This window comes from Helobdella robusta (assembly GCF_000326865.2).
Source record: "Helobdella robusta unplaced genomic scaffold HELROscaffold_13, whole genome shotgun sequence".
Taxonomy (NCBI): Eukaryota; Metazoa; Annelida; class Clitellata; order Rhynchobdellida; family Glossiphoniidae; genus Helobdella; species Helobdella robusta.
In genome coordinates, this window is record NW_008703718.1 from 3485599 (window position 1) to 3557687 (window position 72089).

The 72089-nt window shown below is 32.0% G+C and overlaps 3 protein-coding genes across 3 annotated transcripts; 2 read left to right on the forward strand and 1 right to left on the reverse strand.

Moving 5' to 3' along the window:
- Window positions 1–15492: 15492 nt before the first annotated feature.
- On the forward strand, window positions 15493–30851 carry HELRODRAFT_73348 (hypothetical protein; the record flags this gene model as incomplete). The annotated part of the gene is made up of 8 exons (XM_009014368.1): window positions 15493–15613; window positions 22699–22766; window positions 26358–26581; window positions 27098–27180; window positions 29262–29402; window positions 29553–29967; window positions 30258–30340; window positions 30607–30851. 8 exons carry the CDS (start codon window positions 15493–15495, stop codon window positions 30849–30851), a joined length of 1380 nt encoding a protein of 459 aa, XP_009012616.1.
- Window positions 30852–31200: 349 nt separating this feature from the next.
- On the reverse strand, window positions 31201–32538 carry HELRODRAFT_168519 (hypothetical protein; the record flags this gene model as incomplete). The annotated part of the gene is made up of 2 exons (XM_009014369.1): window positions 31201–31691; window positions 32445–32538. The coding sequence occupies 2 exons, from the start codon at window positions 32536–32538 to the stop codon at window positions 31201–31203; spliced, it is 585 nt and encodes a 194-aa protein (XP_009012617.1).
- Window positions 32539–33301: 763 nt separating this feature from the next.
- HELRODRAFT_73656 (hypothetical protein) lies at window positions 33302–49739 on the forward strand (the record flags this gene model as incomplete). Its single annotated transcript, XM_009014370.1, has 19 exons — window positions 33302–33439; window positions 33895–34025; window positions 34195–34348; window positions 34492–34620; window positions 34934–34995; window positions 35119–35185; window positions 35397–35453; window positions 35572–35658; window positions 35861–36012; window positions 36180–36288; window positions 36410–36480; window positions 37333–37430; window positions 37834–37942; window positions 38532–38623; window positions 38899–38969; window positions 40586–40684; window positions 41026–41207; window positions 49355–49454; window positions 49590–49739. The coding sequence occupies 19 exons, from the start codon at window positions 33302–33304 to the stop codon at window positions 49737–49739; spliced, it is 2058 nt and encodes a 685-aa protein (XP_009012618.1).
- Between the last annotated feature and the right edge of the window lie 22350 nt (window positions 49740–72089).

Consider the following 72089-nt stretch of genomic DNA (forward strand, 5'->3'; position numbering starts at 1 on the left):
GCTAAAAATATAATAAATAAATATAAAAACTAATAAACAACACTTTTTTCATAATATCAATCACAAACTTGAATGGCTGCGTGACTAACTAATTTTCGCCAACTAATAAATTTTCCAACGCCCTGCAAGCAGTTTTCCACACTTATTAGCTGCCTCTGAGTAAACTGTTTGTTAAAAATGAAATGAGACACCATGTTGCTTAATGATGTGTACTTTAGACATGTAGACATGTATCAGCAGCTTGTTGCTTTTTATGTAACTAACTGTTCAGTATGTCATCTGTTTTTCATTATATTTGTATAATTGTCTCTTTGTATACTATTCTATACCTAGTTAAATAATTAAGTTTGAAAATATAATTTGCTGAGCCATTTTCGCAAATTTAGCACAATAAAAAAAGTATAGTTAGTATTTAAGTACCTAGCAAGATGCTAATTAACTACGGATGCAGTTTAATTGAAATTGACTGCCTGCTAGGTGCTCTAGTTTATAAAAACTCCATTTCTTTTAGAATATGAAACGTATGCAACAATGTGGGAAACTTCAAAAAGGAAGGTGACAAATTACGGTAAAACTTAATAAAATAAAATTATGAATACATTTGAAAAAGTTTGTATCGATGGAAACATGATTGAAGGGTATGGAAAAAATAGATTGTGGTAGAAAACTGAAGAGAGAACGACAGATAGATAAATTAGTAAAGATGGAGATGGAGAGATAGAAAAAGAGAAAGAAAGAGAGAGAGAGAGAAAAAAAAAGTAATAGAAGAGATGATGAAAAAGAAAAAAAGTAAGAGAGAGGAGAGAATGAGAAATTAAGAGAGAAAGAAAGGAAGAGAGAGAGAGAGAGAGAGAGAGATGATGATGATGTAAAAGAGAGTAGGCGTGGAATTGGAATGTATTTGAGAGGAGAGGGAGTGATGTGACTTTCACGGGGTTTATAATGTGAGCGAGCAAACGAGAAGCATGATAAACTGCAAGGGAAAATAATTTGGCTGGATGTACGAAAAATATTAAATTTTAATAATTAAAAATTAAATAATTAAAAATATTGTATTTTAATACAACTTTGAGATAATGTAGCCGGTTTAATAATTTCAATAAATGTATATATTAATGTAATTAAAATAATTTTTTTTGCAAAATAATGTTTTTTAATAAAAAGTACTTCTTATAGGCAATGTTTTTTGTAAAAAAAAATTTAAATTATGAATTGTTTATTAATAAATTAAATTTTAATTAAATTATTAAATAAAAAAAATCGTTCTCATCTGCTAAAAAGTAAATATTTACTTAATTTTCTGATGAACCGACCCAAACAAACACCTGAAATACTTATCACAGTCCCACAAATTTACACACAATTACATACTCTCATATACATACACACGCCGATACACACATACAAATACATAAACGTACGTAATGCACACACACAAACACATACACGCACGCAAACCCAAATGTAAACACACGGACTAGCATAAACACAAACATAAAGACACACACACGGACTAGACACACACACCGCACACACACACGCCACACACACACACACACACACACACACACATACACATACAACTACACATGAACAACAATTTTATCTGAAAATCTGAAAATTTTGTTTGTCGAAGTCACGTTTGTAGAAAGCGCTTTACTTAACGAATTCTCCATAGTACGATGAATATGTACAGATTTTTGATTGATTAACGATTCTCAATTTGATTATTCGGTATTCAATTTCAACTATCTACAATAAAATACTTTAAAATCAATTTTCAAAAGAAAAAACTCTTAACATCGGTTAATTGGTTTTATAATTATTTGCCTTTAATTTAATTGTTAATATTATTAATTATCTTACATTAAATGCTTTATATTTTAAATTTTAAATGTTTTTATGATACAACAAAATTGACGTTTTAAGAAAATTTAAGAAAATAAAAATATTAAACCATGAAAGTTAAAAATTTGAATTGAAATAATATTTAGTTCATTGAACGGTTGACGTTTGATGAATTCAATAAAATGGTTGTTGTAATGGAATGAAGAGGATAGTGGTGCCATGTACAACGTTTGACATTGAAGGTTCGTTCATTTCGTCGGGGCTGGTTCATTTTACTGGTTGATTGGCTGGCTGGCTGGTGTTACATTGCAAATAAATTTATCTGATTAAATGTTTTTTTTTGATTAAATGTTTGGTTGTTTAGTTGTTTGTTTATTTAACTTTAATGATTCATTTTCTTAGATGAGTTTATAAGGTTGATTTGTTTTTATTACCCAGTTACGACTGAATCATTTTGATGAAACATTTCTATTGTTAGCAGCGTTATTGTTTAAATATTTAATTATTCCGCATGTATAAATATTTGTAGATTTCACTAATAAATAAACTGCCATGTTATAATAATATAGTTACGAATCAACACCAGACTATTCAAAGTATTGAAAATCACTGTCTAGTTGAACAGATCTAAACTAAAAGAAACATAACTAATAAGAAAATAAGCGCTGTAGATGGAGCCTTCAAAATGAATTAACTAGGCACAAGTAGTAACAAACGCAGATGAGTGTAATTGATGAATTGAATCTATCAACGAGGCACACGACAGCAGTGGCTGCCTTAAATCACATCTATCGCCTGCAAATAGCCTCTCCATGCAGTTACGCCAGTCATTTTTCTTGCTTATCAAAACTGAAGAAATAGTCATTTTTCTGTCCGTAGTGTTGGTCCTGGAAGCTCGGTTAAACAGTGCTCTATGTTGCAAGAATGGAAAAAAAACTTTTGATGAAGACTCTTAAACTTCTAAAAAATTGCTGCCCACAGAAATTATACCCGTTTGTTTAGTAAAAGAGAAAATGTTGTCATGCGTCGTTAAGTCACAAAAAACTGTGCATGGCGTAAAATTAAAAGTTGAACAAAACCCTATAAAAAAAAACAAAGCAACAAAATGGAACGTTTAATGCTTCGTGAAAAAAAGATTTTGTAAATGACGTGGCTGTTAGTGATACCATTCGGACAAAAAATAAGATCAATTTTGTTTCTTTCCAGCAATTTTCACAAAAGTTTTTTTTTTATAAAATTTGTTTTTTACATCTTCTAACGACAAAAAGTAGCCATAGCAACCAGCCCTAAGAGTGGCAGAGTAGCCTTTATCGCATGAATAGAGATAAAGCAGGCAAGGTTTTACTTCTAACATCTCACGCTCTTCAGGCCCTGACATAAAAATTTGCCTGTTAAGTAAGTAATGTATCTTATGACAAATTTTTTTCAAATATTTTGGTTTGGTGTTAAAACAAGATGTCACTGATTTTTATGTTAATCTATTAGATATAATTGAAACATTTAATTAAAATTTAATTAAAACAGCACACAACATCATGAATTTCAAATCACAATTCACTTTTGAGAACTTTTTTCCCCACTAATTAATATTTCTCAATTTAGAAAATTACTAAAAAGCTTGCCAAAAAAGAAAATTTATTGAAAAAAATTGAATAAAAACGTAAAACGACCAAAAAATCATTTTAAGAAGCCAAAATAAATGATTGACAAGTTGCCAATTTCAAATTAGGCCGTACAAGTTGCAAAGCGAAAATGTTGAAAAAATTCTAGTGATTGATTGAGGAGTGATCCTTGGTGGGTGATTGATTAGGAAGTGGGGTCCTTGGAGCTGTTCCTTAGTAGATTAAGCGAAAAATGACAATGGAAGCAAATAATAACATAATGTGACGTCACCGTGAAATAAAAATTTGGACGATAAAATAAAAAAAGTGACAGTGACAAAATGAATCTGAAAGACCAAAAAATGTTTAAAATGTTTACAGATAATGGTGAGTGATAATAAAATTGACAGTCAATAAATGATGTTTATGACGATGATTTACGATGACGACGAAAGACGATGACGATGATTATACAGATGATTGATGATGATGAAGATGAGTGAAGATGAGTGAAGAACATGATGAATGTTAATGTACACGCTGATGAATAATAATCATTTGAAATGATGAATGTCCACTCTACCAACAGCAGCATATTTTTTCTACTTAGAATAAGCAAACATACCACGGCATACAAAGCATTGTGGTATTGCTAACTGGCTTACAAAATCTTTACCACATTAAGAAGTGCACTCTTCTTATGTAAACCTTTCAAATTCTACAGTTATTGAATAATTTTTAAATTCATTTTCTTCTTACCTCAAAGCATAAAAACCAACGATTCGATGTACACCACAAGTCTATTTCTAAAATATTTTCTAACTTTGATATATTTTCGCAAATTTTTTTCTATTTCAAAACCTATAAAACATTGTGTTGGAGATAAATCGACTTTAAAAATTAGTTTTATTTTATATTTAGTTTAATAAGATTTTCTGTCATTTTTATCTTTTATAAGGTTTTACAATTGCCTAAATGTAATCATCGACGTAATTGTTACAAAATTTTTCTTATATAAAAAAAATGAACAAGCGCGTGCGTAAATATGCAAGGATCCTTTGTTGTTCACATAAGCCTGTCCGGCTGCATAACACGTTGATACGCAACCGCATGTTTTGCAATATTACGATGGGAGTATTATTATAACTTTTTCTTTCATTTTACTTGCAATATTCTCAAAAAATGAATTTAATAACTTTATCACTAATTCATTCGTAAAACTCTGATGAAAAATATTTCAATAAATCAACGAAAAACACATTGAATAAGAAAATTGTTAGAAACTAAAAATTGAACTTAACTTATTGAAAAACTTCTGGAGTGAATTTTTCCCTTTTTCTACAAATATCATAACGATTGAAATGAAAAATTCATCTGAATCATTTAGTGGTGACGAATGAATGCTCTTTAAACCATTTTGGAAAATATCTTTCTGTCTAATGATGACGACGATGAAACTGCTTAAGTTTAGTGCTTGACATTTTTTGTTTGAAAATAAATTTTAATAATTTTTTTATTTACGATGAAATATTTAAAAAGATGTTTTAACCACAACGCCGATGACGTTTGCAAAAATCAGATAAACCGATGATTAAAAATAGATTTCTACTGATTTGAATAATTGAACTATAACTCATAGTTTTTTCTGACGAGCTGACAAAAAATTAAAAAATATAAATTTTTTATTATTTTTTTTTGTTGTAAATAAAAACGCAAAATGTGAATTTTAAAAACTTGAAAAAATTTAACAGCTTTAAAATCACATAATGTTAAACAAAAAACTTTTGTCACCTTAACATTTGTTCATAGATTGAAATTCAAAATTTTTCCATAATCGTGACATAAAATATTTTTCCCGCTTATGCTCATTGAAAAATTGAATATGCCATTTTCCAACTTAAAAACTTTGGCGTTAAAATAACTAATTTATTTTTCTATTAGTTGCCAAAAAAACTTTTTCAGGAACAGAGCAAAGAATAATTTTTTTTTCTCTAAGCTTCCCACACGCAATCTGTTCTATTGTATAACTTCTAAAAATTTGTAAAAGTATTTTCTGAGCAGTTTAACCTTTACAATGTAACATTTCTTTTTAAGATCAGGGTTCTATTATTTATTTCTTGATTTGAAAACGTTTTTGTTATTTTGTGAATGACAATATGAAATGAAAATTGTAAATTAATTTTCAGAAAGAATGAAATTGTTACCCAACATCTCATGTTTATAAAAAAATTTATTTTGAAATTGTTGAAAGTTTAACTCAGTTTAAAAGGGTTCTGGAATATTCATTCATCGTTTGTTGTAAAAGTCCACCCAAACTAAGATGTGATTCAACATTTGATTTGTCAAAATTTAAGTGAGTTGACGAAACACTCAAAAAATTGAAATATAAGCAGAAAAATTAAATTTATGCGATTGATTTTGCGACATTAGTGCATACGGCATGGAAGAAGTTTGTTGGCTGGTAGATGTGATATCCTTAAATGAGAATCTTCAAATTAGGTAATCTCTTTAATGCATCACCATAGAGCACAACTATAGTGGTGTGTGTTTGTTTGTTTGTATGTGTGTGTTGTGTGTGTATATATATATGTATGTATTTACTTGAGTTATGAAAAATGATTTTACACAATAAAATTATTAGTACAACTTAGCAGTTCTTCAGTATTTCATAACTTTCAAGTAGTTGAATCAACTTTTAAATGTATAGATGATTATTTTCTTAAATATTTATAAACATTTTATATTTTAATTTCGCCAGTGCGTTACGTATATTCACCCTCTCTCTGCTGATTTCACCAAATCGTCATAAATATTTCATTAGTTAATTTCCATAAACTAATGAAATGAAACAACATAACATAAAAAATATGATCTCATATTTGTAATTGAGTTATTTTGTGTTAATGGAATCTATAGCTGCCGGCAGACAATTCGACTCTCACAAACCTTTTTCACTGAAATCCGGCGCTGTTTATCGGTACATTTTATTTAGCAACGTTTGGTCTTCCTATGCCATATAGTTACATAGATTGAGCCAAATGACAAACAATAATTAACGTTAATGCGTTTTTTTTCAATTAAAATAATTATAAAACATATTACTTCTATGAAACTTTCATTATTTTCCGTTTTAAAGGTCATACCTTGCTTGTATGCAATATCAATTATGTTGTAAAATGTATACTTCAAATTATTATAATAAAAACCAACATCACTGGATACGACCACATTAGAAAATCATTCCAAAAAGGAAAAGTTTGTTACCGGACAAACATTTATTGCTTATTAATTCTTCATAATTTGATTACAATCGACTATAAAATAACAATGGAAATGAACCCACCTTTCAAAACAATCTCAATAAGCATGCATTACTCAATTATTATTTGTACTCCTGTAGCTATTTATTTTTTATAACTTTTAATTGAGCCACCAGGTATTTTGGACATAAAAAGCAGCAGCAATCAATCAGTGGCGACTGACTTTGCCCATTTTGATTACATCGGTTAAGTCGGTTATTCGATTATTCGGAATATTCGATACTCTAATTACCGACAAAAAAAACCGTTGCGCAATTAGTCCTGTCCCCGTCATCGTAATTAACAATGATGTAAAATTGACAAGTACTTTTTACGATGGTGTTGCTTTTTGTCTCCCTCTTCCTTTGGGCGGCGTGATGGCTCAGTGGTTAAAAGCGGCTGGTCTTGCTGCTGCAGTGACTGGGTTCGAATACAAAGAGATCCCCGCCTATCATATGCAATGTGTATGATGTGTGATTTTCACGCGTATTCATATACTCTGCGTGTGTTTGTCGTTGAAACCTCTAAAGCGGGCGCGAGAGAGAGAGAGAGAGAGTAACCTCTAACCTTTTAACCCCTTTGTCTTCCTTCTCCTCATCCTTTTCATCTTTTCCAACATCATCAACGTCACCTTACCCGTCATCATCATCATCATCATTGTAATCACCATCATTATAACAACCATCACCAAATGGCTTTTGTCAGAACTCCGGGCTGTTGTCAGTCATCTTCAAGACAAGATGGATAAGCAACAAATGTTTGGAAAAATTATTTTTATGACGAGATTAATTTTATATGTGATTTGATTGACTGATGATATATCAACATCTTCTAGTTTATTCTTTTCATCGCAACCAATTTCATTTTTCCTCTTCATCCCGTTTTTGTACTTGTGAATAATAAGAAGGGTTATATCATCTTCATCTGTGTCATCATCACCGTCATCATCTTTGTCATCAGCTCATATCTAACCATTAAAATAATAATGAAATAAAACCTTTCAATTTTTGAACACCAAAGAACCATATTGTCCTAATCATCATCATCATCTTTATAATTACCACCGGCGTCATTTTCCAGGAAACTGGTATCATTAACTAAAAGTGAACAACAACAACAACAACAACAAAATGCCATCATCGCCATCTTGCGTAAATCCATTAACGATGAAGATGACGACGACGACGACGAGGATGGTGGTAATGATTTTATTGATCTTAAAATCAACACAAAGCATAAGCTTACAGAGCGTTTATTTATCAGCAACTGCTACCAGTAGCATCAACAACAACGACAACAACAATGGCGACGAGAGTGAGAACAAAAACAATAATATATTTTATAGCCACAGCTACAGATATGACAACAGCAAGCATGAAAATTACAACAATGATAATGACATCCACATTAGAAACAACAACAACAACAACAACATTAATAGCATGTACGCTGATCTTACAGCTAACAGCAGAAATAACAACAACAGCCAGCAACAACTAATGTTATTTACTAGCAGAAGCAGCAACAACAACAAAGCTAAAACATATGCAGACGACAATGACATCAATAACAATAGCATTCATGACAACAACAACAACATTGATAACTTAGATTTTTTCACATCTCCATCAATATTCAACAACGGGTAGGTTAGATGTTTTGTGTGCTTATTATTTTTGCAGAGTGTTTTCATGTTTTGTTTTGAATGAAGGATGCATTGTTTAATTAATTCGATCATCATTAACTTATAAACTCAAATTTGACGTACAACTTTTGCCACTTCTGGCTTTCCGTGGAAAAATCCTAAATCTTGAATAGTTGGTGACAGTTATCATAACCACTTTTTCTATATCCATCATCCCATTATTCTGCATACGAACTCAATCATCAACCGAAACAGCATTAACAAATCATTCACTCACATTATCTTCAAAATTGATACCACCATCTTGTTTCCTTACCTTGCATCATCGTTATTGATCACACGATGAAAATTTACTCTAGAGAATTACTAACCCATTTAAGTTTGTGTCTGTGTGCGGGTAAGTGTGTGTGTGTGTGTGTGTGGTGTGTGTGTGTGTGAGTGAGTGAGTAAATGTGTGAATGAATGAGTGAATGAATGAACACATCCGAAACGACAGAATTACATTAATAGCATATAACAACATAACCACGTATGCGTGATAAACCTTGAGATATTTAATTCATCCACTACGTCACGTGATCATTATTACGTCATCTTTAAAATAGGATAATATTAATAAACAAAACTAATATGATTTTTTTTGAAATGTGCTTAAATGTTGTAAAGAAAGTCTTGTATGGTCTCTTAAAAATACAGTTTTCCACTAGCTATACAAAAAAATGTCATATGTTTGTTGGTGGTTGCGCTAGTAAGAGTTTCTCCAGAAAATGGGTTGACGTGTTAGTCGTATGTACGTTTTCTTTTTTTGTATTCTGGTATTTGTATTTTTGGTCGTTTGTGTTAGTACTTTCAGTTTTGTATTGTGTATTTTTGCAAATGCGTGAGCATACTTTTGGTATATTTCGATTTATTTTCATCTCGCTAAAGCCTGTTTTCATATTGTGTGGTGTACATTTTTTTTAGAGTCTGTTTGGTGACGTGTGGCGTTTTTCGTTGCTGTGCATTTGCATGTATTGAGTCTCTCTCCGGTGGTTTTTAAAAAATTGATTTTATGTACGTGTTAGATTAAATATGATTTTTTAATTAATTAATTTATTTGTAGTGTCAGATACAGCAACTAACTTTATAAAAAGACATACAAAAAAACCAACAACAACACGAAAACATACAATATACAACAATATACAGCAACACAAAAGGACAACCAACAACACGCCAGAACATACAAGAACATACAACAACAAACAACAACATACAACAACAACATACAACAACAAACAACAACATACAACAACAGACTACATAGAAAGACATATAACAACATGCTACCACATACAGAAACATGCAATAACATACAACAACACAAAAAAAAACACAAAAACATACAACAACATGCTGCCACATACAAAAACATGCTACAACAAACAAAAACACACAAAGACAAACAACAACACGTAAAAACATACAAAGACATGCAAAAACAAGCCAAACATCATCTTATGAATTAGAGACGTAGAAACTGCAACATCTGTTGTCGGCCAACACGTTCGCCTCTCTACGTTCATATTAAAAATTCGCGCTTCTTGAAAGAATTAATAACTTTTTATCCATTCAAATAAATAATTGAACATTTTTGTTTATTTTTAATACAAACAGCAGAATCCCAAAAAATTGTTTAATAAACTTTTAATAATAAAAACAAAAACTTTAACGACAAAATTGAAAATAAAACAAAACAAAAGAAGAAAAAACCCATAAAAATATAACTACTACTATTACTACTACTGCCACTACCACAGCAACAAAATGCTACTACTACTTCTACTGATAATAATAATAAGAGGAAGAAGAAAAAAAGGAAGAAGATTAATAAAAATAATAACAGTATTTATTTCTCATATATTTATTTACAATAGACTCAAGGAATTTATCCAATTGATTTGTCACGCATTTCTACTCTAGCGACAAAGGGTTAGAACAGAACAAGGTCTGAAGATAATACAACGAGTTTAATATTAATAATAATTATTTATTATTATTATGATAATTATAATTAATATTATTTTAAGTTATTACAAATCAATATATATGAAAAACAAATAAAAAATTCAAACTGTTTTTATTGCAAAAAAACTTACATATGTGAATTAATACATTCTAAGAAAATTCATCAATAATACCAAAACGTGTTATTAACAACAAAGACAATAAACATAGAAATCATGCTACAAATTATGCTACAAATAATGTAATACAATCTTCCCGTCATCTATAAACACATTATTAATTATTCCTCAGAAATATCAACAACACATGTGGTGAATGAATAAACCTGAATCAACTCACTTTATCTACATTGTATGTTGTAGTTTAGGAAAGCTTGGCAATCAAACCAAGTCATTGCAACAGTGTATGCAAGAAGACCAGGCACCTAAACCAAAAACACGGCATACGTCAACATTAAAGCGATGAACTGTAGATATAAATATAATGAAATAATGTATAAAAACACACGCTCCTAGTTTGCCCGGTAATTTTTGGCGTCATAATATTTGATTACGTAATGACAATTTATGTTAAAAATTGGAATTTTTCTATTTTGGTCGGCAGAATTTGTTTTAGTTTTGTTTCTTAGCAATAAGTTAATTTTTTTTAAGAAGAAGTTTATGTGAAGATAGGGTCTCTGTTTTTTGTGTTTTGGATGATGTTGTTTCACTGTTCATACCTTTTTGAAGCTTCATTTTGTGTGTTTTTTTTACACATTTTTTTATGTTTTTGGCTAATAAAAAAATAATCAGAAATTATTCCGTTTTCAAATTAATTTTTGACAATTTGAATTAAAAATTGATTAAAAACAAACCAAATATTATTGACAGAGCGTTAAATCACCTTGACGCAAATTTAATGAAAAATGGGATTAATGCAATTTTGTTTATTTGGTTGAAGTTTTGCTCATATTTAAAACAACATCTTTGACAGAAAATTCCACCAAAACATCAACAAAACGTATTATTCAGTCAAGTGTATTTACTGACTTAACTTATGTATAACTATTCCCTATAGTAACTTTATACAGAGTGGGTAACAATGCAAAAGAACGGTTTTAAAAATTATGAATAGCTTCATGGAGGTTAGAATTTACCTCATAAATAACAAAATCTGTAGAAACATTGATAATGACAAGTTAAATTAAGATCATTACAAACACAGATATCATGATGATATCAATATATTTTAAAAAATAACAAGACTATGACATCACATTACAAATAACATCAATGAAGCATTAACAAAACGACATAAATAACATCAAAAAACAACTACATCAACAAAAACATTAGCAAGAATACAGTCCAGCTACCCCTCTAGAGATATGCATTGCTGTTCTTTTTTTATTTGACTGTTGATGGGTCGGCAATTGCTTCACTAAATTCTTCTTATCAGATATTTGTATGCCGTTCAGTGATGTTAGCGTTTTAACGTTATTATTGATGTTATTTACGGTTATTGATGTTTCCATTTTGTTGTTTTGTTGATGATGTTAGTGGGTTAATGTCTTTTTAATGATGTCGTTAATTAGGATGCGTCTCAAATGATTTTCATTATAAATCAAGGGTTCACAAAATTTTAAAGTATTGGTTTTAGCGTTAAAATTTATTATGATTTGATTATAGCTAAATAAATTTCATGTTTGAAAATTTTGTAAAAATAATTATAACAACGACAACTTAATTTCTATTGCATAACGCAATTACGAAGGCCAATTTATTGGTCTATACAAAAAAACAATCAATAGTTATACGATTAAAACAGTGTAGAAACAACATTACAAACAACAAACATGTCTCAAACAATGCAACAACTACCTTATAAGAGAGGAAAATGTCTTAAAGCAAATGAACATCGCTATAACCGACTAACATGATTCAAAGAATGATTTAGTTGAATCCAATGAACGGCAAACATAACGATACAAAAGAGAATTTTAATGAAAGATTTTTTAAAGAAAGATTTTTTAATGAAAGATTTTTTTCGGTCTGCCATTTTCACATCGCCATTACGTTCCTTGTATTTATTAAGTTAAATTTTTTAAATTTTTATAGATAAATGGAAAAAATATAATAATAATATTAACACAACATCATCTACTACTACTACCACTACTACTACTACTACTACTACTACTACTACTACTACTACTACTACTACTACTACTACTACTACTACTACTACTACTACTACTACTACTACTACTACTACTACTACTACTACTACTACTACTACTACTACTACTACTACTACTACTACTACTCATACTACTACTGCTACTACTACTACTACTACTACTACTATTATTATTACTACTACTACTACTACTACTACTACTACTACTACTACTCTATCACTACTACTACTGCTACTACTACTACTACTACTACTACTAATTACTACTACTTCTTTATAAAATTCTACTACAATTTTACTACGACTTCTTTATCATCATCGTCAAATCTTTCATCATCATCAAATCTATCATCCTCCTCCTCCTCATCATCATCTTCATCCTCCTCATCATCAACGTTATTATTATCATCATCGTCGTCATCATCAACTCTATATATTGAGAGTAACTGCTAATGTTTATAAGCTCAGCTTGAAGTTTGCCCGTTTTAGCGTTCATTCATCGTTCATAAGATAGGTTTCAATGATTTTTTTGTGTTAGATTTTTTAATAAGAATTTTTCCTGTTACAAATCGGGTATTTTTATAAAAAAAATTATTATTTGTCTATCTATCGTAATTTGTGTACAATACTTTGTATATCATACTATGTGTATCGTATTCTTTGTATCTTATCTCCTGTGTCGTATTCTGTGTATCACAAGTTGTATTTCCTAATTTGCAGAATCAATTTGTTTACCACTCCTTTTGTTAAAAAAATTTTTTTACTCCCCATAATTTCACCTACTGTTTCTTACGTAACAATGTGCTTTTGAAGTTCGAACTGCATTTTGTCTCCTAATTGGGTTGCTGTTGCATCATCTTGTCATGCAATATTGCCTGGCGACGTTCTTTATAAATCCTGTCCATTTAGACTGAAATCTTTATAATATTTTTGTGTTATTTCACATATTTCATATTCTATATTATTGTCTTTATAACGCAACCGTTTAAGGGTGTGTATGTATTTGCTGTAATGTTTTTTCTTCCATATTGTAAACAGCCTTACATCTGTGTAGCAGTTTAAAGCGTGAATTGTATATACACACAACAGTTTTTTAAGCCGGCATGTTTGTCAATGTCGTCTTTAGGTGTTTGAAGCAAGCCAGAACTTATTAGTGCTTGCAACAAATTTTTTCTCCTCAATTTGTTTACTTGCATTGTCTTAGAGGTTGTATTTATTGCGTTGTTGCCCTGTGTTTGTTTGCATGTGTGCTTTTATATGTGCGCCTTTGCTGTTTGAAATATTATTTCTATAAGTATATGTTCGGCACATACATGCGCAAAATTTTTATACATACTTTTTATTGATTGTAGAAACATGTTTATGTAAGTAGCTTGGTAGTTAAATGTAAGACTAGGTTGATAAAATATTTATTGCATGGGACAAAAAGAAACAAATTGGAAAGAAAAAATGAAAAAAGAATGTTAAAAAAGAAATAGTTTTTTGAAAAAGGTACTAGATTCTTCCAGACTTAATTTCACAGTAAATTAAAAACAGATAAAAAAATTCAACCAAGAAAACTTTGGAAAAGATGACTGCACATGAAAATGGTAGATACATAGCAACAAATACTATCAGTATTATCAGCGGTTTACATTTTGCCTCTCCAATGAATTATTCATGAATCGCACTGGTTTATATAACGCCTACATAAATATATTTTTATATGTATAACAAAAAAAGTCATAAACAACCATAAATAAATGAGTGCATGTATTATCATACGTAAACTTTATTTACCGTTACACGCATGTTGAAATAGGGTTTTTTAGCATTTTGTGTAAAAAATATAGGCCTTTAATCGCATTCCCTTTTTTAAGACTTTAATATCCACAATGAATTAATTGTTATGAATATGAAATTTACTGGAAAAGTTGAGGAACTTTGTAAATAGCTCAAATGATGAGTTAGCAATGAAAAGAAGAATATCATGTCTAAAATAGGTACATTCAAATTGTTTTGAGTTCTGCTATCCAAAACTCATAAACGAATGATGCCTAACTTGTTGCGTGTGCAAGTCCCGTGATGTGAATGTTGCAGTTTTCATTGCACGAAAGTTAAACTGCCACCAAGTATGGAACTATATTTCATGCGTTTTTCAAAACTGCATAATGTCAAACAATGTATGAACAAATATTTGTCATAACGTGAGCGCTTGTATTTGGAAAATATATTGTTTGAATAAATAAATACAGCAATTTAAAATGTGTATGATATAAGTTATTACGCAAGTGAAACTAACAATATTATCAGCAGAACAGTTTATACACAAGATCAATAGATAGTTGAATTTAACGACATCAAATTTTTTGGCCAAAAATTGCTCAAGTAGCACAAAAAAAATCAAATTTCAAAATATTCCATAAAAATTTTCCTAAATCTGATTTAATATAGCGTAATATAGAAAACATTAAAAGCCAAAAATAAAGATAATGAGTGGTCTGGATATCATTCAGTTGGAGTTGAGAATGATTGTACATAAATTTGTGAACGTTTGCAAACACTGTTTTCGGTGACAGATAATAAAATTACAGTAGTCAGCGTGCAAAGAGGCCTGCTGGCGGGATCAAGTTCAATTTTTTTGGCTCCAACCTCATTAAATTTTCATATGGAATGATTTCGCTGTTTTAATGATGACGTCGTCGTTAGAACAATGCAAAAAAAACGGCAGGTACATAAGAAAAACACAAACACACAACTTACAGACCAACACACAGACCAACACACACAGACCAACACACACAGACCAACACACACAGACCAACACACATACACACACACATAGACCAACACAACACACACACACGTAAACACACACAACAGTTACGAACGTTTTAGTGGAATGGTGACATCACCGACGATGACGATGATGACGATGACGACAGCAGAACCAGCGTCATCAGGTTTGGTGTTCACAGGGGAAAGTGCCAACGTATCGAGACTCATCGAATCCCTTATGAAAGGATATGATAAAAGGTTGAGACCGAATTATAAAGGTTTGTATTTTAAGTATTTGAATACCTTTTATTATTTTTGTATTTGAACTAATTTGAGTATTGATACTTGTTTTAGTATTTGTTTTTAATTGAGTATTTTTACCTATTTTTAAGGTTGTACCATAACACATTCTCTATAGCCGTACATAATTAACTGTAGTTCAACTTTTTTAAATACAAAATAGTGGACTGTATAATGTTTTTGATTTCAAAAAATTATGACGAATGAATTTATGGTATAACAATGGCAGGTTTGTAGTAAATGATTGACAGGATGTAGTTTACATTTTGTCATTTTTGTTATCATTCTTCACAATTTTTTCCCAAATTTGAAAAAATAAAAAAGTTCCCCAAAACATGTGCAAACAACTGAAGCACATGCAGGCAGGCAGATGATGCTTGCAGTCATTTTACTGCCACATTTTACGGTTCGGATGATTGCATGTTGACACGCAATACCATTCCAACTACAACAATGCCATCTGTCGCATCTTTTTGGAAGTTATTTTCAAGAAATTACAGGATTGCTTCTGCTTACGTGAACATCGCTTTAATTTAAAATTCACAGCTCTTTTATTACGTTTGGAGGAAAAAAACCTCGTAAAATTTTGAAATGTGTAAAAGTTATAATTTAAAAGATAAAAATGTGCCAAAAAATATTTTTACAAAAAAAAATTGACTAAGGAAAAACAACAGCTGCATTAATCACCAACCCACAGGGCAGTTGTTTCCATCCACCTGGTTCAAACACACTCTTACCTCTCATCATCTTTATAGTTTCCAGTGCATAGTACTTGATGTGTGTGTGTGTATTTGTGTGTGTGTGCGTGTGTGTGGTGTGTGCGTCTGCATAATTTGTCAATAACAAAGAAGTTTTTATTTCCTCCAGAGAGTTTGCATTGTAGCTATATTATAATTGATGTAGTTTTTGAAATGGGATACGTGTTTTCAATAATTAAACAACACTAAGACTCATGAAACTAGAAGTGTGCGTGAGTGATTGAGAAACATGTCTTATTAGCTACTATTTAAAACAGGGGTGGGCAAACTTTTTGCCGTGAGGGGCGCATTGAGAATTTTTTTTTACCTTTGGGCCGCATATGTACTTGAATAGCAAATTTTTTCGACCCGGAGAACAAGGCCTCGCGGGTCGTATAAATTGCTTCGCGGGCTGTAGTTTGCCTACCCCTGATTTAAAAGATGGGAAAATTAATCATTGCTTTCGGAGAAAATTTATTTCAACTCCAAAAATAATGTGACAATTTCATTCAGTGACATCATTTATTTATATCTTCAAACTTCAGTGGACTTTCGTACATGAATAAAAGCTGAACTGAACTGGAAAAATTAAATGAAAATTTTATAAATTGTAAAATTCGTAACATATTTCTATAATTTTATATAATTTTTCTTTCCGGTTTTCAAAATAATTTAAATCATAATATTACCAGAAATGTTTTGCGAACCAAGTAGATGAAAATAAATGAAATTAGACTGGAAGACGATACTCGCTGAAAATTTAATTCTGCGAAAGTCGTCAACATGGGTTGATGATGTGGCTGACATGTTTAAAGAATGTTTAAAATGTTTAACATACATTTGTTTGAGTGGTTGGTGCTTGATGCGTTTGCTGCAAACTTTGTGTTCACTTTGTTCTTAATTTTTCTTGATATTTGAAATGTTGTTAAAATTTTTAAACTTTAGTTCACAAATAAATTTTCAAACTGTCAAATTTTCAAAAAAAATATTTTTAAATGCCGATCCATTTGTCGAAATTAATAAATATTTGGTGCATCTTTAACGGTCCATTTCCTTTCAATGCACTTTTAATATTCAACGTGTTTGCCTGATAAGGTTTTAAATATTGCTGAGTGGATGAAAGATTCGCTGTCATCGCAGTGTGGATTTTATTTTCTCTTTATTATAGTTGAATTATTATAAGCAGTAGTTCATTTTCTCATATACGGCACACCAATGTGAATATTCTTGCTATTTGTTTTTCTTATTTTTTTATTGCGTTATTAATATTTTCATCACCGTGTATTTCCCTCTCACCATAGGGCAGCAAGATGCCCTGTGATGTGTGTGTGTGTGTATGTGTGGTCAGTAATAATATTATCAAATGACAGTACAACAAAAATTTAACGTTGTAATTTTTTTTATAACAGGTTTATTCATGAAAAAAAATAAACATGAATAGGATACCCCAAAAAAGCATATCTTCCGTTCTAATTGGTACCCCACAGCGATCAAACAAAAGATCGTAACATAAAAAGAAGACTTCTCATAGGTTCAACGAAATTATAATAAAACAAAGAAAAATCGTAACAAAGTTATATGAATATTAATCACGACAAACAATTTAAATAAGTTTTTAGTTTGAATTTAAAGTCCCCAAAAGTTGAGCTCTCTCGAACATAAAGAGGAAGCTGATTCCAATTTGTGCATCCGTAGTAACATATATTTCTCTCCTCTGCAGTTTGTTCCGACATCTCACTTGATGAAGCCTTGTGTTGATCGACGAATTTTATTAAATTTGTTTTTTCAAACAAATATGTTGATACAACACAATAAATGAATTGCATCGCATTGCATCAGCTAGACAGTCCTACACACAATTGTGTTCTCTCATTTAATTAGATCTTCGCCAACTAAATGAAACTACTACATCCTGTGTTAAAAACGAAAAAAAATTTAAAAGAATAGAATGAATCTATTTTTAATTAAAAATAATAAAATTAAATCAGTTTTGTTAATTTATTTTTATGTATACAAAAAATAAAAATTTCAGATAAATAAAAAAACCAAATAGATCTATGATCGAAACTTTTTTAAAGTCTAACATATTATCTATCAAGATTAATGTTGATTAATTTAAAAATAAAATCTGTCTAGTTAATTTATTTTTGTGGAAACAAAAAATGAAAAAATTCAGTTGTATAAAAGAACCAAATAAATTCATCAGCGAAACTTCTTCAAAGTCTAACGGATTATCTGTCAAGATTAATGCTGCACGCCTTTTCACTACACAGCCTAAAATTTTTTAAATTTAAATTTCAGTTTATCACCTTATTTTGTTTATATTTTCGTATTTTTCATGTGTGTGTGTGTGTGTGTGGATGTGTGTGAATTTTTTTGTTTTTGTCTTGTTTTTTTTTTATTTATTTAATTTATTTCTTTAAATAAAAACTTGTTTTTAATATACTGAAATGTCTGAAGCTTAATCCTAGCTATTCAGTTTTGGATTATTTTATTGAATAGAAATATATTTTTCAACCACAATTTGATCTACGAAAACAAGTATTCATGGTTTAATATATTTAATCAATTAAATAAAAAGTTTTTTTCAAGCAGAACTATTCATTGCCATGTTATATCTTAAAAATATATAATGCATACAGACCAGGTTTTATTTCAATTAACAGATGGTAAATATTGTATAAAAACTGTATTATTCATCTTTTATTAAAAATTACACTGTGATTTATTGCAATTTTCTGGCAAATTATTCCTTTCCTCATGATTAATATCAATGTTGGTATCATTTTCATTCCAAAGAACGGAACTGTACATTAATTTTGTCTTACGTTTCATCATCATATCGTCATCATCTTTTTATAATATCATTTTATCATCTTAATCAATGATATCGTTATTATGTTACCAGAGTCATCATCATCAAAACAATTTTTGTAAACAGTGATATCTTAATATTCACGTCTTAAGATGTTTTTGGCTCCGCTTGGAAGGCTTTCTTGTCCAAAAACTTACTCAGTAGAGTATGACGACGATGACGATGATGATGATTGTGATAATGATGAAGATGATGGCAGTGGTGATGTTCATATGATGATGATGGTGTTGACAAATGTCCATTCATCTTTATCATCATCACTTATCATCATCTCATCATTTCATTCTGAACGCTTTAATCTCATTCACCGAAATAATTTTATTATCTACTATATTAGATTCCAAGATTTCGACTGCATTTCTCCCGTTGAACATTATGACAAAAAGTTATAGGACACAAAGTTTCATGGAGTCATTATTGTAAAATCTAATAATAATTGAATTTTAATAACATAATTATTTTAATCAAAAAAGTCTTTTCGTAAAAAAAATCTACTAAATTATTTGTATGAAACCAAAAAACGTTTTTTTTTTGAAAAAAAAACTTTAAAATTATTCGTATAAAACCATAATTTTTACATACAAAGTTTAAAAAATTTTATACGGTCCAGTGAAGAGGAACCCAGCTGACCTGATGAAGACAAATGATGGATCGATGGCCTAGTATCAGCGGTTCATGTTTCAAATTCTAGATCCTTCTTTATCTTCATAAACAACACCACCTCGTCAAGTGCATTCATTCTAGTAACATTTTTGTATGGAAATGGATTATATTAGACATTTCTCGATAGCTGTGATTAACTATAAAAAGAAGCTTAACAGTATTTCAAATGCTTAACTAATCTGGACCAAACATTCCCAAATATGATTAATTTTAATATTGATCCTCCATGTGTTATTACACCTACTGCTGCTGTGTTATGTTTATTACTGTGGGGTATCTTAAGAAGTGTCATTTCTTTTTCTCTTTCAAATACTCTTTCAATTTTTTTTCATTATTACCGGCCAGATCCAATTATTATCTCCCTCTATATGGTTGAATGTAAAGAATGACGTTTGTAATTGTGGTTGTATGTAGCTCCGTGATGTGGTATTGCACTTGTACTTATGGAAAAATACATGAAAAAATTTCAGACGTAACTAAAATTATAAGGAAAATGATTAAATGAATATGATGGTGACGATGAAACGTTAGAAATTTTTCAAATGGAAAGATAAGTAGCAGCTGTTTGAGAAAATCACGTGACAATCGCCATCTTTAATTTTTATTATTTGTTCTATGCGTTCTGAAAAAATGAATTAATCTACTATTTTTTTAAACGTTTCAAACTTCATAGAAGCACCATTTTAACGAAGGAAACAGCGGTTTATCATCATATGTTTGTTCGTTTGTGTTTATCACTGAAAAATTTAAAAAACTTTAAAATGTTTTTGTTGATGTGAAAAATTTAATTTTCCATCATACAAGTTGACAAATTTTAATTGGTTTCATATTGGTATAAATTGCTTTTTGACGTTTTTGATCAGAGATTTTTTAATTTTTGAAACCTCAACTAAGCGTCAAAACTGATCTTTGAAAATAAAAATGAAAATCTATAAAGCCATCTGTAGAAAATTCTAAAAATCTAAATTCAAAAATATTTTTCAAAAACTACTGGAAAATAACATTGGCATAAGGGAAAAAACAGAGCCAATATTCAATACAAGTTCACTCATTATGCTTGACATTTCGTTAGCGTTGCGTTAATCAGTTGTGTAGAAATATATTTAATAAGCTGCTGGGTGATGGAGAGGCTGTGCGGATAACGGCGCTGATGTATTGTTGGCTGACAGGCAAAAACACATCTCAGTTGTCCTTTGGTCTGGTGTGACTGCTCTGAAAAAAGTTTTGAAAGAGTTGATACTTCATGGCATGTTGTTAAAAAAAATTTACGAGCCTAAAAATTTGGAATTCATAATTAATTTTATCGTAATAAACTTTTGAAAAAAAAAACTCAATATCATTTAATCAATGCTCTTTCATCTTGATAAAATTCAAAACAAATGAAAACAAGATAGAATAACTAATGATTATTGTCGAATTAATTCAATATATACAAAAGTAAATCAATTGAAATAAAATAGCGACAAAAACAAAGCATCTGGACAGAGTACATGAAGTGATTTAGAAGCTAAATGCAGTCGTGTGTGACATGTGCAGTGCAGCGTGTTGAAAAAAATTGCAATGAACAAGCCATGTTATATAGATGGTATGTTAAACATCAGAGAGTAGAGTAGTAAACCATTACAATAAGCTATGAAAGAATGTGAAAAATTAGTTGATATTAAAGATATTGATAAAGTGATCTTATCATGATATCATCTGTGATATCATGTGATGGATTGATCATGCCATTTGATACCATATGTGATTTCATGAGGTGGATTGATCGTATCGTAGGATATGATACCATATGTGATATCATCTGATCGATTGAAAATAATCATATGGTAGGTTCATCGTATAGACGGCTTGGACAAGTTGTAGTGGGAATGTTTGCTTAATGTTTAACATGTGTAAGGAAGAATTGATAATTTTTTACTTTTTAAGGATTTTTGGCTTTTAATATGAAAATGTTTAAATAAACAAACAAACAAATATATTTGTATTTGTATATATTATAAACGAAATAAAATAAAATACAATTTTTTTCTGCAATGTTATGAACGCAGCGTCATAAAATGCAAGTAAAAATCAAAATAATATTGAATGGTCGTCTTTTTATTTCAATTATTATTTAACTAGAAGTAATATTAATATTACTACTACTACTTCTACTATTACTACTGCTGCTACTACTACTACTACTACTACTACTACTACTACTACTACTACTACTACTACTACTACTACTACTACTACTACTATTATTACTACTACTACTACTATTACTATTATTACTAATCTTAGTGGTTATAATAATAATAATGACAATGTGTTTTTATTATTTAACCACTATTGAAAGAATTGAAAATGATTTTCCATTTTCTGGGATAGAAAAGTGAAAAATATGAACAACACGCAAAGAAATCCTTTTCACTATTTCAATTTCAATCCAATTAGCTTTTCCGGGTATATTACCTATAACTTCATGACCAGAGGTGTAGCCAGAGGTGTAGTCTTAAGGCCCTGTAAAAAATTGTAGTCAGGGTTAAGTTGGAATGGAGTTTTTTAGGCCCTATAAAAAAGTGTAGTTATGTCTAAGTTTGAATAGTCCAACTATATCTTCAGTCAACTTTTGCAAACATTCATCAATCTATCCAACCATCTACCTATCCATTCATCTTTTCATTCATTTATTTATTCATTCGTGCTTTTATTCATTCATTCAGTTATAATATTTTAGAATAATTATTAATAATTTCTGACAAAATAACATATAAACTTATATTCTAGTTTAATAAAATTTCAGGTAATCCAGTAGAGGTTGGCATTACGATGCACATACTGAGCATCAGCTCTATATCTGAAGTTAATATGGTGAGTTGTTTGGTTGATTGACGGGTTAGTTGATTGACTGGTTGATTGATTGACTGGTTGGTTGATTGACTGGTCAATTGATTGAATGTTTGATTGATTGAATGGTTGGTTGATTGACTGGTTAGTTGATTGACTGGTTGATTGATTGACTGGTTGGTTGATTGACAGGTTAATTGATTGAATGTTTGATTGATTGAATGGTTGGTTGATTGACTGGTTGATTGATTGACTGGTTGGTTGATTGACTGGTTGGTTGATTGACTGGTCAGTTGTTTGAATGGTTGGTTGATTGGTAAATTTGTCTGCTACTGCTTAATTGATTGAATGATCGGTTGAGCGAGTGTTTGAGTATTTGCTTGGCTGAATGTCTGATGGATTAATTGATTAATTGATCAGTTAAGTAGTTGTGTTTGGTCTATTGATTGATTAGTCTGTTTGTAGAGCAGTTACGTTTTGTTTTTGTTTGCTTAGTTGTTGTTCCAATGATTAACTGTTGATTTACATAACAAATTGTTCGGTTTATCTGGATGGAAAAAGTACTTGTTTTATATACAAACACTTCAAATATGTGGAAGCGAAATTGTTTTATAACGAATGTGTTAATTAATGAACAACTGCTTAAAAATCGACAACATAATATCTGATTTAATTAAGTATATATATATATGTATGTGCGTGTATGTGTGTCTGTGTGTGTGTCTGTGTGTGTGTGTTTGTGTGCGTATTAGTAAAAACCAAACAAGAGTCGAGACTAAATAATGCAAGAAAAGAGGGTGATGATATTCATTTATTAAGGTTTGGTTTGAAATTAAATTTTGAGAATTTGTGTAACATTGCAGTAGGAAAAATAGTTGAGATAATAAAAATAATAATAATAATACTATTATTATTATTATCATTATGAATGATAACATTTTTACTATTTTTTGGTGACAGAACCTTCGTTAGATTGGAAATTTTGATCATTTGGCTGATAAGCAAGTTAATTACTGACCTCTTTCATTTCATTTCTGACATCTTCCAAAAATCACACAAATAAATTGAGAACTAGCATGCACATGCACACTACACACACACACACAAACACAAACACACACAAACACATGCATACACAAGTTTTATGTTATAATTTATCAACTAACTCACTTATCTATGAATACCAAATTAGAACCATAGTTGTATTTCAGTGAAATTTATTATGAGATGCATAAATCATAATATGTTTTTGTGGATATTGTATAATTTTAAACAAAAACAAATAAGATGTATACAACAAAGTCTAATTAATTGAACATTTGTCTAAAAGTTTAAAAAAGTATGAAATATTTTCTCAATCTGTTTTACTTAATTTAAAATTAAACTGCCAGATCGGTGGAAAACAATCTCTATTAATGAGACATGAATCTTAGAAGCAACTGTTTTTAACATTCACACATCCGTTTGTTACTTAATCTCTACCTTGCACATATTCACGAACTTTGCCAAGTAGTTTAACATACATAATGCACCAATAGAATCATTTCTTTCAAAGAGTTTCTGTACAGTCATTTATGTTGCTTATAATAAAGCATATAATTAATTGGCTCGTTCGTTCATTCGCAAAAAATATTCGTTTTATTTTCAAATTAATCAATTTCAAAGCCACGCAGAGAAAAAAAAGTTGAAATTGAAACTCTATTTGTCGTTTTTCAACGATAAATCACCGTGGCACAAATTGCACCATCATCAACCCAGGAAGAAACTAAATCGATAAACTCAGGAAAAAAAGAGTTACAAAGTTTTAAATCTAAAAATTATTAAGATTTATTATTCTTGTTAATTTTATTTGTTGAAATTATAAAATAATTATTAAATGTTGTAAACATTTTCAAATTAAAATATAGATGGCAAGGTTTCGCATCGCATTGACTGTGTTTGAAGAGTAAAAATATTCTTGCAATGTGAGCGATGCGTTGATTCGTATGTATCCGCGGTGAAATATGTGTGTTTGTATGTGTTTGTATGTGCGTGTGTTTGTACGCGTGTGTCTGTGTGTGTGTACGCATGCGCGTGTATGTATGTGTGTTTGTTTGTTTGTATGTGTATGTATGTGTGTGTTTGTATGTGTGTGTGTGTGAGTGTCTGTATGTGCGTGTGTGTATGTTTGAATGTACGTGCCTGTGTGTGTTTGTATGTGCCTGTGTGTGTTTGTATGTGCCTGTGTGTATGTTTGTATGTGCGTGCCTGTGTGTGTGTCGTTGATAACAACGGAGGAATGCAAAAGGAATGAAAGACCATTAAAGATGATAACACAAATATTGTAATAATAGTAGTAATAATAATAATAATAGTAATCATCATCAATACCATTAAGATAACAATAAAAACATAGAAAAAATTTTCCAATATGTATAAAAAGCCGATAATTTTGGATTAAGATTTACTTAGGATTGTCATGCTAAGATGAGATTTAAGTGAATGAATGAATGAAAGTATAAGAAGATTATACATGGTTAAGTGCTCAACGACAATAAAAACGATTAAATGATATTATTATGATGATCATGAAATGATTTCAAATGTGGCTAAGCAATACTTATCACGTTGAGTGATAATGATAATATTCAATGGTAATAGATATTATATAAATAAATTTTGTAATGGTAAGTTATCTCTTATATTTATTTATTTTATTTACATGTATTTTTGTCATTATCGTGATTTTTTCTTCTGACTTTTCTCACTAGTTCTTATTATTTCTTTTTCTGGTTATAAATGACATGTTTTTTTAATGTCAGAAACATTTCATATATACGCTAAAATTAGCGTTTCAATTTTTTTTATGGAACCATTCTATGAAATGCTTTTGGAAATAAAATATTCAATCAAATCAATCAATTAACCTAAATTATAATATATTTCATCATTCTTACTACGTTTTCATCATCATTTCTGTTTAAAATTCTCCAATTTAAGCGTCATTTTCATGAACAACACAATTTTCGTCACATCTCTATGTTAATTTTGATTTTATAGATAGAGTGTTGTTTAAATTTAAAATGAATTAAGTAAACTATCATGCCTTTGAGATATCCGTTGGAAAGACTGAATTAATCGTCTGGTAATTTGTTTGATGATCTCCACATGATGACCGTGGTTAAAAAACTTAGAAGAAAATTCAAAAATGAAAATTAATTACTCAATTGAATGATTCCTGTTGAAAACGTGCCTTAGAAACCATTTCAAACATGCCTGCAGCACGCTGCTTCTAACAGATACTTTCGTTCGCCAGCACAAAAGTGAAAGTAGTTAGGGGAAAATGTAATTTGTGTCTATTTTATTTGCGTGTTATTATTTAGTCTTAAAAATTGAAGTTAATTTTGTTTTTAATAAAAAGTTAATCTCAAAAAGAATGCAATAAACACATGTTATGCCATTTGGAGAAATTTATAGTTTTCTTAGTAAAATTTATATAAACAAACTATTGAAACATTCATCATACTCATCATCATTTCTGCAAAACATTTAGTTGATAAATTAGAATGTACTTGATAAATTTTCATATTATAAATATTAAAATGATCCCAATAATCACGACATCACTCCCGAAAGGACTTCACCCTGGACTTCTACTTCCGCCAACACTGGCACGACGAGAGGCTGACCTTCGAGAACTCGGGCGAGGATGAACTGTGCATAAGCAACGAAATGCTGGACAAAATTTGGTGGCCCGACACCTTCTTCGCTAATGCGAAATCCGCAAAATTCCACACGGCAACTACGAAGAATGCTTTCCTCAGGATCAAACCTAACGGTTGGATCACACAGAGTTTGAGGTCAGTTTGGGGAGTTTGAACTTTGACCTTTTAGCTTTTGAATTTTTGTAGCTGCATTATGATACCTTAATATATAGTAGCAATACTTAACTACATAACTACATATATAATAGTTATCTTAACATTTGAGTTGGGTGTGGAAGTAAAAATTGTGAGTAGGAGTATGACACCAAAATTTTAGCTACATACAAATGTATCTATCACATAGATATATATCTCGGTCAGGGTAAATTGATACTACTAATTTTTGGCGGTAGTATTGAAACATCTTCCTCTTTGCTACACTTTTTATTTCTCGTTATGGAAAATTGAAAATGTCATTATTTTTTATAGGCCGGCCGTGAAATCTGATCATGGTCTGAATACAAAATGTTTTGATATGTATGTATACACGAGACTCCACACACACACACATACACACACACACCACACACACACACACACCACATCTCACCCCATCTTACTACATCCCATTACACTTCATCCGACCACACCACACCACACTATATCGCACAGATTGACAGTGACCGCCATGTGCAACATGAATTTGAGGCTCTTTCCTATGGACATGCAAATTTGTCCGCTCGAAATTGAAAGTTGTCAGTAAATATTTTTTTAAAGATTTTGTTGTTTTTACCGTTGATTAGTATGAAATTGATTTTTTTTGTATAATAACACTGCTGATTTTTTTTAACTTTATTGCTCTGCGGAGTGAAATTTTTTTCCTTCAGTGTTTTCTGTTAGTTTTTTTCAACATTTTACAACGTTTTTACATTAAGTGCTGTTTCTGGATTTATAATGCTGCGTTTCTTATTATTATTGTTGTTGGTTGGTTGTTGTGTTGTTGTTGCTGTTGTTGGTTGTTGGTACATAGATAGTGACGCGTGATTTCTATCTTGTTTCTCGATTGATATAATGACAATTTTTGTAATGAAATTGCTCGCTAAGAATTTATATCAAATGAGTTTTTAATAGAATGACAATGGCCATCATATTGAATACATAGCTAAAATATGGATAGCAATGAAACAGTCGTAAGCATAGTGTATCACCTTTACCTCAACAATGACGTCAGCAATATTTCATCAATAAGAAGTTATGAAAAACCTTTCCGTGGTTCCACTTTTAAGGATTCGCGCCTTCGATAAACGTTTTGTTGTACGCTCAAACCAGAAATGTTTATATAAAAATGTCTCTATAAACATGTTTATATACGAATTTTTTTTATATAAATGTATTTATATACAAATGTTTTTATACAAATGTCGTTATACAAATGTTTTTTATACAAATGTCTTGAAACAAATGTTTATATACAAATGTTTATATACAGACGTTTATATTCAAATGTTTACATACATGACCTTAAACAAATATAAAGCGAGTTTTACAAAAGTAGGCAAATAAAAAACCACTACAGATAGGAACAGTTAATAGCAATACATTAGCTTTGAAGTCCTGATTCTAAAAATATCCAACTACTAGGCAAAATGATTTAGTTAATTACTCTGTTGAATTATACATTAGATGCATTAGTATGAAATTATGACAAATTATCTTGGACATTATTTAAATTATGCAAGCACGCACACACACGCACACACACACACCACATACACACACAGACAGACACACACAAACACACATCTGTATCTGTAACCCTCACATTCCTCATACAGCTACAGTAACTCTCACATTTCTCATATCAGTTTATTTGCAAATTCAAACTGTGCACAGATTTTATTTTTAACGTTGGTAAATAAAATTTGTTTGCCAGTACAAGACGGTTTCTTTTTACTTACTGGAATGTCTCTAGACGACTGATGATGTTTGCTGTTTGTTTTTTACATCGTTTTGATCGGCTTAGTTATCTTATCATCGGTGTCATCGTCATTATTGTCCTCACTCTGAATCACTCGATCATATCTGTATTATATTTTTATTCTAATACTTTGAATACCGAAAGAAAGAGTCATCTACAAACATATATCACCATGGAGAAAAATGTACAAAAGGCAGCCTGAAATGTAGGAGCGTATGAACATAAACATAGGATGCGAGCGTGCATCCCTAACCGATAAAAACGTTTTTTCTGGCTGCAAGTACAAGGCAGATGCTAATGTTTATTGGTCTGCTAATCCAATTACATCATCATACTCCTTTCACTAATTGTAAGATACTACCTCAAAATGCTCGCACTTCAAAACAATAGCCTTTTTTTAAACGTCAATTTTTATTAGCACTTTCATAACGTTTTATTGTGCTACACAGTTTTTTAGAACTAAAATAAAAAGAGTATATTTTATTAGTTTGATATGTATGCAAACAAAGCCGTTCTTTTATTGTTGTATGAATAATTAATAATGCACACATTGTATAATTGATACATACAGGGCTTTGTTTTATCGCGTTCATAATATACTTTACTTTAAAAAAAATTTATTTGTAACAATTTTCAAAGACTACGAACAACAAATTAAGACTTGAAAGTACAAACAAGGGGATATTTCCTGTTAAATCAAAAATCCGTTTAAGAATGGGTTGCATATAAGAATGAGTTTCAGTTTTCATCTACGTTCAAGAAAATATTCAACTGTTGACCGCTCATGTTTCAAAATATAGAATTGTTTTAAATAGTCAAAAAAGGATTGCTGATAAAATTGTCACTCATTGATTGCAGACGCCTACTCGACGAGACACATCAAGTACTTCTGGAAAGATGGGTTCAATCTGTCGGTGGATATTCAGAAGGAAGTTCAGATGCCACAATTTGATGTTAAGGGATACAGAGTGATAGAAAGATTGGAAAACACGACCACAGGTTTGCAAACACTTTTATTTTGGAATTATGTGATAATAGAAATAAAATAATTTTCCCGAAGCCAATACGAATAATAAGTTGAAACAATTTTCAAAATGTTTTAATTTTTATTGAAAGATAAATTGAGTTTATGAAAAAAAACAATATCAGGTAGTTACAGTCGACTGGCCTGTCAGTTGTGGTTCGTTCGAAGTTTAGGATATTACGTCATACAAATTTACGTTCCAAGCAGTCTCATCGTCGTTCTGTCCTGGATCTCCTTTTGGTTGGACCGCAATGCTGCCCCGGCACGTGTGGCTCTAGGCATCACTACTGTGTTAACTCTCACTACGTTCATTTCAAGCACAAACGCTTCTCTACCAAAAATAAGTTACCTTAAGAGCATAGACGTCTATTTGGTGACTTGCTTCATAATGGTATTTGCAGCCCTACTGGAGTATGCCGCTGTCTCATTTATAGGTAACAAACCTTGGATCCCCAAAAACAAACAATCGAAACAACGTCGTGAAATATTATCCATAAAGAATGCGGCAGAAGGGAAAAGGCTTGCTCTATCTGCAGCTCCGTGTAAAGAGTTGAACAACAGGCAGATGAGGAAAAACATTCCGGCGCGAGATGCTGGGGAAGAGACAGCAAACCTTAATCAACCCAATAGTCGTCGTTACATTTCCATGAACAATTTATCCACACCAATTTGGAAAAGTTTTGAAACGGCAGAGCCCAGCTTGCATGTTAGAATCATTAATTTCTTATGGTACAACTTTATTTTAAAACAAATATTTTCATCGGAAATATTTTACACTTCAACATTTGAATCAAATGACTATACCAATAAGTAACATTTTGATCTTGCAGCAAACAGACTTCAGCGCATCACCGAACAAAAGAAAAAGACTTGAATGGGCGCGCTCATCCACCGACAAGACGTTCAGCAAACAGTCAAACGTGGAAATGACGGGAGAGCACAAAATTGACATGAGTGAAATCACTGATGAGAAGAAACATTTCTGCCCTCCAAACTCTCACAAGTCGTTCAACCAGGACCAGCTATCGTTAAGTGATTTCGCTTCATCGTCTGCAACTGCCAACCTGACGAAACGTCATATGACCAACGCCAACAAAAACATGAATCCACAAAACCAGTCCAACTACAGAGAAGGCAACAAGCCGCCATCATGCCCCAACGCGTTTGCACCCAACGAAGATACAATGGAACAACAGGCTGTCACAGGCGGCGCACACAAACGTTCGGCTTCTAAACTTGAAAAAAAACCAAAAACCGTAAATAAAAATATCGTGTGGGCCAACAACATTGACAAATATTCCAGAATGATATTTCCGTTTCTTTTTGCCATCTTTTTAATTACCTATTGGATTGTTTACACAAACATCAGCCGAAGTCAGATGAAATTAGATTTTGTGTTAATTGAACAAAGTCATGATAGCTAAACTTTATCTTTAAAAAATGTATTAAATTGATGTAATAAATGAAGTATGCACGTGTATATGAATTATCACGAACGTTAACGAACGATTTTGTTCTCTTTCAAATAAATAAACACGTTTCAAATGTTTGTTACATGAATTGAGTTATATGTTAATCCTTTATGAAATATGTCAAATTATTTTACATTTCACATTTATAAAATATTTTTTTCATTGTAAATATAATGAACATTTTATTGAATATACATTTTTTGGAAAAGAAAAACAAAAAATAATTTTAATTCATTGTTGAATATTTATTTAAAATAATACATAAAAGGCTAAAAAGTGTAAATTGAAATTCAGTAATTAATTACTTAGGTTTTTTAACATGACCCAAATCATAAGCACCCCTAACACACGTCAACTTCACACCAGGCAAGTCCTGTGTCTTGCCTCCTTTCACAAGAACGATGTGATGCTCCTGTAGGTTGTGTCCAATTCCAGGAACATAGGCAGTGGCTTCCTTGCCTGTGCTCAACCTCACTCGCACACATTTTCGATTGGCTGAATTTGGTTTCTTAGGCTTTTTGATGAGAGTTTTTAAGACAACACCTTTAATGAATGGTTTCCCCTCAGTTGCTCCAATCCTCTTTCTACGAAATTCCGGAAGACCATATTTAATTCTTCTTTTTAAAAAGTGACTCAGTTCAGAAACAAATGAATAACTTTCATAAGTTCTTTGTGGTATGTAAACTTCATTAGCTTTATTAAACAATGCAGTATTGGAGTTGATAGTTTTAGATGGAATAGTTCGATTCAGGAAGGTACAATATCTGCGTACAAGTGACTTTGGTGCAACATCTGAAAAAAGGAAAAAAATGGTTAGATAGGAAGAAAATTTAAAAAAGTCTCTTCATGCAAAACTTATTTATATATATATATTATATATATATATATATATATATATAATGAATTAAAAAACTCTATATTACATATAACAACTGATACAAAAATGGAAATATATACAAATTAAAAATTCAAATTAAAAGTGTAATAAAAGGCCATTTAAAAAATAGAAAGTTATTAATATCTTCAATATTAATTACTACATCCTAGTTTTTCAACTATAAAAAAGAGATCATTTCCAATTTATCATGCACTTGCTCACATATTATAATTTGCATTTTACAAACACACTTTTTCATGAATATATAATATAATAAATAAAAAACAAAATATTTTTCATAGAATTTTTTTTTTATTAGATAGATGTATCATTGGAATATCATTGGAATACAATACATTTCACAAAAACTTAATTAAAGCTCTGATTCCATGGCTTTATAGTTTATATTTTAATTTTTCAAAATAATTTTTGAAATTTTCACATCCATTTGTTGTAGCCACAGCCTCATTCCCAAGTAAAAATATTTCCTTAGCACACAAAACAAAACAAATCTAATTTAACTAAACTCTAAACCAATTAGTAATTTAATTAATTCAAATTGATAAAATTTGAATTTTAAAAGTTTATTTATTATTATTAAATAAACTTCAAGAAAATCTGAAGAAAATAAAATAAATAAATAAATAAATATTAAATATCAAACATACTTTTTTGGATGGCATGGCTTACAGTGTTTTTTGAGAAACTACTTAACAAACTTGTGCTTGAAAAGGCTTTGCACAAATTGGACAACGAGAACATTGGGACGGAAAATTTGTAAATGTTGATTACATTAAAATTTATAACAAATTTGCCGACGAAAACCAAAATAAACTTTATTATCGCCCAGCCAGTAACCAAGAACAAAAACAAAAGTATAAACAGTCAATGAGCAGACAGTAGAATAAATAGTAGAACGGCAAATCACACTTGTCAACATTTAAGATTTATAGAACAATATTTTTCATTTACTGGCTCAACTTTTAAATCATATTTTTGTAAAATTAATATCCTACAAAACATAGCAGCATATGCGGACAGGTTGTTAGTGTCATACATCTATCTCTATCTGACAACATGGCTTGCTGAATAAGATGATCAAAAGTCAAATTGCCATACAATGTAATTTAAATGTGGACAAAGTTCTACATTCATTTCTGCTGTATATACATACGCACGTACAACCAAATAATGCAATGTGGGTTTATGATATATCACATGGAATATGTACGTGTTTTCATACATACTATCAATATGTATGCATTCAATCATGAGGTTAATGAAATGCAGCGAGGCCAAGATACAATGGATATAAAATATGAAAATATTTACTCAACACGTTTAGCAGTATAGATAGCGGATAGCTCTTGTTCAGCACGTTCAACATCATTATTCTTTACAAAGGTGTCATTTAATTTGACTGGAACTAAAATAACCTATTTCAAAAGTGAGTCAGTTACATTTAATTAGTACTATTAATTCGTGTCAATCAAATATGAATCAATTTGATCCAATCTTTTCGAAGATGTCGTTGGAACAAAAACTGAACTACTTGTGCTCAGGAATCCCCGTGAAGTGTCTGCCTCCTAAAAAGACTGGCCAAGATCCCTCGGTGCCACATGCTCCTGTCAGGACGCCAAATCTGAACAAACACGACACCAAGGTCACTATTTTTCTGAAAATTTATTTTTATTAAAAAATATTTACTCGAGTTATGTTATTCTTGCGATTAAGTTTCGTAGTATTGTTATTTATAATGTAAAATTAGATCCAATTTAATACCACTCCAATGTTCGATTGCGTTTGCGTGCGAATGTTTAAATGAAAGCCTCTTGGCGTGCAAAATGTGTATTTCAATGACAGTTGGTGTGGCAAAAACTTTAACGTAGGTAGCTACATACATACATATTAAGCATGATGTAACGCACCTTGTTTACTGTAATTCTGCGTGGTTGAATACTTTGTACAGTTAAAACGAAAAACACACGCATTATGATCTGTTTAGTGTTTAATTTTTGTAATAAAGTTATTTGTTTTTGTTGCTTCTATTCTTAATGTATCATATTTTCATAAGTTCATTGTGATACTAAATAGTTTTGTTTCACGTTGAATGATCAGATAGCGTTACAAAATGCCTTGCGGTACTTTCCGCCTGACATGCACCAGTCTCTTCTTCCAGAATTTCTCGATGAACTGATGAAATATGGCCACATTTACATGTACAGATTCCTACCAACACTTCAAATGAAGTATACATTGCACATTTTGTATTGAAACATGATTTTTATCTTCTGCATAGATGATCACATTAAACAACTTCTTACGAATTTTCATCAGTTTATATGATCTCACCAAATATAATTTTGATTTTTTTTTAAATATTCCGTCAAATGTCTGCACAATTTCAAACTAACGCAGAGCCTACCCAATAGAATACTTTCCATGCCACAGCAAGCACGCATGCGCCATGGCCCACATGATCTTGAACAATCTTGACCCAAGGGTAGCTCAGTTCCCACACGAACTTGTCACGTATGGTGGCAACGGACAGGTCTTCAATAACTGGGCCCAGGTAGTCAAAATGATGGAGATGACAATGATGAAGATGTTGATGATGAGGAAATAAATGACGATGGTTAATAATAATTATGGAAAATGATATGTACTAATCTCGATTAAATGGATTAAATAAAAATGAAAATTTATAAAATGCAGTTTTGGTTGACCTTGAACTACCTGACGTTGATGACCGACGAGCAGACGCTGGTGTTATACTCAGGTCATCCAATGGGTCTCTATCCAAGCAGCAGGAGGGCTCCAAGGATGGTCATCACGAATGGAATGGTCTGTTTCTATGTCTGCTAGTGTGTGATGGTGCATGTACGTACTTGCGTGCGCTTTTTGAATGTCTGTTCGTAGGATTCATTTTTTGTAATCAGTCGCGGATCCCCCTCTCACCGGTCGTTTTTCAAGTTTGTCTAGATCCGCAACTGTTTGTCATCATGTAGTCAAACACGTTTTCTGTTTTGAACGATTTCTAATCTGCTGTTTCGTTTGCTACGAATATAATTAGCGATGGAATTTTGAGAAGCAATTTTATAAAAAAATTTTCGAATGAAAAATTACGATTTTTAGTGTTAATATTGAAATCTTTCAGATGGTGCCAAATTATTCCAGCAGAGAAGAATACGACAGATTGTTTGCCCTTGGCGTCACTTCGTTCGTTTAACATTTCCTGTTCGCTACCTTTAACAAAATAATAATTTTTTTTACATAAACTCAATTTTCAGTTTTTCTGATTATTATTTTTAATTTCTCCTTTCCTATGACCTGAATTGTAAGGTACGGACAGATGACGGCGGGAAGCTTCTGCTACATTGGGCCACAAGGCATTGTACATGGCACCACGGTCCGTTTGTCTTTTCAATCAATCTTACTCTCTGTCCATGCTATCAATTAAAATGTAATTCCAAATGTGAAAGTATAACATTAAATAAAACCAGGATGAATAGTTATTCTCAAAATCATTTGACTCACGTGAAATAACAAAACGAAAATAAATGTAAGCATTATGAAAACTGCATTAAAACAGTGATAATACGTTGTATCACCATCATTAGCTTACAGTTTTGAACGCTGGACGAATCTACTTGAAAAAAGATGATTTAGCTGGCAAGGTAAGTAGGTAATCAGTATAACAAATTTTGCATTTTAGTAAAAGTTTGAACTTTGGATCGATTGAAATTATGAAAATTTGTCAGAAAATAGTTGTAAGTGCATTTGCTTACTTTGCAGGTGTTTGTGACTTCAGGTCTTGGAGGAATGAGTGGAGCACAGGCGAAGGCAGCAGTTATCAGTGGATGCATCGGAGTTATAGCTGAGGTTTTATACTCTTATCGGTTTCATGCATGAAGTTACCATTGCTTTACGACTTTAATTTTGTATCAGTGCTACTTTTGAACTGAACATGTGCGTAACTGAATCGATAATTTCATCTATTTTATGGGTCTCTAAATTTCAGTTTATAGAACAATAAAAATATTAATATTTATAAATGGAAAATATGTCATTATTATAATTCTAGGTGGATGAAGCAGCGTTAAACAAACGTCACGAACAGGGATGGGTGGTTGAGAAGGAGTACTGCCTGGATAGGTTGGTGGAGAAAATAAGGAAGTCACGTGAACGAGGCAAGCCCCTTAGCATTGGATACCTTGGAAACGTCGTGCATGTTTGGTTGGCTGTCGTTTAAGAATTTTATTAAATTGTTTTAATTATATCGTGTATGTTTTTTTTAAATTTAAATAATTTAAAAACAAAAAAAGTGTTTAATTTGTATAAATTCATGAAAGATTTTAACGACATGAATAATCTGAAATGCTTTCAATCGTTAACCCGTTTAGGGAGAAATTAGTAAAAGTTTATGAAGAGACGGGCGAGTTGCTTGTGGAGTTGGGGTCAGACCAGACCTCCCTTCATAACCCCTTCCAGGGTGGTTATTACCCCGTCCAAGTAAGGAGGGGGTACAAAAATAAATTTTGCGAATTAAAATTTGCTAACAATTAAAAATATTAGATAAAATTAAAGTTAGATTTTGTGTATCTGTATTGAAATGAGATTATTTGTCCGGCAGTTGTCGATGAAGGAATCCCTGCAAATGATGAAGGACGATCCCTCAAAGTTCAAGGAGTTGGTTCAGGAAAGGTTGTCCTTTATTTTCATGACCCATAAGTTGAAGGAAATATAATGAAGTCTTGATAAATTTGAAGATTTAATTTGAATTGGTTAAGTATGAAATAGGTAGAAGTTTTTTCAATAAATTTTAAAAAGATGCTCGTTGCATTCGCGAAATTATCTAAGTTTCATATTAATATATACAAATAATGTCGGTATATCGTATTCAATAAACTATAGCTACGCGGACAAATTTCATACAAGTCAAAAAGCTTTCATTTTGTTAAATCATTTGAATGAAAACAAGTTTTTCTAGGCTCAAACAGCAATCAAAGCTCTTAAAACATGAAAAAATATTAGTGAGAGCCTGACTTTAATAACAATGAAAAACCAAAATATTGTTGCCATTCTATCAAACCCTTACTAACGCATTTTTCTTTACAACTGGTTCGATTTACATTCGATCATTTCGTCTGTTTTCTCAAGTCTGCCCGTTGCCAACACAACTATGTAGGAAGACACTCATCAATCACAAATTGTTATCCGACTAACAATTTTAAGAACGAATTTGAATTTCCACCCGTGAACTAGAACTTTCTTTTAAAGACTATATAGAAAATAATTTTAACGACTCTCTCTGTAGAATACAATCTTAAGTAGGTACACAATTACAGAAGAACCGATTGTTAAAAATAGGAGTGATCCATGAATATTTTATATGCGTCTCATTATTCGTTTAACCAAACGCGTTCCATATTGAAAATTTAAAAATTGTTGATGATAGAGTTCATTTCAAAATAACTAATGCTGCCAAAACTGAACTTAACAAGCATGGATAGTATTATGCAACCATCAGATAAGTAATTAATATTTTGACGACAGTTTAAGGCGCCAGGTGGCAGCGATAAACAAACTTTCCGAAGCTGGAATGTTTTTCTGGGATTATGGAAACTCCTTTCTCTTGGAAGCACACAGAGCTGGTGAGAATTATCATCTAATCATTTAAAATATTCTTGTTTATTGTTACATATTGAAAAAAAAAATTGGTAACGTTATTCGTTATTCATGAAAACTAAATTAATTCACTGATATAATAAACTTCAAAACATTATTCATTATTATAAATCTGAAATAAATTATTGTCAAAACGTGTTATGATGGTCATGGATTTGTTATTTTATTCAAATACATTTAAGACAAATAACACGACGTGTATCAACCTTTATTACGAAATATGAACATGTTGATATTGACGATGCGGTATTGTTCATTTAAAACGCATGGTAACTTAAGTCATTATGAACACCTTCATTATACAAATAATATCTTGTATTTATATGCGATTATAAATATTCTGTATATATTCATTCATCCGGGCGGTAGGAGCAGACGTGTTGAAAGCAGACGCTACCGCTCTGAATGATTTCAAATTCCCTTCATACGTGCAGCACATCATGGGAGATATTTTTTCGCTTGGCTTCGGACCGTTCAGGTTTTGATGGATTTCGATAATAAAAATGAGCCGAACTGATTCGTATCAATTTTATTTTTATATTTTATTTTTGAGATTTTATTTTAAATTAATATTTCAAATGACTAATAGATATTTTACTATAATATATAATAGATAAATGACTAGAGATTTTTTATTGTATATGTGCGAACGAAAATGTTTTGAAAAATTAACGTTACAATATAACGAAAGAAAAGTTAATTACAATAATCATCACCATATAAAAAAAGGTACATTTGTATTTCAGGGTTGAGTTAAGGTGACTTGTCCCACTTGGTCACTATCGCCTGCTGACCTGCTTCGAATACTCTCAAACCCAAAACTGAATGTAGTCATTTACGTATTATATAGTGTTTACACTTACACACAACTCTGCACTGTACAACATTTACTATGGATATTAGAGCCTTATGGCACACCAATTTATTTGCAACTAAGAAGAAAGAAAATTGCATTTTAGTAAGAAGCATTACGTGAACAGCTTTCTATTTTAGACCCGCGTAAAAGTTATTAAAAACACGCAACCTCATTTAAAATAATTCTCTCTCAAATATATTTCACTCGCCAGGTGGGTGTGTACGTCAGGCAGACATCCAGACCTCCAGAGAACTGACCAGATAGCTGCCAAGGTTTTGGAGGAGGCAATCAACGATAGCTCTGGTGAGTGAATTTTAAAATTGAATTTTAAAATTGAATTTAAATTAAATGGTCATTTGAATTGGTTTCGAGACATGAATAAGGAAACTAACAGTATCAGTTATTTACAAAATGATGATTATTACTAATGACAGTGGCGATGAAGTTCGTGATTTCTGATCAAGATGTGAAATTTCAAAATCACTTTGACGTTAACAATAACGATAATAAGACAATGATAACGATGATGATGATGATAAGATGCGGACAACAATGATGATAACAATGATATCTTGCAGTTCCAGAGGAGGTGAGTCAACAATATCGAGACAATCTAACTTGGATAAAACAGGCAGAAGAACATCAGCTGGTCAGTTTTCAAGTTTTGCTATTACAGTGCAACTCAAATGACGGTCAATATTTTCAATTTTCTTAAAAACTATTCGGCCACATCAAATGAAATATTTGACTGACTCTTAATTATACAACTATGTTCATGTTTTAAATTTTACCGTTTATTGAACTGTTCTTTAAAGTTTTTCAGGCAAAAATTCAATTAAGTACGAAAAAATTTTTTTTTCGTTATTTAGACAAAATTAACAAGACTGTATTTGGGATTAATGTAAATGAAAGCAAAGGACAAAAAATAATGAAATATAAAAATGTGGTGAACAGAATTTGATTGTTGATGCTTGAAAACGAGTTTCATAGACATCCAAACAACAACAACAACAACAAACAACAACAACAGAAACGACATCAGCCTGCAACACACAAAAAACACACGCAGAGACTAAGAAACGATTTCAAAAAATATTTTGACGAACATTTATCATAATCACCTCTCAGAGTGGAGGAGAAACACAATCTAACAGACATTTATCTACATCCATCCAGCAAGCATTCAGCATTTGATGAACTGTTCAACTGTTATATAATGAAAATAAAGTAAGTTACCTCACAAGGCACAACTAGAAGAAAATGTTGAAACGAAAACACACCAATATACACTCACATGCAGTCACACATACACGCGAGTATGAATATACGTAAGCACGCACACACGTACATACGCACATGCAACCAGACTCAACATATGTCAAAACTACCACCAGTTCTTGCAATATAGCTGAATGTTTCGGTGGCACGGTGGAGAAAAAAATTATTATCTCCATGATTTACGAACTTGTTCAAGTTCTGACAGGGCCCTTTAAAAATATAACGTTTCAAGACTTGCTGTTCGGTTTAACAGCAAATAAATCAGTTACACATTATGGTCTTTGCCTGCTCGCCTGCCTACTTTTTGCTTGTCTTTCTTTTCGGTTTTTATTTTTTCTTGTCAGTTTTTTCTTACTTTTTAAAATATTCTTCTCTAAAAGATGCAATGTTCCTTTGTTATTTTGATTCTGCATTTCATTGCAGTTGTTTTTCGTTCTTTGTTGTTATAGTTTTATGTCGGGATGAAGTAAATCCTCAAACGCAAATTTTTGCGAGCGTGTAGCGTCAAGACACTTCAAACCTCCTGAAAACAGTTAAAAGCAAATTTGCAGCAAGTGTTAGGACAATGTATGGACCGCTGACTCCTGCGACGTGATTGTTCAACAGTTTCAAAATTTCAATGCCTCCAACTTAACAATTTTTATGCTCTTTGGTGACGAAAAAATTGAAAAATGTTTTGACATTTTCTATAATTTATCGTTCCACGCATCCACAAATCTTTCTCCTAACGTTTCTGATTTATCGTCAGCGCATAAGACTTTACATCATCATCATAATTTGTTTCATTCGATTTTATTTGTACTATATTTGTTATTTATCTGTGATAACTTATTCTTACCAAATTTTTATTCCAAGTTATCGTGAAGGCAATCAACAACATTTCGCCAAAAACCAACATTCCCCCAACAACAGCACACAGCAACAACACTCAAAACAACAGAAATAGACGTCAACACCAACGGTCTTAATCATAAAAACCACAAACAGGTTGTTGGCAGTGAGGCCAGGATTCTATATTCAGACCAGGAAGGCAGAGTGAACATCGCCCTAGCTTTCAATGAGGCCATCGCAACCGGGGATATTCAGGTTAGGAATGGAAAATGAAATATCACTTTAAGATATTTGAAAAAAAACTACTCAAATTATTTTGTGTGCTGTTCAACTACTAAAATAAATTTAAATGTATTAGAATATCAAATATTAATGTTATCAAACGACCGATTTTGAGACAACAACGCTAACAGCTAACCAACCAACCAACCAACCAATCAACCAACCAACCATCCAACCGACCAGCCAACCGACCAACCAACCAACCATCCAACCGACCAACCAACCGACCGACCAACCTACCACCGACCAACCAACCAACCAACTAACCAACCGACCAACCAACCAACCATACAACCGACCAACCGACCAATCAGGGCCCAGTGGTCATAAGCAGAGACCACCACGACGTAAGTGGCACGGACAGCCCGTTCCGGGAGACCTCGAACATTTACGATGGATCCGCCCTATGCGCCGACATGGCGGTGCACAACTGCATCGGAGACAGTTTTAGGGGGGCGACGTGGGTGGCCCTACACAATGGCGGAGGTGTTGGATGGTGAGTTGTTCATTTTGGTTGTTTGCATGTGTATGGGTTTTTAGAATGTTATCAAACATTGTGAAAAATGACGATGAATATATTTTTTTGATATATTAAAAAGCAATACAACATAGTTAATAATTATTCTGTTATCTATATTTAAAATTAAAATTGAATAATATTAAGGAACAAAAACTATCGAACTAACTTTTTAAAATGCCAGCTGTGGAATTATTTTTATATAAAGATCATTTACTTAGAAAAAAGTTGAACATGTGTTCGAATAAAGTATAAAATGAAAACTTTATAACTCAGGAGGGAGTGTGTTAAATATTATTAATGGGCGAATAAAACTGTTTGATCTTTATCAGAGGTGATGAAGATGATGATGGCAATAAAAGCAGCTGTGATCTAAGATAATTGAGCATCTCAGAACCGTCAAAATATCAACGAATTTGCAAAAAAAAATGTTTATCACTTTTCTAAGCAACGTTCAAATAGTATGCACGCTTCTTTATTCATCTTCAAATTAACATATTCCTTGGAAAAAATAAAATCATTTTTACATAAAATCGTAAACCAACAGAAAAAATAAAACAAACAAACAAAAAACAACACATTGCAAAGTATTTCTCCTAAAAACCAATAAAAGTACAAAATCTGAATCAAAAAAAATAAATTTGAAAAAAAAATTATTATCTTTCTCTTAACTCTAAACACGCGCACACCACTCTTGTGATTAGCATTTTTTCGCAGTTGTAAATCGCGCGAGTGAGCCCATAAAACTCATCTCAGCCTTCTCAACTGATGAATTTACGCACCTTTTATTGGTTCGCCAACGAAAAACCTGCATTTGTTTTTATTTCTCTTTTTTTTCAAACTTTTGCATTCCACTTTTTATTCAAGAATTTTCTCCACGTTTTTCTGCTCGCTTGGTTTATTTTATTGTGTGGATATTTTTATTTACGACTGTTTGTCGTTCTCTCTTTGCTTAAATTATTTTCGCTCTGTGCGTTTTTTATTGTTTTTTTCTGATATTATTTTTCTCTGAGATTTTCACATTTTCACTAATTTCTTCCCAACTAAAACAAATTATGTTTATTGTTAATAAATAGTCAGGTGGTCGTACGTACATTGCTAAGATCCCATGCTTACGGTTTTATTAAAATTTCCAAATATTTTAACAGAAATCATTTCATGAAACAAGAAACCGTTACATGGCCAACTAATTCAAATGTAAATATGCAATTCATATTACACACAGCTAATCATTAGTTTATTTTTATTGTTTTCTACATGCCTTCTAAGCCAGCTTAAGGATAGCAAGACAGCGACAACAAGACAACGACAAACAGACACAAACCAACTCAGCAGCAGAAACAACAAAATGCACAGAACCACACAACTAACTAACTCATTGAGAAACATTCATTCTGATTGCTCTGAAGTTTATTTCATTCACTAAATGCCTCATAAATGTACCGCTAATTCTAGCATAAAACATTTTACTGACAACAATAACAAAGATAAAACAAAAACAATCAAATTGTGAGATATTTTTTTTCTACGCAAAAATCTTGCTTCTTTAAAAGTTACTTCGTTCTAATTGTTATTTTCATTGTTTACGCACACTGACACATGTGCAAACAAACCGTTGTTAAAATATAACAACGCGTACAACTGCTGCACACATGCAGGGACGTGAACATACGCACACGAGTATTCACAGACACGCACGTACACCGTCGCTACTTTGAAAATCACAGACACCACATTTGGCAATGATGTCAGCATCAGCACACAGACGCAAGCAAATTAACAACACATTTTTAATTATTGTCACAGAATAGAAGAATACAATTCACAATGTACATGTGTACATACAATCAGGCATTTAAATACACAGAAATACAAAAAAACACATACACTTGCATACATATTTACTGCGTACACACGCACACACACACAAAACAAATACGAAGTGGTCTCTCTATAGTACAACTAAAAAACTCCAGCTAACTCAGTTGACCGACCAAAAATTAAGAAAAAATTACCTCAAATCAAAATTGGTTGAATGGTTAAATTGTTTAAGACAAAATTTGGTCTGCAACAAAATAATTATCATCGTCGTCAACATCATCGTCAAGTTTTTTTATTATTATTAATCTTCATAGCAATAATAATAATGATAATAATAATATAACAACAATAATTAGAAAAAAGACAAGGTGTAGTAATAAAAATGAAAGAAAGAATATAAAATGAGGCATATTGGCATCGATAACAAAGCAGAGGAATTATATGATGTTTTAATATTATGATAAGATGGGAGACGAAGAAAACATTACGTAATAAGTTATGATAACGACGACGACGATGATGATGATAGTGGTGATGACGATGATGATAGTGATAATGATAGTGGTGATGACGATGATGATAGTGATGATGATGAAGATGCTGATGATGATGATGACGATGACGATGACGATGATGATGACGATGATGATGATAGTGGTGATGATGATGATGACGATGTATATGCAAATGACCACTAAGAGAAAGTACAATGATGTTTTAATATTATGATAAGCTTACCAAGATATGACGAAGATAATATGACACAAAAAGTTATGATGATGATGCTCATGCTGATGATGATGATGATGCTCATGCTGATGATGATAATGCTCATGCTGCTGCTGATGATGATAGTGCTCATGCTGATGATGATGACGACGATGATGTTGTTTATTTTAAAATTGGACGACTTTAATTACTTGATGATCACGTCATAAGAGTTGATATGGATATCTCATCAATCTACACCCCAACGAGTCATTTGAGGACATTTAATGTTTAGTAAGTAGCTTGGAAATATAAATCCAATCCAGCACCAAATGAAATGAGTTAGAAAACTTCAATTTTTAATGACGCGGTGACTGAAAAAGGACATATAATCACCGTCGATTTATCACTTAAATGATGATGCCGTCAAATTGTTTCATCATGTCGTCATCGTCCACAGTTAAGGAGTAGGACCCCCATCTCGAGGCAGCTGTGTATAAACAAACTCAAAATATTTTAATTATTTTCAACAACTTGATAAAGGTAGAACAATTAGAAAAAAAAGCAAAACAACACAACTCAAAACTGACAGCAACAACAGTAACAACAACAGTAACAACAACAACAACACCAGTTTCAATAATAATATATTAAGCCATAAAAAAATTAGAAAAACTAAAGGCGCAACATTGCAAACAATATGTAAACCAGGCAATAAAAACATCACCGTGCTGTGTGTCTTTATACGTTGTGTGTGTGCGTGTGCATGTTCCATGTGTGTGTGTGTGTGTGTGTGTGTGTGTGTTTCATGTGTGTGCGGTTTCATGTGCGTGTGTGTGATGTTTCTTTAATCTGTGTGTATCTATGTGATGTTTTGTGTGTGAGTGAGCTAATTTTTTAATTTTTATGTAAAAAAAATGATTTGATATAGTGTGTGTATATTTGTATAAGTATTTGTATATGTGCAATTGTTAACCTGAGTTTTAATGATTTTTACGTCTGTATGTGTGAGTTTGATGCACATTTTTCTATATTTATGTTGGTGTATTTTGCTTTTCTGGGGAAGATTCTGTAGAAAATCAAGATTTTTAATTTAAATGTAATTTATTTAATCTTCTTCTTGACATTTGACATGTATGTGTGTGTGTGCGTGTGTGTGTGTGTGTGTGTGTGTGTGTGTGTGTGATATGCAAAATGTTACATGTATGGATGTTATTAGGCATTTTATTAGGCATACATGTGAAGAGCATATCAGTTTCAGATTGACTCCATGTATCAAATGTATAAGTACCTATGCCGTGGATTAATGAAAATGTAGATACCCACACACACACACACACACACACACACACACATATACACACACACACGCACATACACTCACGCACACATACCCAACACGCTTTAACACACACACACACACACACACACACGTATAATGTGATGTTTTGTTTATTTACATTTTCTCATATAACACGCATCCAGCAAACATTGAGCGCTGCATAACTTGTCACAACAATAACAACATAAATAATATCATTTTATTATAAACGTCTATGTTTATAATTTGCGCACACTGTTACATAATGTTAAATGTATATATTTGTATGTGAACATTCAGAGACTTTTGTATGCACTAGTTATTTGCACGTCTTTATGTATATCTATATACGTCAGTCTGTGTGTGTGTGTGTGTTAGTATTTAGTATTTTTCTATAACATCATTAAGGTGCATTTATATAAAAAAAATGTTGTCATACACACATATACAGGCACACATACAAACACGCATACAAACACACATACACACGTACTTTAGTATGAAGTATGTGTAAAAATGCGTAGATGAACATTTGCGTATATGCAGGCACGCACACATACGTACGTGTAAATGTTTACGTGTACGCACAACACCTTCAAGTGCAGATACGAACGAACAAACAGCAAAGGTTGAACAGAAAGAAAAAGCGAGAAAGTGAGAGAGGGAGAAAGAGAGAAGGACGAAAGAGAGAGAGAGAGAGAGAGAGAGAGAGAGAGAGAGAGAGAGAGAGAGATGATGAGATGTGATGTGATGCTCTTCCAGACATCTTACTCTTATCACTCGCGATTGAGCACCTGTTTATATAAATTATTTTCATTATGAGTGAGGTTTCATTGTATGTCGGCCCCTCGCGTGTTTGCGTGTGCGTGTGTCCGCGTGTGTCTGCGTGCGTCTGCGTGCGTCTGCTTGTGTCTGCGTGTGTGTCTTTTTCTTTTTCTGTTTATATTTTTTTTGTTTTTCCATCGTTGTTTTTTCTATCATTATTTTCAAATTGTTTTTTGCGCTTATGTACATATTTTTAAAACAATTTTTATAAACAATATTTTGTGCCTTTGTTGTGAGGGGTTGGTTCGGTATAGTTATTATTCTATCTCATTGTATTTGCTTTTATGTGGCTGAAAATGATATTGTATTGTGTTTAAATTTTGTTGCTTAGTGATGAATTGTTAAATCACTTGATGCTGATGATAAATAATTAGGATTTTTCAATTTGAAACAGTTGTTACATGAAGCTGATGCATGCGTCGTACATGTTCTAAAGTACCTCACCTACTCACGCAAACTCTCACGCACATTCATCCATCCATGCATTTTTAAACTTCTTTCTAACCTAACATTCATTTGTTTCACACATAACTTAATAACACTAACCTGTCTATCATCACATTTAAATCACACAACAAAACACAAACAAACACACACACACACAGACAGACACACATACAAACCTCCACACGCACACACACATACGAACGCCTACTCTCAAAAAATATATGGACAACAAAAACAGCCAGAAAACCTGGAACGCACACCTAACAAAAAGACATGAATAAATAAATTAATTTTTTAAACGAAATATCGCAAAAATAATCTTCCGAACACGGGAACAATGCATATAACGAAAAGTACAAGGCATACATTCGGTACAAAGCAATGATGATGAGGGAGGCTGGATGCGAGCGAAGTTATGCGCGCTTTCGTTTCATTTCATTTAGTCTATCTATCCCAACTTATTTGGCTGGCTGCTAATCTAAACAAAGAATGTAATGTATACAAGGCATAAAAATATACATTACTAAAAAATGTTAAACATACAATACAAAAAAATGTAATGCATACAAAGCATAAAGATATACATTACTGAAAATGTTTAAAACATACAATGTATAAATTTTTTTTACATAAAATAAATGCAATCGAATGCGGTTCAACTCGATTAGCTGAAAAACATGGTCTTCATATACTTGTATCGCAAGAAAGTTATACAAAAAATAAATACCAAAAAATATGAAGAAGAAATTAACAGAAAACGAAATATGGAAAACAGTGAATGAGTACAGCGTTAGTACAGAGTCAGTACAGTGCTTAAGCAGTCTGCCTGGAACCTAACCGCTGCAGAAGAGCATTTAAAATGCCGTTAAACTTCTTTATTTTCCGATAAAGCGTTTGTTGGTGGTGTTGCTGATAAATTATTTTTATGACTATTTTTACATTTGTTATTTAGAAATACATTTATACATATATATGAAGATATATGTATGTAATAATACACAACTAAACATTAAAATCGAAAATCACTTTTTAGTTTGAATAACTTTTTAGTTTGAATAAACCAAACACACACACACACACATACACACACACATACATACATACATACATACACACACATACATACCAACGCACGTGTGTGAACATAGCAATGATGAACTGTTGAACCGCGAGGCGATGATGGATAACATGATGCCAAACAATTTACTGCTACGTACAATAATCTCAATACAATTTTTGTCTATGTTTAATTGCGTATTTAATTGTCTTGGTATGTTTCTGTGTGCGCGCGTGCGTGCGTACGTGTGTGCGTGTGTGGTATGTGTATGTTTGTATAATTGAATAATTGTGAGCAAATTATACCAATGCATGTTCAAGCGATAAACAAGTTTTATTGCTGAATTTTATGACTATGTTGACTCTAACAAAAAGTTACTAACGCAAATGATATAGTAATGTTAATGATGATGATTTAATGGTATCAATGACAAAATCGAAAATGATAACAATTTTGATGGTGATTATGACCTGAAGTCTCGAAATTTCTACTCACAGTGATGATGATGATAATTTTTAATGATGATAATGATAATGATAATAATCACTAATTTTTAAAGATGATGACGACGACGACGATGACATTAAAGATAAATGCAACAACAAACAACTGCCTCACAATAAAAACAACAATAACACTATCGATAAGAACAATAAGCTACCGTCATAACGATGGTGATAACAAATGATAAGTGCCATCTTATTGCTCAGTAATAAATAAGAAGGGTCATCAAACCTTTCTGGTAAATTTTCATTCAAGTCAGTCGTAGTTTTCAGCATGTTTCACACACACACGCACTAAAACTGACACTATTTCATACCTGTACAGTGCGTGTATTTACACATGCACACGTACATGAAAGATGTTTCAACATAATTAAATGTAAGACATAATTGTACACCGCTTAGATGGATAAACTCAAACTTGACAAGTAGACCAAACTGGACATTACACGAAAACACACACACACACACACACACACACACACACACACACACACACACACACACTGATTCGTGCTCTCTCACACACCATACACACACACAAAACACACACATACATTCACACACACATAAAACACAGACACACGTGCTGACTTGGGAAAAAATTCTTTATGCCTGGGTTACGAAAAAGGCACTGAGAAAAAGAGCGCGCACGCTGAAATATCTTTGTTGAGCATGTGTGGATAGATAGGATGCTGAATGATTGAAGCTAGCACTACTACTTCTATTTCTTCATTAATGTGCTCATAAAACTCAGTGCATTTTTGGATTCTCATATTATTTCTTCTTCTTATCTTTATTTTTTCTCCCATTTTATTGTTTATTTATTTATTTATTTTTTGTAGATGTCGGCTTGTTTAATTAAATAATTTATTGGTGCTTGCACATTTATTTTTTATACGATGTAAATTTTTATTCAGAATTTTTTTTTTTTTTTTTTTGAAAACATCGATCAGATGCATTAATGGTGAAAAGATTATTACTATTAGTAGCAAACAGTTTTTTATCAAGAAACTCAATCAATACTTAGTGCCTTATGAAACGAAAACCTTTCCATGGATAAAGTGGTGATATCAATTGGTTTAAAAAAATTATAATGGTGATGAAAAACTATAATAATAATAATCACTATCATCATTTTCATCATCATTTTTATCATTGAAATCATCATTATCTTCTTTCTCCTTCTCCTCTTTCTCATCATCATTTTCATCATCACGGTCGTAACCAGCATCCTCTCCATCATTATCATTACAATCCTCATCAACATCATCATCATCTTCATAATAATCATCAACCTCTTCATCATCAACATGATCATCATCGCTACCATCACGGTCATAATCATCATTAACATAATCATCACCATCATCACCACCATCATCATCATTACCATCATCATCACCACAATCATCATCATTACCATCATCATCATCATGACCAGGGGTGAGGTGATGAATGGAGGATTTGGATTGGTCCTCGACGGAACGAAGGACGCCTCTGAAAGAGCACGTGACATGTTGACCTGGGATGTTGCTAATGGGGTGTGTAATCGTTTTACCCTTATCACCACAATCACCATCATCATCATCAACACCATCCTCATCCTCATCATCATCATCGTCACCATCATTATCATGATCATCATCGTCGTCGTCACCATCGTTACCATAACCAAGGTATCAAGAAGAAGTTGGTCTGGCAGTGAGAAAGCCCTGAGGACCATTAAGAGAGCGATGGAAAAAAATGACCATCTACTTGTCACCCTGCCAGAACAACCTGACCTTCAAACTCTCAAGGTCATTGACGATCTTGTGAAAAACATCTGATGATGATGATGGTGGTGGTGGTGATGGTGATGATGGTGATTCTGGCAATGGTTTTGCTGATGGTGGTGATGAAGATGATGATGATATTGATATAAGTGCTGCAGACAAGAATTTTTATAATGGTATGGTGGTGATGAAGATAATTATGAAAAACGTCGTTTATGATTATAGTGATAATGATGACGACGACGATGATAATGACGTGATTGTTGAAGACGTTGATGTTGATTTTATTTGTGCTATGACGTCAGAGATGATTAAGCAACTGATAATGATTGATTGATTTATTGATTGATTTGATTGATTGATTATGATTATCACAATGATTGCAAACATTGTGGTATGATGAAACATGATTTGCATATGGTTAACAGGATTTTAAGAACAAACATGATCTTGAAATAAAATCTTTAATCAAATTTTATTACGCTGATGATGATTTAACGTTATGCCAAACCGGGAATGAATGAACGAACGAACGAACGAACGAACGAATGAAGGAAGGAATGAATGAATGAAGGAATGAATGAAGGAATTTATTAGTTAGTTAATTAATTAATTTGTTGAATTTATATAATTGATATATTTAAACTGCAAAAATTAATTTCGTTTTGAGTGTAGGAGCTGTCTTGCTATTAGAGTTGTTGTTATTGGATGGGCACATGTTTGTCCATGGAAGTGAATGTTTGTTGGATCATACCGTGCGATGTTGTTAACGTTTTTGTCATTTTTTAAAATAAATCATTTGGAAGCATTCTAAAAATAAAATATGAAATATCTACAAGGCGTTTTTTAAATATTCTAAACAATTCATTTCTTTCTCAAATTTATACTATGTTTATCTAAGATACGCGAATTTCATTAACCAGAAATTTTCTCATATATCCAGCCGTCCATCCATCTATCAATTCATCCATACATTCATTCATTCGTTTATTCATTCGTGCATTCATTCATTCGTCCATTCATCCATGCATGCATGCTTCTGTGTACTTTTCAGCTCGATCTATTTAGAGAAACAACACTGCACTCAACTTGTATTTTCAACGTTGGGTAATAAATTTGAAGAGAACAGCAGCAACAACAACAACAACAAACAACAACAGCAACAAACAGCAACAAAAAGGAGGACAACAACACGCGATGAGCCACATGCAACACTACAACCTTCCACAACTTCCAACTACTACAACACATTCTTTATCTGTTCGTTAACGCAAACGTGTGTGCGCGTGTGTGCACACGTTCGTGTGCCCCTGCATGTGTGTACGTGTGTATCGGAGGCTGTGTGCACGTACAAGCAATAACCGGTACAAAATTATTATAGTATCCAGTAGTTTGCATATTCCATTAGGAAAAAAACAATGATTATTTGTTCATCTGGTTCTCGTTTTAATAGGAAGGTTTAAAAAATGTTAGTACATGCATGTGTTGGCTTTTTGAGTACCAGACTTATATCGTTGTTGCTAAAATATCTTGCATAATCTAAGCAGTTGGTGAGAATTCATTGATGAACTTTTTTTTGCAAGCAGACTCAGTTTTAAGCGTACGTTACGTTCAAGTGCCACATGAAGAGTGAGACAAAATGGCAGACAGTGATGCAAACTGTGGTTTGGTCGATAAAAGTTACCCACAAATGAACAAAGAATGTGGTGAGATTTGATGAGAGGAAAATGTTCACACGTGTTACTCTGGCGTGAGTGGGCGATTATAATTTGTGCATCGGAAGACAGGTTGAAAAGAAAGGCTAAATTTCAAGCAGACAAAGAAGACATATGTTAGACAGAAGACTAAAACAAAGACACACATACAGACACGCACACACACACACACATTGATACAAACATACTGACACGCGGGCATGTACTCAGTGCGTTAAATCTCAGCTGAACGTTACGCGTTAGAATGAATTTCAGCGCAACTCTCTTTACGTGTTTCAAAGTTTGTTCGTTCGTCAGCTTCTGCATTTGCTTGTTCGACCGTTTTCTTGCAAATACGTGCATGTTTGTTTGCCTGTTTTTTCAGGTATGTGTTTGTGACGATCGTTCATTTGTTCACTCTTTTGCCTGTTTGTTTGTTCTCCAGCCTGCCCAAACAAACATGTTTGTCTGCTAAAATTTTTTCTCGTATTTGTCTCTGTATGCTTTTGGGCGCAAAGTCATAACACTACATCAGAGACGTGACTTTGAAATCGCCACACACAGGTTCACACACACACCCACAGGTTCACACACACGCACAGGTTCACACACACGCACTCACACACCTACGCACACGCGCGCACTGCAGTTAACGAGTAAAAAAGAAAAAAGAATACGTGGAATGTAGGAAGAATGTTGAAAATTATAAAGGAAGCATTGAGAAGGTTGTAATTTTAAAGTTTGCACATTTTCAAACTTTAGTTGCTGATACATCACGCTGCTAAATGGCAATAATAATATTTTAAATAGAGGAAAAAGGCTGAAAAATGATAGGGCTAAAATATGATGTGTTTTTTTTCTGTTTGGAAATGTTCATAATTTTGAAAATTCAATTCAATTTATGATAGTAGGTTCAATCAAGCCATTAACTTATAATTCGTTTCCTGGTTTGTTGGTGTTTGTAAAACATATAAATCCATTTTCATAAGATATGTTGATTTATTCTCTCGTTCATTTTTGACTATCAGCAGGTCGGTGACAAATTAATTGAAATTATTCACCTGATAGAAATAACACCTGCATTGTTTAAGATTGAAACTTTTTATTGATGACTCAATACTTTTTGAAATTTTAGCCACGTTTGGCAGCATGCAACAACACAATACATACAACCGATGAATTGTGTATTTATGTATATACAAATTTAATGGTATCCCACATAAATAATTTGAACAATAATGACGAAAAAATACAATACAAAAGGTAAAGAAAGTTAACCCTAAACTAATCAAAAAATTGTATGTATGAATATCTCAACTTTAACTTTATAATATAATCAAATCAATTCGAAAATACTTTTAATCGGTAAATTTAAAATTTGTATACTTTGTATTATATATTTTTTCATGAAATTTATGCTGCTAAATAATTTCTCGTTTCATTTCGTTTCGTTTCGTTTAAAAGCGCTCATATAAAAAAGAATAACATCAAGGCATACAGTTTATATACAATAACAGTAAGGGAACATGCAACAAAAGTAATAACAAAAGGCACGCCATATTAATAATAATAATAAACAAAAATAGTGCGATACATCTACTACTACTATTACTCCTGCTACTACTACTACTACAACTAATACTACTACTGTTACTACTACTACTGCTACTACTACTACTACTACTACAACTACACTACTACTACTGCTACTACTAATACTATTACTACTACTACTGCTACTACTACTACTACAACTACTTCTACTGCTGCAGCTGCTTCTATTATTACCACTATCACTACTTCTGCAAATGTTAACTTTTTAAAAAAAATTGGTCACAAAAAGTAGCGATGAAATTCTTTCAATAGCATCTCCTACCAAACGAGCAAATGTAAGAAGAAATTATTAGATGACAAAAACGTTAAAAATAAAAATATGACAACACGATTGAGTGAAAGAAAATGAAGTGGAATTAATAAAAAAAAAGCAAACAGTAAAAACAATAATAAGAATAATAATTATGAATAATTACACATCACACGCTAGCATTCTTTTTCATTCATTCCATCATTTACTCTTTCCAGGCGCATGCGCCGAACACACGCACACGTATACATACAGACGTAACGTACACACACGCACATGCAACGTACACACACACACGCATGTAACGAACACACACACAAACATGTACAAACATATTCGTACACACAACTCCACAGACAAAAACACGAAAGAGAAACCTCAAACACACACACACACACACACACACACACATACAAACTTATACAAACTTTGTTTGCCTAAGTTCGTTTATATATGTGTGTAAGTGTGTCTATATGTGCGCGCGTGTGCTACTGGGTGGCATTGGATGTTTAAAAATAATCGTAACGGCTGTTATGGTAACGTAATGAGCAGGTGCTTGGCAATGTTACATATTTATTTGGGCGTTTTTCATATCATATACATAGTATGTATTTCGTGTACACACATGTTTGTTTATATGTATATATAAGCACGCACACACACATTCACATATACGTGTATGTGTTTGTGTTGTATATAAGACTTGGATAATCATAGCTTACACATAAACACATATATAAATTTTTATACAGGCATAATATAAATAATTTAATTTGGTAGGTCATCAAATGGATGATATATAAAATGATAGTTTAACGCTCTGTGATATAACAATGAAACATAACACAATACAGCATAACATAACACAATAAAACCAGGAATATTTTTTTTATATGTGGCGATACTAATAAATCAAAAACAATTGAAACCTGTATTGGCGCATGTTTTTTGAGTGCCATTCTTTCTAAATTTTTGTGTATATCTGTGTACTTGTATGTAATTCTCTGTATGTATTTTCGTATGTGTTTGTGTGAAAGTATTTTTCGAATGTATCTGTATTTTTATTTCGTCTTTAACATCGTGGTCCGTTGAAAAAGTTTACATAGTTTTATTTTTGAAAATTATTCAATACATATTCTATAATTACTTAACAAGTAGCAATGAAGTTACAGTAATAATAATATAATAACCTTTAATTGATTTAAGAAAAGCAGTAATTTGTTATCTATATTTATTTTGACCTAATTACATATATTATTAATAACATTTTATAAAGTCATAATACATAAAATTTGAATAATATCAACAACACACAAATACATGTTATACAATGAATGTACCGATTAATTTGTTGGTCTAGCTTAATTTGAGCTAGTATATTCATTTACTGATGTCTTTTATCACATGCCAGTATAACACGCGATGTACAGATATTGGTATTCGGTTGTAACATTATATCGGTCGGTTATTTGATATTCGATACAAGTATTTTTCAATCGGAGATATTTGATGTATATATATATATATATATATATATACATATGTTTATATATATATTTATATATATACATATTCGAATGTAAGGCGCTGTTTTTAAAAAATATTTTTACATACATACGTCTGAAAATGTTATTTTTATTTAAATAAATAAACACAGGTATCGTCTTGTAATGTCATGTGCTATGCACGTAGCAAGCTGCCTGCCAAATGATTCTTGCGAATTTTTATTTTATTCTTTGAATATGAAAGTTAGATTTGTGGCTGCTTGAAAAATTTTCTGGTAATGTAGTTTGGCGTATTTTTATTCAGAATGTTATGATTAAAGTTTGATCGTTTGTGATTAGGCTGGATACTTTTTGTGGAATAAAGAGAAAAATACCGAAGCAGTGCACTGTTAAACTGTTAATTTGTTGCTACCAAGTTTTTGTTTCAATTCTGCCAGTTGTTTATAAAGATGACAGTCTGCTTATCCTTACATTTCTTTATATGAATTTTTATTCTAAATCGAAAAAATTATTTTTAAAATTATTATTTAAAAGTCAATAAAATTTATTTAAATATTGTGGTTCAACTGTTTTTTTGCTGTAATGTAGCCATTAATTTGAACTAGCAAAATTTAAAAACTCATAAAAAAAATACAGATATAGATACGCATACAGATACACATGCCTGTAAATCGAAGCTTTCTACAACTATGCATTTTATTGTTTCATTAATAATAAAATTATCGTCTAAATGAAAAACTATAGCAGAAAATAATAAAAATAATTATGAATAAATGATTTATATAACATTAACAAACTTGAAATACAAAGGGGTGAAAAATATGCGAACCTTAAACAGACACATAAACAAATTAAATAAGCATTTGAAGAAATCATAAACGATTTTCTGACGGTGATGTACGAGGTGTTGTTTAGATTGGAGCACATCCAAACATCCAACCAAAAAATTAATCGACTCATTAATAATATTATAGTTATATTATTATATAACTATATATATATATATATATATATATATATGTATATACATATAAATATACATATGTGTTTGCACGTATGTATTTGTGTTTGTGTTTATATATGCGTACACACTTTATATACAAGTATGTACAAATATATAAATGAATGTATATATATGTAGATATATATATATATATATATAGAGAGAGAGAGATATATATATATATAAATTATTAATTACTTGAGGTATACTGTTTCTAATACGGCATTTATTTTGATTGATGGATGGATTGAAGGAGAGACGAAATGAATGGATGGATGTATGAATGAATGAACGTAGAAAGAATGATGCAGGGCTGGATGAGATTATGATGGATGGCGTGAATGGTGAATGAGTGTAGAAAAACCTAGATGGATGAATGAAAAGATGGATGGATAGATGGATGGAGGGAGGGATGGATAGAGGTATGGATGGATGGAGGGATGGATGTGTGATTGAAAAAGAACAAGTGGCATGTTCTGTTTTGATAGTCAGGTAATAGAATAGTTCGCGAGACGGCGATTTATGCCTTCATTTATGTTTCTTTGTGTGTGTGTGTGTTTTTACCATTTCATGTGTGGTGTGGTGTGTAACAATTGTGTGTGTGTGTAAGTTGGTATATATATATGTGTGTGTGTGTCTGTGTGTGTATGCGTGTTTGTGTATCTGTGTTACTGTATGTATGTATGTATGTATGTATGTATGTATGTATGTATGTATGTATGTATGTATGTATGTATGTATGTATGTATGTATGTATGTATGTATGTATGTCATTGGATGTTTTACTGAATTTGTGTCTGTACAAATATCACGCAGAGCATTTCATTTCAATAATTTGAATGTGCTTTGGGTGTTGTTGCGTGTGTTTTTTGTTATGTGTGTATGTGTGTGTATTTGTGTGTATATGTGTGTGTGTGTGTGTGTAATTTTAAGCTATGCTATATAGTGATCGTTTCATGTGTGTATGTGTGTGTGTGTGTGTGTGTGTGTTATTTTTTGCATGTGAACTGCAGGTTTGTTTACAACATTCTTGCATGTTCAGGTTCACAGTACGTAAATTCCGAAATGATTCAACATACATACTTCACATACAAACACACACGCACATATGCACACATAAACACACACAAACAAACACATACACGCGTATGTATATATATACATATCCACATTAAATAGATATAAAATATATATGTATGTAAGCAATTACATCTGATCATCAGACATGCTCGTTAACATTTCAAGGATTGTTTGTTCTAGGTAGGCAGTTGTTGCTGTAACGTTGTATGTTGGTTGGTTGGCTGGTTATTGCGCTATATAAATATAATTTAAGTTTCTATGTTTTTATTCTGCATTTTTAGAAACACTACTTAAATTAACTTCAAAATATCGTTTCGTTTCGTTTCAAATCTGAAATTTAATTTGTTTTTTTTTTGAATGTTTAGAAATAATGTGTGTAACTTAAACGTTTATGAAATTAAAACGCAGATTAAACAGTATTTAAGCACACACACAAAAACAAAGAAACATAAATGAAGGCATAATTAGAAAATGATTGCCACTACAAAAATACGTTTTTAAAATAATTTTTTTTATAAAATAAAAACCGGGAAATATAAAAATAATCACGTGTCCACATCCGCTATCAAGTGTTTACCATGCACAACACGGCATACACACACACACACACACACACACACACACACACACACATAAACAAACACATAAACACACATACATAAAAACATACACACACACACAGAAAACACTCCAAAAGTAACCCGCGTATGCAAAGCAAAACTCACAGTCAATCAAACTAGCACATATTTATATATTCAAACAGATTTACATATACAAATCACACATACGCACACATATACATACACACAAACACACACACACACACACACACACACACTGCACACCCACATACACACATATTTGCAACAACCAACAAATATTATTCATTTTATTATCTTCAACCACTTTGTAATCTTTTTATTTCTCAATTTTTTGGGGCTGACAAATGAATTTTTTCAGTCTAGTTTTTTACATTTTGTTTTTATGGCTTAACTTCATCATGTTTGACCGCTGACGTTGACGTTTTGTTGTTTTGTATTTTTTCTCCATTGTTTTGCTCATTATTTTGCTCGTTGTTTGTTGGTGTGTTGGTTTGGTTGGCTCGCATGATTTATATTCCTGTTTTGATTTTCCATTGCTTATACTCTCCCGCCGTTCTCTGAACTTTGCAGGCAGTTTCGCATCACTCTTGGTGTTCGCCCTGTTTGCTATATTTAATTTAGGATTTGTTTGTTTGTTTGTTTGTTGGCTCGTCTTTTGCTGTTAGTGCTGCAGTTGTTGTTTCTGCTATTCTTCACTAGGCATGTTATCAATCAATTTGCTCTCTTGCTCGAGTTGTTCTCTAACATTGTTGTTGATGTCTTAATTTCTATTGCCTTCTTCGATGCAACACACTCAACATGCCGCGACAGAGCCCAAATCTGATCACACGTTAAACTGTCAGCTTTGATTTGATCATATTCATTCATCATCAAATCGAACAATCACACAGCCTGGTTCATCATCGGTTGAGTTGGGTTTCGAAGTAGCGTTGTCATTGAAATGGCAGACAGAACTGACCACGCATAACCTGCTAACGGCTTCAACTAATATGAGCCACTCTCTTATTTGCAGGTTTCATAACTGCTGGAAATAATTTTAAAACTAAAAATTGAAAAATATTAATACGAAAGAAATGTATGTTGATAATAATATTTGATAAGTTATTAAAACAGAAAAACAAAATTAACATTGCTAGCGATTAATAATAGTTAATTAGAAATATGGATAGCAGACGTAATCTCCACAAGCTGAAGTGTAAAAAACATCAGCATCAACATCACCACAAAAAATAAAACAAATAATGTAGCAATGAGATTGAAACTAACTAAGATGTCCAAGAATGACAGAGGTCAGCGTCCAATTTAACAAAATGTTTATCAACAAAAACGAAATCCCCAAAAAGAGCAACAACATTTTTTTGATAAATATTCATCGATTTCAATAAAATCATCACAAAATCATTTTTTTTAATGAAATGAAATTAAACTAGATCATCAATCACCAACGTTATCAAATTGTTAACTGACAATAACAAAAACTTAATCAAACATGCAACAAAAACGAAACGAAACATGTGCCGAAATAGCCAACAATTTCGCAACAACTACTTTTTTAAAACTTGCAGCCACAAGAAATCCATGAGCTAACAGGAAAAACAGAAAAACAACATCACATATAGAGTAATAACGAATGGACAACAACAAAAGCTGCACAGTCAACAAAACAAACATACTTCACAGAAACAAACATACTTGACAAAAACAAACATACAAACAAATGAAACGACAATAAAACAACAGCAAAACAAAAAAAGTAATATTATTAAAACAACAACAAGGGTATAAAAACTACAACAGAAACAAAGACACATCAAAAAACGACAACAACCACAACAATAAACAACAAAATGACCAGACAAAACAACAACAACAAACCAAAACAGCAAACAACAACAACAACAAACAACAACAACAAACAACAACAACAAACAACAACAACAGACCAGCATGACTCGTTTATTGAACACGGCAAATGAAAATGCACCAACATGCAGTGGAGGACATCACGTGACTAATCCCCCACCCCGTCCATCCTCTCTCTCTCTTTCTCTCCTTCCGCATTATCTCCTTTTCTCATTTTCATTGCCACCACTATCATCATCATCATCATCATCTTCGTAGTCTTCCTCCTCGTCATCATCATCATCGCTGTTGTCATTGTCATCATCATCAACATCTTCATTATTATTATTATTATTATCATCATCAATTTGAAATTCTAATTAAAGTCATCAACAAAAAATAATCATTTGTAGTTTTATTATCGCAAGATATGTACTATGTAGCTCAAAATCATTGTTAATGTGATCAGATACCGTATAATATAACGTACCATAAACATAAACTAGTTCAACAAGCATACGCATAAATGCTTATGTATAATACAAACATAGAAACGAACAAACATACAAAGACATAACAACATACAAAGTTATACAAACATAAAAAGATATACAAACATACACACATACAAAGACATACAAAGATATACAAACATACAAAGACACTGATACTTTGGCCAGTCGACGCATACATATCCGTCTTCGAAGCGTTGAACTGTTTAATTTCGTTCAGAAATGTTTACAAGTTCGTGCTATGCACACATACTGCAATGCACACACACACACACACACACACACACACACACACACACACACACATAACAATGCTCAAATACACAACAATGCACACATACACAACAATTCACACATAGACAACAATGCACACGTACAATAAGCACGCATACAAAAATTACTAAAACCCTCACATACAAAAATGCAAACATACAACAATGCACACTTACAACAATGCATTACCAATGCATTTTTGTACGTTTGCATGTTTTTCTGCTTATAAAGCGCATTGATTTTGTTTTCATGTTGTATGTTTTTGTATTTGTATGCATGCTTATTTTGTTGTTGTTTCATTTTTTAAGATTAGTTTTCGAATTGAAAATATTAACTTGTTTTAACTTTAGAACGTTAATTTTGTTCATTTTTAACGTCTTTATATAACTATGACTGTGAACTTTTATTTGTTTCCGAACGAACAAGCACACCGTGTCGTTGTATCCACGCATGTGATGTTTGTGTGCAGGTGTATACAAAGAACATTTGATGATAATGATGTTGATAATGGTGTCAACCCCACATGACGATGATGATCATGATGATAATAGGAAAAGAATAATGGTAATGATAATGGTGATGATTTTACTGTGTATATGTGGTGTGAGTGAGTGTGTGTGTATATGTGTGGGTGTGAATGTGTATTTGCATGCACAAACAATCTGTGAAGTGTTTTGTATGCAAACTGGGTTTGGTTTGTTGTTGCTGAGAGCAGTTTCATTGTTGATGTTTATGTCAGGCTCTTTCTTTTTCTCTTTCTCTCTTTTTCTCTTTCTCTCTCTCTCTCTCTCTCTCTCTCTCTCTCTCCTTTATAATTTGTTGTTTGTTTTCCTGACGTGCTGGTTTGCATGTTTTAGGATGTGTGTGTGAGGTGCTCTGTTTGCATGTTTTTGTTGTTGTTTGTATGTGATGTTGTTTGTATGTTGTTGTCGTTTGTATGTTTTTGTTGTTTGTATTTTGTTGTTGTTGTTTGTATGTTGTTGTTGTCGTTTGTATGTTGTTGTTGTTTGTATGTTGTTTTTGTGTTGCACGTAATTGGATTTATTGAATGCTATTACTCCATGGTGAATCTGTAAAGATTATTTGGCTTAACTTAAATAGTTTAATTTCAAACTTTTATTTGGAAATTGCAAACGAAACTAACTCTTTAACTTAAAATTTCATTAACATCACTGTGTTAAACTTACACGAACAACAACAAAAAAAAACTTGAAAATCCTAAAAAATCTTCAAGTTCTATTCTAATGAAGGCTAAACACAAGCCTACAAACAAATAAACAATAAACTCTCTAGCAAAGAAACGAGCAAGATGGAAGGAGGAAAATATTTTACGCCAGATAAGGAAAAATTAATGATGGAGCCTCAGCAATTGACAATCAGTGTCGTTTCAACAGTTTGACACCTGTTACCTGGCACACACACGTCAATAAGAGAAACTACGTACCGAACTCTCACATTAACACTCACATTCGCTAACTTTCTTACGTTCATATATGAATATTATCATTATTGTTATTGTTAATGTTATTATTATTACTATTATAGAGAATTCATATTTATGTATATGGGGAATTAACATATACATTAGTAACATATATGTTAATATAATAGTGTTATTGTATTAATATATATATATACATTTTATTCCAATAAAACCATCATTCAGAGACCTGTATTTATTCAGATGACTTTTAAAGTATGTATATGTGAATAAAAATCCTATTCAGATTAGGTTCATATGTTCTATTACTATAAAAGTATTTACATATAGAAAGAGAAAGAGAGAAAGATAGAGAAACGAGAAAAAGAAAGAAAAACAGAGAGAGAGAAAGAGAGAAAGAGAGAGGGAGGAAAAGATGGAGAGAGAGAGAGACGGACATACACTTTTATAAACTTATGTGTATTTATTTAATAAACTAAGCGTAAAGAGGATGCGCACTGCATGATATATGCCTAAAACACGTGCGCGAATTTGACGTCAGTGTGGCAGTGCGCATGTGCACGCCCGCCAGAAAATGAAGAAAGATATCGAGAAGAAGGATTGCGTGCAAACTGCTCTTAATAAAATGATCTATTAATCATCATTCACGCTGTTCGTTCTCCGCTCTTGGGCTGTTGTTTGCGCGTGCGTGCGTGTGCGTGCGTGCGTGTGTACGTGTGTTTGTGTGTGTTGCTCTGTGGTGTGGTGTTTGCACGCTGGAGAGCATACACGTACGCACGCTAACCAGAAATACTTTATTCACATTTTCAAGTATTTTCGTTATTTTTTTCTCAAGCTTTCCTGCTTGTTTTAGAATATTTTTTTGTGTGATTTTCTTACAATGTTGCTCTTTTAAATTTTATTCATTTATCTGTCTAATTAATTAATTAATTTATAAATTCATTCTAAATTCATTTCATAGTTAATTGAATTTTTTTTACTTTGAGAGCAGTTCGTTGGACCACACTTGGAAAAAAAGATTGAGATAAAAGTCATAATGAAAAAAAAAAATTGATAAATATATAACAGGATTAAAAAGATTAATTTTAATTACCCCTTAAAAATTACACACGTATCCACACAAACACACACACACACACATATACACACATTCTCACACATACACTTACACACACATGTACAAACACACAAACTCTCACATACACACACATACACACTCACACACATGCACACACACACATACGCGCACACACACACATACGTACACACACGCACACGCGCACATGCATGCATGTTGATGAATTATCTGGAGCACGCGAGAAATTGTCAAGACCCAACAATGCTATGTAAGGAGCTGTCACAGGGATGAAAAGAAAATAAGATGACATCGGTGATGATGATGATGTTAATGATGATGGTGATAATGATGATGTTAATGACGAAGATGATGATAGTGATGATTTTAATGACAATGATGATGATGATGATGACGAGATTGAGGATGCTAATGATGATGATGATGATGTTAAGGATGATGATGATGAAGATGACGATGATAATGATGATAACGATGATGAAAAAGAAAATAATGAAGATGATGAGGAGAAGGAAGATGATGAAGAGGATAAAGACAGCGTTATTAAATAAGACAAATACTATTATGGTGAAGATGTTATCACCTGATGTTACTAGCAACAAAACAACTTTGTGGTATGAAGATCTTAGATCATTGAACACACTCCAACAACAATAATGTTGAATCGAGTGATGATGATAAATACATGGTGGTGGAAGTATTACGGTGAAAAGATTGTGGTGACGTATTTATTAACCACTGCGATAGAGAATTTTTCAGTTATAAATAACAACTTTGAATAATGAAGGTGATAACAAACGATTAAACATTTTAAAGATGATGATGTTTATGATGATGATGACAGATATGACGTTGACAATCGCACATTTTTGAATGTGATAAACACATTGATGATGATGATGATGACGATAATGATGATGAACACATTGATGATGACGACGATAATGATGTTGATATTGATGATAAACATATTGATGATGATGATGATGACGATAGTGGTAATGATGATGATGATGACGATAAAGATGATGGTAATGATGACGATGATGATAATGATGACGACGACGACAACGATGATGATGATGACAATGAAGACATTAATTAATTTATACATTTCAATACGTCTCAGAAACTCTACAACTTTCATCGTATAACGATTGATAATCATAGCATTATACTTAAAAATTCACTGAAACTACAAACTCATAAAAATGTAAATGACCAGAAGACTGATCAAGAAAAAACATCACCAATCTTGAAAAATGAAAAAAAATAAAAACAAGAGAGTGAAAGAGAGAGAGAGAAAGAGAGAGAGAGAGAGAGAGAGAGAGAGAGAGAGAGAGAGAGAGATGGAAAAAATAGAGTGAGAAGAGAGTGAAAGAGAGAATGCGATGAACATTGTTATGAAACCCCGGGACCTCTGATTGTTTACCGAAAGAATTTTCACATGTTTGAAAGCGTGAGTTGAACAGGCATGCATGCAAAGCCGCGCCGCGCCATGCATGCATGCATGTATGTAATGTTGTATGTGTGTATGCATGTATGTAATGCATGTGTGTATGTTTGTTTGTGTGAGTCTGTTTATATGTGCATGTGTGTGTGTGTGTGTTTATGTATTGAAGAACATTTAATTGGTGACATGTTGAAAGTAGGGGGATAGGAGCAATAATTAATTTGCCACTGCCACAATTGCATAAGAACATCGCGTGCTGATGACAACCCTTTTGAGAATAAAAAACAACAATAAAGTAATGATGGTAATAACAACAAAAATTAACAATAAAATGAGATAAGTGGATTAATTAGAATAAACCGTTTAACAAGTAAACCAGTAAAACTTTGATGAGAAAAACGCAAATAATAATAATAATAATTTTATTATTAGTAATATTATTGAATTATTGTTCATTATTATTAATAGTCATGTAAAATTTTAATACTAATAATGGTTCTATGAAAAAGAAAAGAGATAAACAATTGAGTCTGCAAATTAAATTAAATTAACTTTTAACCAAACAATTATTTTTAGTTTTTGTTTACACTTTCTGAATACACGCGCGCGCAAAAACATTTTTTTTAAATGTATCCAAAGATCAAAAATATGCATGCCTTTTATCGTCCTTATTCGTCATGAGGATCATTTATCACCTTTTGCAGCTAATTCAAAATTTCTGTTTTGTCTCTTATTATTGAAGTTATTAATTTTATAAAATAAAAAAAAATGATAATTCTATTTTATTATTATTATTATTATTACTGTTTTCTTGTTGTCGTTGTTGTTTTTAATGATTATATTTTAGTTTCTGTCATTTTTGCAGTAGCTGCTTGACATAGCAGCCACACGACACAGTAGCCACACGACACAACAGAAGCCACACGACACTACAGTCACACAAAACGACAGTCACACAACACAACAGCCACACGATACAACAGTAGCCACACGACACAACAGAAGTCACAGCCACACAAAATGACAGCCAGATGACACAACAGCCACACGAAACTGCATCAACATGACACAGCCACATAACGCAGCCACCTCATGACACACCTCAACTACAACGTTTACAAATACACACGCATACACACAAAGACTGACAAGTACAACATTCAGATAACCACACGTATTAATAAATAAATATAATTATCTGTGAATGTGAATGAGTAGCACCTTTCAATAAACACAAACTACATATGCATTTTCTATATACACGCAGTTACAATGATTCATTTCAAAATATACAATCATTAATAAAGCTTACAAACACTCACCGACGCAACACACACCACACGAACACACGCACACACACACAACACACACACACACAATACACACAAACACGCAATAGATTGTTTCATACAAGTAAACTTAGACTAAAACACATGAACAATTGCACGCACGCACACACAGACTGGCACGTACGTACAGACGACATAGAGGATGCTTAGAAAATAGACATTGCTGGCAGTGATTTGAGTGGAAGACACACTCTTGCACGCGTAAGTACGCATTGTCGAATACATTAGAACCATTCATTCATCAAACCAAATTTTTCAAAGTTATTTTTTCGTTTTTGCTTCTTTGTCCATTTTATATTCCTCGTTCGTTTTTTCAACTCCGTTCTACCTTTTTTCTATTTTTTATTTGAAAAAATTTTTGCAAGAGAAGTTTTTAAATGAATGAATAAACGTGAAATGAAACCAGAAATGAGAAAGTATGATTGATTGAATGATAGGAAGAATTTAAATGATACAAAAAAATAATCGAATTATATTTGAAAAAATTTGAATGAATGAATAATTAGATAAACAAATTAACAATTAATATATGAATTAATGTTATTTTCTAAAAATGCAGTTTCCTATTGGCGAAACTGATCGAATGTATCAAATACGCGCGTAATCAAGATGTTAAACGAGACGGACGATTTATAAGCTTGGGAAACGCATGAAGACAAACAAGCAGAAACATAAAAAGGCAAGCATAGAAACAAACGTAGATACAAGCAGATAGGCCATAAAACAAACAAACATGCAAACAAACAAACAAACATGCAAACAAACGTGCAAACAAACATGCAAACGAACAAACATGCAAACAAACAAACGTGCAAACAAACATGCAAACAAACAAACATGCAAACAAAAGTGCAAACAAACAAACATGCAAACAAAAGTGCAAACAAACATGCAAACAAACAAACATGCAAACAAACAAACATGCAAACAAACAAACAAACGGACGTCAAGTATAGAAATAAATCTTTTAACAAGAAACCCACAAACGAACAAATATTTATTGAACAAGAGAATGAAAAAATGTAAAAAAAAGACAAAAAACGAGTGAACGAGAGAATAATGCAAACGATAAATAAACGGATGAATGAACAATGGTATAAAAAATGATTGAGTGAACATCTGAGCGAACGAATACATAAACAAAATGTCCTTCCTCTATCACGTACACACGCGTACACACACACACACCACACACACACAAGCACACAGCATCACATGCACAGCATCACATGCACAGCATTACACACACAAACATACACTCACAAACACCGGTATCTCATACATGTATCCATTTACGCATACACACGCAACAACTCACACATATATTCTTGATATACATGTCTAAAAACAGCGGATACACACGCTAGAAACATTAATAAAGACCGACAAACACAAACTCCCACATATACGCAAACACACACACGCATACACACACACGCACGCACGCAGGCATATATGCACTCTGCTCAATAAGTAGGCACCAAACGAGCGAACGTACGTATAAAAGAGATTGTAGCATGAGCGGATCCAACAGAACAGTCAAATAACTTCTTGCAAATGTTCTCTCTCAGTTATTCTCCCTCCCTCTCTCTCTCTCCTTCTTTCTTCCTGCCTCTCCAACTTTCAATTTCTTTGTTAATTTTTAAACAAAACTAATTTAGTTTATCGACATTATTTTGTTATAATTATCGGTGTTAATTTGTTTTTGTTTTAACAAGAAATGAGATTTTGTTACTGTTAAAAGTGATTTTTTAAACAATATTTTAATTTGTACGTTTCTTATCTGCATCTGAAATTGCTTGACAGACTTTGGATATGACACTGTCCATCTAATTAAAGTTGGTTCAAAACTTTTTACGAATTTCTAATTAAACTTTTATCTGTTGCGTTTGAGTAGGAGTGATGAAATGTTTGTCTTGGGTTTAAAAACTAATCGGATATTATTTTATTTCAACTGTTTATTGTTTATTAGTGATACTTTCTATACATTTATCAAAGTTAACTTTGTTTCAATTATCACTTCTCACTGTTGTTCCTAGTCTGTAATTCGATACAGTTCTATCAGGTCATATTAATAATTACTAAAGCAATTTTAATACTTCTCCATACCGAATTAATTTAATGTCAGTGAAGAATTTACGTTTGTGGTCTATTAAAAATTATAAGACATTTATTTTTACATTTTACAAAAACATTCAAACCTTGTCAAATGCAGAGTCTTGCATAACTTCGGTACAATAATACAAAATTAAGACGGTAGAAAAAGGACAATAAACCAAATTGAAAGATAAAATAGCCATAGAAAACGCGCATTCAATATGTTCAGAGAACATCAGAAAATGTAAAACTGATTTTAGGAAACGAGCACAGAATTGATATTTATAAAATAAATTTCTTTGAGAATAAATGATGAGTGTATTAGTTGAAAATTAAAATTGATAGTTTTTTTTTCTTAAAAAAGTTTTTACAAGCAAAATTAAAACAGCTTCAAAAAAAGATCGATTTCTGAAAAATAATCGGCCTCAAACGAATTAGAAAATTACAAATTATTTTTCTAAAAAATTAAAAATAATTTTAATTAGTTAGGTAATCCAATATTTTATAAATAGATATATATTGGATAGATACATTTTACAATATATTATGTATAGTTTTTTCATTTAACGTTTGAATTGATTAAATGAAACTAAATTTAATTGAATTTAATTAAGATTTATCTTTTTATTAAAATTAACTTCATAGTTAAAAATATATTATAAAACATTTTGGTGATCTATTTTCTTAAAAAATAATATCATTATTATCAACATTTTTTATCAACTACACTGTTATAACCATCGTCACAGTCATCATCATCATCGTCGTCGTCGTCACCGTCCTCATCATCATCATCATTGCCATCATCATCATCATTGCCATCATCATCATCATCTTCATCTTCTTCTTCATCATCATGATCTCACTGGCGTACTCTACAAATTGAATGAAAAAGTTTTTTCTGAGTGTGACAGTGCTGAAGAATTCGTCCATCTACAAATGATGCACGCACGCACGCACACCCACACACGCACACAAACACACACACGTACAGACACGCACAAGCACGCACACACTCTCACACAAACACTTATAAACCTTCACAGACATAAATATGTACATATTTACACATAAAAAAAAGAACTTACAACTTGTCTTGCACACTCACATTCACAGACAACACATACACTCAGACAGAAGCACACACACATACACACACTCATACAGAAACACGCGTGTTTGTTAACCTGCACATGTGATATTATATTGTTACATTGCAACACGTATCAACGTCGTTACGTAACATCGTAACAATGAGATTTAGTGATGATGTTACATTCCTGTTGAAGTTTGTTGACACCGGCCAGAAAAAAATTCATCAGATATAAAAATAACGACGTATAAAGCAGATTCTCACGCGAACTCGTAATTGTCAACATATATCAATGAATAAAATTATACAAGAATTCACATTAGCAGGCTCATAAAAGAGGCAAAGTTACAACACCACACACACACACCACACACACACACCACACACACACACACATCACACACATACAGGCATACCACGCTCACACACACACACCACACACACATACAGACATACCACACACGCACACACACACACACAAACAAAAACACACACACCTACATGCCTACATAATTTGTCGGTACATCATACATGCATACATACACATTTAATGTTACGCAGTGCAAAGCGATGTTTTTAACTTCAACATTTTATATAAAAAAAATATTCGGCTCAAGTTATTTGGTGCTTGTGTGGCTGCAACTGTTGTTGCTGTTGTTTCAATGTTGTTGTTTTAATGTTGTTAGTGTTATCGCGTGTTTTAATGTCATTGTTGTTAGCGGGAAAATGTTGAAACTGCATTCATTAGATTTCTCTGTTACATTATTTATATCGTTGTTGTTGTTGTTGTTGTTTTTGATGTTACCATTATTTTCGTTATAGTTGGAGTTGTTGATTGTAGAATAATCGATCGGTGAGGAATCAATGAATGGTCCGTTGCATTAAAACGCGCACCTGTCTGAACAAACCAGTCACAATTCACATTCATCATTGTAAATTTGAAATTTAAAAATCAATTCTCGACAGCTCACCTCACGAACACCATTTGAAACATTAGCAGCATATCAAGAGATAGGTACACACTTTCATTTTTAACGTGTGCGACAAAACACACATTTCTAAAAAATCTCGTGTGTGTGTGTGAACGAACATGATTGACATAAACATAAACATAAAGAAACATATGCCCATATCTAAATGAAATAAAATGTTATTATAATATCATTATATATGACGACTTTTCAAAAACAGAACTTGATTGACATGTTTACACAAACACGCGAACACGCACGCTCACAAACGCACACGCACCTACAAACATACACACGTATTTTCAACACCTAAGTTTTACACACCACACTCTAAAATTAAACTCTACATAGAAATTAGTTAAATATGACTAAAATAATTTTTAAATTTCAAAAATATTCAACCCAAAAATTAAAAAAAAAACACAAAACCAAAAAAATACATCAATGGAAACCACAAAAAATAGAAATAAAAATAAAAACAAAATGGCCGCCGACACGTAATATGCAGAAGAAGCATTTGAAAAGAAATATTATCATTCAGATCGTCAGCTTGGCAGTCGATAAAGAGACAAAAGTCGCCCCGGAACGTCCCAAGTGGCCAGTCCCGTAACTGCACATTCATGGCCTTTAAAGTCATTTCCATTCAGTCTATTTCGCATCGTCGGGCCTTGTGGTAAGTGGGGCTGTAGTGGTAGTAGTGGTAGTAGTAGTAGTAGTAGTAGTAGTAGTTGTAGTAATAGTAGTAGTAGTAGTAGTAGTAGTAGTAGTAGTAGTAGTAGTAGTAGTAGTAGTAGTAGTAGTAGTAGTAGTAGTAGTAGTAGTAGTAGTAGTAGTAGTAGTAGTAGTAGTAGTAGTAGTAGTAGTAGTAGTAGTAGTAGTAACAATCTAGATCCTTATTCAAAATGAAAAACAACGAGCTTCACACAACAACATCAGCAAGCACATAAAACAACACAAAAAACGTTATACATATTGCAACAAAACAAACATCCACACATAACACAACTAACAGCCAACAACAGGACCGAAATAACACCCAACAATAAAGACCCTCACAATTTCATCACAAAAACACCCAAGCAAACAACAACAGCCACAACAGCATGCCAAATTACACCAAAACATCCAAACAAACAAACAACAACAACCAAGCCAAAGCCAAAAAAACCCTTTAATCACCAGCATTAAGAACAAAACAACAGTAAACAACGCTATCATGCCAAACAGCAAACATCAGGTAGAAACAACAACAATATCGTAAACAACACGATGACAACAACAACAATAACATTAAACATCACACAACGAAAAATAACGTCACAGCAAAAAATCAACAAAGACAAAAATGTTCATTGCCTCACAACAACAACTACAACTACATCGACGCCAAACGACAGTGGCATCAGTGACAGCAAACACCAAGCAACTATTACGACAACAACAAACATCAACAACAAACGTCAACAACAACAACAACATCAACCACAACATCAAACAACTAACAACAAGTAATAAACAAAAACAACTACATCCACATAAACAGCAAACACTATGAAACAGCAACAGCACACCAACCAACCAACCAACAACAACGACAAAACAACAAGAAGCATCCCACACAGTTTTATGAATGTCCGCGCGTTTAATGGTTTCGCGTTTTTACGACGCCAGCTCTTTTCCCGAATGGTTTCACGCAAACTTTGCGTTTATTTGCATGTCTACTCGCATGCCTGCATTTGCCTGTGCGTATGTGTGTATTCGCGCCTGTGTGTATGTGTGTGTGTAAGTATGTGTGTATGTATGTGTTTGTGTTTGTGTACGTATGTGGGTATATGCATGCATAAACGTGTACATATTTAAGTACACGCCAAATCAACAACAACGGTACGTGTTTGTTGATGTTTTTTTTGCGTCAATATGTTGTTTGATAGTGCATGAATGAATACAATAAAAACAAATATGTTCTTAACACAAACTACTAAAATTTGATATAGAAAAATAAATAAGTTTAAGAATGATAATGAAAATTAATACGACCGTATATTGCACATGTTTACTGGTAAGATCCATTGTTGTTGGCTGAAGTACTCAGATACGATTGTTGCTGTGATTGTTGGTTGTGTTGATTATTGTATGTTATTGAATGCTATTTTTCGTTGCGATTTTATGATTATTTGTTGTATTGTTGCGTTTGTATATAATGTGCGAGCGTACGTGCTTGTGTGTTTGTAGTTGTTCATGTATTTACGTGTTGCCTACGTGTTTGTTTGTTTGTTGATTTAAACGCTTCAAAGTGTGTGTGCCAACGACGTGCGATACATTTGCATACGCACTGCACTCGTAGAGAAAACTTTCCGAGTGTTATGATGTTCGTTCGTTTTTCTACGTTCTCAACATTATGTTTGTGTGTTTTTCTTTGCCTATGCATGAATGTTTTGATGTTGAAAAGTCTATTTACTGATATATATATATATATATATATTTATTTATTTATTTATTAAACACGCACGCACACACGCACACACACAC